Genomic DNA, 72089 nt, shown 5'->3' on the forward strand with positions numbered 1-72089 from the left:
TCCGCACTCGGCAGGTTATGTTGGGTCCCACTAAATGATGTCATGCAGGTAAAACCTCACACACGTACACACACCCCTCCATTCCCAAAGGGTGGCCAAACTCAGCAAGGACAATCACTGCAGAGCCCCAGGCCAGCCAGAAAGATGCTTTTGTCTTGCAGACTGCTGCTGCACGGTGGAACACACCTTGAACTCCAGTAGTCTGGGAGTGAGGTAGGAGGATCCTAAGTTTGAGTCCAGCCTGGGCAATTTAATGATCTAATGAGACTTATCTCAAAATAAAAAAATAAAACAGAGCACTGGTTACATCTCAGTGCAAAAGCCTTGGGCTCAACGCCCTGTGTGGGGGGAGGGGAGCTGCTAGACCTGATGAGCGCAATTCAATCAAATTGTTATTAATAATAATCCTACAATTCTATATTTTCCATCTAGAAGTATGAAAGTGCAGAGAGAAGTAAAAACTGGAGAAGAGTTTTTCTTCCCATAGATGTTTCCTTTTTAAAGAAAACACACAAATCTTGAAGAAACATTTTTTGTATTTCTCCCGGATTTATGTTCCTTCCTCATCTCCAGACAAACTGGCTGTTTTTTCTGGGTATGAGGAATCATGACCTCACACTTACCAGGCAGGTGCTTGTTCCACAGAGCTGAATTCCTAGCCCCCTACATTGCCTGGTTTTTAAGATCTTTTCTAATCTAGTTTTATCAGCTTTGCAAATAAATAAATAAATGCAACATTCTTTGCTGTTGTTGAGTGGTCCCAACAATAAGAACACTGATCACAGTTCTGGGTCTCCATCCATGTCCTTTTTGTGTCCCCCGCCCTTGCTGAAGGCCCCCTGAAGTTCCTTCGCCTTTGCTAGACACTCACCGAAGGCAGCCAGCCACCTGCTCTGGGACCAGCACCCTGGAACCACTAATCATCCTATAAACAACTCCGCTCACCAGTGATCCTGCCTTTCTGTGGCTTGGCTGTCCCATGAGTGCTGCGGTGCCTGCTCTCACGTCTTAGTATTGACACTGTAAGGCAAGACTCAGTAATGGCAAGAGCAGCTCTAGATTAATTTTCACTCTCTCCATTCTCCACCCCCAGTTTTTTCACTGTAAACTGCATTTCAGTCCTACACATGAAAGCTAAAGTTGGAAATGTCAGAGGCCTTCTCTTTACCAATTCCAGCGGTAGCTCTCTCTTCCCCTCCTCTTATGGTTACCACTGTCTCCTTGGTAGAATAGGTGTCCATTGAAAGGGGAGCTTTCTCCTACTAATATACATGCTGTTTCCTTTCACATTCAGACAGGAAACAGAGGTCAACACAAGTGAAAAAGGAGGGAAAAGTCAGTCACTTGCGCAACCTCTGCCAGAAGCCCAAAAGCCACTCTTCTGGGCTCACAGGAGGGTATAGTCCCGTAATGTAGACTCATGGCCTTTTAGTGAAAGCTTGCTGAGATGTTCCAGCCATGTTTGCACTGGCCAGCAACAGCACAGGGCATCCAGCAAAGGACTTGAAGTCCTAGCTGAGTGAGATCTTCATTAGGGAGGTCTTCCTCTCCTCTACCCCATTTAATCCAGGGAAATTCTAATGCTCTCTGGTCTCAGGACTCCTGCATGCACTCAAAAAGGAACTGAAGACCTTGGGTTTTTGTGTGTGTGCCCAATAACTATCAATAATTTCTGAATTGGAAGTTAAGACAGAAATATGTAAAACATTTATTTGTATCTTTATTTAAAAATAATAATCTATTACAAGAGAATATCTAATACTTTTATGAAAAATAAATTATTTTTCTAAAGCTATAATGTATAGGGAAGTTGACCGGTATTATTTATTATTTTTATAACTTCCTTTTTATGTCTGATCTAGTAGACAACTGTGTTCTCCTCTAACAGTGTTGGTGACATGTGTCTCAGGGCCTCGGGGGGTTGTTTTATCATTGAAAGCTCTAAAAGGCTTGTCATTACTGTCCTACATGTTTCTGTTTTGCTGTTACATATCACCCTGGATGAAGTAGATGGCCTCATAAGGACATGCACGATAGTTGGAAAAAGTACAGTTTTTTTTTTAAAGTGTTTTACTTAGAGACAATTATAGATTTACATGCATTTGTAAGAAACAATACAATGTTCTGTAAATCTTCTACCCAGTTTTCCCTCATAGTGATAGCTTGCATAATTATGAAAAATCACAACCAGGAAATCACCACTGATAAAGTCCAGAGACTTAATGTGGAGCTCACTGTTTCTATGTGCAATTATTTGTGTGTGGGTTGGTTCTGTATGACTTTGTCAGCATGCAGATTCATGTAGTCACCACAGGAAGATACAGCAGGTCCATCTCACTGACCTCCCATGCTGCCCACCTCGACCCAGGTCCACTGCCCTTCCTTCTGCCTCCACATTCCAGCTCCCAGTAACCATGACCTCTTCTAAGCAGAAGTATCTGAGATACCTTCAGCTGAGAGTGGATATTCATCGATATCATAGCAAAACTCAAACCAGTGGTGGTCTCTTAAAGATTAGCCACAATATGGAATCTGAAGCCATTATCAGTGAATCCTTCACAATGCACTTTGAAAGAACCCTTTGCCTGTGTGTGGTTTTGTGGTAGTAAAATGACATTGGCCTTTTGGTTTATTGAGATAAAGGAATTTTCCACATGTTGCCAAATTTCATCATCCAATATCAAGAAAGTATAGTTATTAATATCACTATCATATGTTGCCAAGTTTCCTCATCCTATATCAAGAAAGTAATATCACTATCAATCTTATGAAGAAAGTCTTCAAGAACTTTCTATACTTGCACAGTTGTTGAGCTCATGACAGCCGGTACAACTATCCAAAGTTCTGATTTCTGCTTGGAAGCTCACATCTTAACTTTAGCAATAAATACTTACCTCATCATAGCTATCTGTTGGAACAACAGACTCATTTTCAAGAATGTGTCTTCCAGTATCCTTCTGAATGACTATTTTCTTTAAGTGACAGTGATATTCCATAAAAAGGCAGTGAGGTCAGCACAGCTCAGAGAATACCGAGTGCTCTTCTGAAAACAGCTGAGGCACCTGAGTACATGGCAGGACTGCTTTCCACGCAGTTCCATTTTGTCATGTAGACTATTAAGGACTGGGGGTAATTTTTAGTGCTTTGTAAAGGTCCTTTTATAGTGAGCCTGGCACTGTTCATGGTAGTGCATGCGTGCAATCCTAGCACTCTGGGCAGCTGAGGCAAAGAGACTGAATATTAGAGCTCAGACTGGGTAATTTAACAAGTTAGCAAGAACATGTCTTGAAAAAATGTTTAAAAAGGGGTGGGGATGTAGCTCAGTTGGAAGGCCCTGGGTTCAATCCCCAGTACCATAAGAAAGAAGAAACAAAGAAAGAGAACCTGAGGAGAAATACAATTTGGTTCTGCTATAATAGATAAATTTGAGTCATTTGTAGGAAGAGGGATGCCCTTGAGGCCATAAAGTTAGATGAAGTCATTCGGACAAATAAGCTTGAATACTGCATGATGTCTCTTACACAAAAAACTATACAAATATGAAATAAAAGCCAGGTAATAGGAAAACAGAGAGACAAAAAATAAAAAGGTGTTGAATTCCAATGCAAAGTATCCAATAGTATACTCGAATTTTGTACCATTGTCTTACCTGTTTTATACGTTCTTTGGCCTATTAGTCTGCTTTTCAATCTGTATATATGATAATTAACTTTATAAAGTCTTATAAGATAAATGAATCTGATGCTGGAAAAAAATATGGGTAGAGGGAAGAGGGAAATAGAATGGAAATGTGTTATTTACATGTACTAACTCCCTACAATAAATGTAGTCATTATATACCGCATACAGGAAAAAATAAGGATTTTTTAAAAATTGGCCCTGCTATAATCTGTACCACTCACTGTTGATTTTTTCATCCTCAGGGCAAATGCCAAAAGGTGTGGAGAATAAACAATAGTCTAACTAGGAAAATCCTAATGACCTTCTTGGCCCCTGTAAGATTCTCAGAGATTTCTGTGTCCATACTTTTGCTGCTGAGCTAAAATAACAGATGCAGGGTGTAACTACAGGAAGACTTCCCGAGAAACCAATTCTCAGAAGTCTCTTCTCCCTAGAAGGCAATCCTATTCTAGCCATGCTAGCCATTCTCTCTCTGGCTGAACACCAACATCGTGCCCTCGATCTAATTCCTTTGAACATTCTCCTGGTTCTTACTTTTACTGTCTTCTACTTACAACACAAGCATGCTACAATGCTCTGTGTCACCACTCTGCTCTTGTGTTGGGATCATCCAGGTAGACTGTGTTGGGCTGGACAGAGAAGACATGGTTATAGAGCACACCTCTCAAGAGTGCACAATATCCCTCCTTCTTCCCCAACTATCAGATTCAGGGGCTTAAAAAAGGGGATGGGAGGGCCCAAAGAAACAAATGATAGACTTCAGGATAATTAAGCCCAGGTAGACTGTAGCTCCTGGGTAGCAAGTTGAGGTCACTGCTCCTGCTTTTGAGAGTCTGAACCATGAGTGCACAGTTCAGAAACTCTTGGCACTCCTCTGGATGCTAGGTGGCGACTCCATTGAGGAGTCTCGTTTACCTGAGCTGGAGAACTGCAACTGCGTTTGCAGGCAGCAGAGGAGCAGGGTACAAGGGGTCTGCAGAGGTTGTGAAGCCCTGATACAGCTCCATAAGGCCTTTTCAGGCCAAAGCATTTGCAAGGCTCCTGCTCCCTTCGGGGCCAACAGGGTATCCTGCTTACAGAACTGCTTGCAAAACACAGTGTCCTCCATCCCGGCTCATCTGTCTCTGTTCCCAGTCCTCTCCCACTGTGGCAATATAACTTGCTGCCCCTGGAGCAAACAACTTTCTCCTTAAACTGTTCCTGAGGTTGTTCCACATCGTCCACAAGCTTGCTTAAGCCAAACACCTGGAGGAGTTATCTCGACTCTAGGGAAATCCGACTGTTATGGGATAACTTAAATTTTTGCAATTTTAATAAATTGACTCTTTTTTAGCTTCATATCCTGCCCCAGGAGCCTCACAACCTCTGCACGTAAGCGTGCGCGTGCACAGGTGACAGAAGGACCCTCCTCCCCAGAGCAGCCGGCCGACACATGCGCCCAGCCAGCCTGAGCTCCCGGGCTCTGCCGCTGCGCCTGCTCGGCGGTGCTTTCAGCCATCTGCAGACTTCAAACACCGGCACTTGGTGCCTTGAGGCGCGGCTGGCCCAGGTCCCGCGCCACACTCCAGTAGTCAGGCACCAGGCCCGGATCTCTTCCCTGCCAGCCTCTACACACCGCCCCACGGCTGTAGAGAGAAGAGGCTACCTCACCATTACCACCCTGGGTCTAAACTTTCCCGAAGTCTTCACTCTGCCCACTCCTGGCTCCGCCCGCAGGCGCGTGGGCGCGGCGCACCTTGGCGCCAGGTGCGCGCGGAGAGGGTGGGGGCCGGAAGGTGGCAGGTTCAGAAGAAGGCGGGGCCGGGGGCGCGGACCGCTGTGGGAGCTGGCTGGACCTGGGGAGGAGGGGCGGGCCCAGGGGTGCTGATGGACCTGGAAAGGGCGGGGCGCTCCTCCACTAAGGAGTGTGCGGCTGGCGGGCTGCAGGCCCAGCAATATACCGTGGGCGACAGCGCCTCTGGCAGTGGGGATCGCAGTTGTACCCTCGGTGGCCGAGCAGGCGCAGGGATCTAGGCTGGACCCGCGGGCAGTGGGCGTGACCTCGCCGTCCCCGAACCCGCGGCGCACTCGCGCGCCACAGCACACCGAACGATGCGCGCCCCGGGCCGTCCCGGAGGCTGATACCGAGCTTGTTGTGCCCATGGCCGATCCGCCGCGATCCCTGGCGCCCGCCTCCTCCCGCCAGGGCGGCGCGTCCTGGGCGGCCACCGGGCTATGGGCCGCGCTGTACGACTACGAGGCGCGCGGCGAAGATGAGCTGAGCCTGCGGCGCGGTCAACTCGTGGAGGTGCTGTCGCAGGACGCTGCGGTGTCGGGCGACGAGGGCTGGTGGGCCGGCCAGGTGCGGCGCCGCCTAGGCATCTTCCCCGCCAGCTACGTGGCGCCGTGCAGCCCCACGTCTCCAGCTGCGCCTCAGGTCCCTCCGCCGCGGCCTGGCTCGCCAGTACACGTCGACTTCGAGCGGCTGGAACTCAAGGAGCTGATCGGCGCGGGCGGCTTCGGGCAGGTGTTCCGCGCCACCTGGCAGGGCCAGGAGGTGGCAGTGAAAGCAGCGCGCCGCGATCCAGAGCAGGACGCGGCGGCGGCGGCCGAGAGCGTGAGGCGCGAGGCGCGGCTCTTCGCCATGCTGCGGCACCCCAACATCATCGAGCTGCGCGGCGTGTGCCTGCGGCAGCCGCACCTCTGCCTGGTGCTCGAATTTGCGCGCGGCGGGGCGCTCAACCGCGCGCTGGCTGCGACAGATCCGCGTGCGCCCGGCCCGCGCCGCGCACGCCGCATCCCTCCACACGTGCTGGTCAATTGGGCGGTGCAGATCGCGCGTGGTATGCTTTACCTGCACGAGGAGGCACTGGTGCCTATCCTACACCGGGACCTCAAGTCCAGCAACAGTAAGTGAGCTTTGGGGCCAGCTGGGGGCGGGGTCCTAGCGTGGGGACTCAGGTGCAAAGGGGCGACAGTTAACTATAGAGCGCCACCCTCATGTTTCGCTCAGGTTTTCCTGAGCATAGTGGGGCCTGCAAGAGTTAGGTACAGGCTTTGGAGCACGTGACTCACCTTGACTTGTCATTGGCTGCCTTTTAAAAAGACACTTGCCAGGTTTGCTTGTAGATCAAACATTTGTAAATATCTAGACCTTCTGGAAACTTCGGGGGTGAGCTTGAGCTTGACCTTTAGGTACCTTAACAGAATTGACAACAAGAAATGATACATTCGTTGCACCAATCATGCATGAGTTTTCTCGCGTTTACTTGGTACCAACCGAGGCCTTCCTAGGATTATGAGGAATCTCCAGCTTTTCCTTTGACCGCTGGCCTTTGCCAAACTGCTCCTTTATTTCCACCTTACAAGTTATGTAATGAGGTTGCTCTTCTCCGGATTTGTGTGTGTGTGTGTGTGTGTGTGTGTGTGTGTTTGTGCGCGTATGCGCGCGCGCGCGCGCTGTCTTTTGGACTCAGGACCTACACTTGGTAAGGAGGTGCTCTACCATATTCTCTCATTTTAATTATGGCTTCATATCCTTTGACTTCCTGTGTCTCCATATATGACACGAGTTTATTATTGATTCTTTTTTCCAGGCAGGAAGCACTCTTTTGTTCCATTATAAACTTTGGGGTTAAGAAAAGCCATTGTCCTTGCACACGTCCTTAAAATCCCAAAGACCTGGCACATGTCATTTACTTTGTTCATAAGTCAGGATGGATTTTCCAGATGTCAGTAAAGAACTCCCAAATGACCCAAATATAAATCCTATCAAATTTTGCTTTATTAATGAGTTAGAATTGCTACTGGAAGTTTTTTCTTTAGTATTGAGGATCAATTCCTGGAAGGAAATGAAATCTCTTGAAGGATTAAAGGATGCAGTCAGAACTGGCATTGGCCTACCACAGCTACACATCTTCAAGGCTTGTAAAACCTGCCGAGACAGGACCTAGCTGAAAGGGAATACTGTCCTCTAAGTGCAGAAAGAAGAGTAACAAGAAGAAATGATAGGCTTGTCCTATGTTTGTGTAGATTATCTTTGTCCATCAGAAGCCCTCAGTACTGAAATTTACTTGAAGACAACTACTGTAGCAGTTTTCATTGTCATAAGTAATAATCTGAATGTTGTGGTTCTTTATGAGGTTGAATACTTCCAGGTTTCATTTCCTGACTCTCTGTGCTCCTGCATCTGGCAGGATTTAGCGCCCAGCTGCTTCAGTGACAGAGCAAAGTGTAACCCAGTGTAGCAGGAATACTGGTGGTGGTATCTTAGCACCTCGATGTGGGATGTTCCATGAAGGACTGTGGAATTCATTGCTTTCAGACTGTTAAAGACACAGTGCGATTTTCAGTGCACTTATTTTTGTAAATAACTTCAAATTTGGTAATCTGCACTACCAATGTGTGCTTATTTCCTAAACTATGCTTTTGTTGAAGAAAATAAGTGCCATGCTTATGGCATGCTGCCATGGAACAAGTGACTTGTCTGTGTGTCCTGCTAAGCCTTGTTCTCGGTGACGGCTGCTGGGAGTCTTCTGCAGAGCCAAGGATTCCAAGGACAGCTACAGCATCATTTTCTGCTACTTGGCATGGCAGCAGCTCTGTGATAACATGGAAACTGGCATTTGCGAATGTATTCTGCTGCAGGCAGGACAGCAGATGACCAGTACAAGCAATGAGCTTGAGGTGCATTGGTCTTCAGACCTGAAAGCTAAATGACAGCAGGTGGGACTTTTACAGTACCTAGTCAGCTTGTTGCAATAATTCTTGAGGTCCATACATATTCTTAAGGTACAGTATGGTTGGTAGTGTTTAGAAATCATAAGAGGGATGTTAAGCCATGTTACAGTTTTTCAAAATGTAAACTTCTTTTAAATAAAATATAAAGTTTTAAAAAGCTAATACTCTTTAATAGTAAAATAAATAATACAATCCTGGAACAATAACTATAGTTAAATGGTTTTCATTGACACCTGAAAAACTTATATAGGCTACAATTATAAGGTAAATGTTTTGTATTTTGAAAGAGATTACAGTTTGCTATGTTTTTTTTTTTTTTTTGTTGGATACATAGCTTTTTTTGGGTTGTTTTTGTACCAGAAATTGAACTCAGCATCTTGTGCTTGTCAGGCAGGCACTGTGCCACTGAGCTATAACCCCAGCCTTTTGAAATTTATTGGTACAATTTAAACATACACAATGATCACATTCATTATAGAGTATTTGTACCTAAACATGATATATCCTGTTTTGCTATGTAGTTTTGAAAGGCTCTACCCTGAGAATACATTGCCAAACTTACTAAAGGATTTTAATTTCTGTAATTGCCAGGCAAGTTTCCCTTTCCTTTAAATTTTTGCGCTCTTTAAAAGACTTAATTGGTTAATCACTAGCCTAGAGAAATATTTGTTGCAGAATGACCGTTATGATAGTTTCTTAATTAATATAAAATTATCACTGTAATGTATAAGTGATAGAGCCTCACAAATGGCTTTATCCTGGCTGTCTGGTTATCTCTGTCCAATAAATGTAGATGCTTTTGAATTTTCTATGATACTTGAAGCTGTAACTTCTTGTTCAGATTTTAAATGTAGATGCTTTTGAATTTGCTATGATACTTGAAGCTGTAACTTCTTGTTCAGATTTTTAAGTGTAGCAGGTACTGTGTTATAACATGTTTTATTTGACTTTATTCATTATTTGCTTATGGTGGTAGTAAGTTAATGACAGTGCCAACAAAACTTTAAAAATCAATATTGAGTTTTATTTTCACTCAAACTCCACACACAAAACAAAGCCTATAGAAAACTACTAAATTCAAGTCAGTGGATATTACTGTTTATTTCAATTTCTGTTCGGTTTGTTCATTTGTTTTTTGTTTTGCATTCCCTTATCCTCCCTTCAATACCTCTTCCCCTCCTTATTTACAAAAGCCTTTTTTCCATTTTTACATCTTTTCTCATTTTTTTCTTTTTCCTTCCTTCCCCTCTCTACTCCCTAGTTCCCCTTCCCAACTGAGCATTTTCTTCCTATTTCATAATATCTAGTGTATATTCTGGTTCTTATCTACACTTTCGGTTTCTCACACAAGAGAAACAGTACAATATTTACATATATGTGTTCTGTATATGGAAATTGTTAATTATAACAAATGTTTAAATTTGTCACAAGAATTTATTACTTTTGAAAGATTTTCTGTGATCTTTTCTAAATGGGTTAAGTTTTATCGCATTGTAGAATTGTCTGTAATAAAATAATACTTGATGTATTTTAAATAACTTTGTCTATTTTCAAATTGAAGGCAACAGGTTGAAAGTTGAGCCACATTTGCAAGTTTTGAACATCATTTATGTTGTAAAAAAAAAAAAAAAAAAGCTCTCTACCTCTATACCTCAGCAGTGTACCTCCCAGGATGCCTGATGGGTGGAAACACTAGACTGAAGTTTATATGCTCCAGCTGGAGAATGCCATGAGGCAACTTTAGGCTACAATGAAATTGTCAGTTTTGTATACACATTCTGATTATTGTGAAAATTTCAATTTTATATACATGCATTTAGAGAGTGGAGGAAAAATCAAATTGCATGTCTAAACTCAACCCTTTCCCAGAGTCTTCTAGGCCACAGGGACAGTGTCAAACCATGGGACAATAAAAATATCCCTGCCATCAGGGAGCTTAGCCTAATGGAAAAAGAAGGGCAGTTGTGTACTTGAAATTATTAGCATGGTCTACCAAGAGAACAAGCAGAGGGGAAATAAAATGAATTAAGATGTGTATGTGCATGGACCAGCGTGGCTTCTACGGAGAGTGAGACTTAGCTGTGGTATCTGGATGCATGGAATTTTTTCTACGATTCTGGTCATAAACCAAATTAAATTCAGTGGTTAGGGTCAGTGTTTACCTTATGGGGGATGTTTGATTCAGTTCTCATCCAGTTTGGTTTGCAACCAGAATCATGGAAAGAGTTAAGTTCACGAACCGAAGTACCTCTATGAGTGCCATTGCTTGCTGGCTGTGTGACCTCCAGCAAGTTATCTGTCTTGATTATACTCTGTGCCGTATTCTTCTCGCCTAAAGACTGACAGAAATCTGTAGGAAAAACCTGCTTATTGTTTCTTAATCCTTCAAAGGCAGTTAGGTAAATACTGCCATAGAATTACATGGCTTTTTCAGGGGCTGGTGGGCACGTAGGAGCGAACAACAGGAGAGCGGAGACAGGGTTTTGTGAGGGCCAGGCCCCTGTTTTCAGTGCCTGAGATACTGGGCTAGGATGTGTGCACTGAGTGGTGGGCACCAGGGTGCCACAAGGGTCCTTGAGTCAGAAAGAAAGTATTGCGTGATCTGTTGCTAAAGAAAAACACTTTGAAGGAAAAGAACAATGCTGGGGTCATTTGCTTTATGACCTTGCTGTTAGAGAGTCAGAATAGCAGCAATAAAAAAATAAAACGACTTACTTAGACATTTGTTTGACGTAAATTGTTGATGATTTATGACCAAGCCTTGTTTTAAAAACTATAATTTTTTAGTCAGTTCATTCAGACCACTTTCTTGCTCTGATTTGTCCCTCCTTCTAGAGTGGGAAAATAATGACTCCATTTGCTGTCCGACTGATAACTGTAACACTGAATGCTAGCAACTGTCCCCAGGACCTCCAAGGGCAACCAGACACCTGTAAGGGTGGGTGCATGTAGTAGGTCGTAGGTGCAAAAGGGCTCCTAGCAAGGCTGGGATCTGTGATGACTTTGCTTTGGATTCTGAAACTCCAGTTTTATCTTCTCCAAATATGCTTCCTCTTCGGTGCCCAGGCTACCTAGTGGTGGGAATAGAAGCAGCAACCGGCCCGGATCTGGGTGCCCTTCAGTCTATGTGCATAACTGCTCTCAGTGCCTCTGAGCAGTGTGACCCTCAGCCCCGCTCACAAGGGAAGAAGCTGCAGTAGGGCTTAACTGGCTGATTGAAGCCACTGAGCTGGCAGAAGGTCCGTGCTGAGAGGTAACCGAGGGTCTCTGCTCACAGAACTTGACCTCTTTGCCTTTCCTTGTATTGCCTGGATTAATATTTCTTAAACATTTGCTTACAGGACTCCCCAAGAACTTCTGTTTCCATGGGTGAGAGCCGTTGATATTTATTTACCCTAGTAGATATTTTAAATGATATATTTACAATTTTAATATATAAAAGTAGCAGTAGACCTGTTATGTGTTAATATGTTATTTTTCATAGGAAAACTCCCCGCATCTTGCAAGACAGATTTAGCAAGGAAGGTAGCATTTTCTGCACTTTTGGGGCTCACTTGAATTCAGACTATAATGGGAAGACAGGTTGGATGCTCTTGTCTGTCTCTGTAATCTGACTGTTGTCGCATGAGGGACCCATTACAGTCCCTCTTTTGCTCTATGTGGGTGGAAATCAAAAGTCAGTAAAATGTGGCTCCCTTAGCTTGGCAGATCCTGCCCTTGGCAGCTCCCTGCCACCCATCAGCTCCTCAGAGGCCCAGGATCAGGGTCCCCTTTGGTACCTTTCTGGAGCTCTCCCATCAGCCTCTGTTGCCTCCCTCAGGCCCTCTCCTGATCTTTGCCTCAGGTTTCTAGACCACTTTAGGGCTGGGTCCTTGATTATATACACTGACCATTGACTGAGGACTACAAGGAGCTGCTTATACAGAGCATCAGTGGGCCACATGTGTACAGTTTGTGCATTTCGCGGACCTGTTTGAAAACTTTCCCAGGATTCCAGGCAGGGGGAGGGAGGGACATGTGACAGGCCTCAAGTTTAAGCCTGCTATGGCCTAGGAGGATTCTCCTGCAACACAGGAGCCGGGAAGACAACGCTGGCCCACAAGCTTGGCTCCTGTCACTGTGACCTGAGGCCTTGAAGTTATCCTGGGACCAGTGGCCTGGGGCGCCCTGAGGAGGACAGGGAGGGGGCATAATGGCCCCTTTGGCTGTCATAGGGAGGAAGAAGGAGTGTCCTCTGTTCTGTCTTACATGGACCATATTTGGAGAATACGTACTTGAAGAATGTCAAGGTCAACTGATGAGTTCCATTGATACAGAAAGTTGCTGTCTCAGGCAGCAACCTCCCCAGGTAAAGTAGAATCAGAATCTCTGTATGAGCTTCTGTTTGTTTGTTTGTTTTGTAGTAATGGAGATTAAACCCAAGGCCTTTGCACTGAACTACATCCCCAGGCCCCTTTTTCTAATTTGAGACAAGATCTCAAGTTGCCAAGTTGTCTGGGCTTGGCTCAGACTTGTGATCCTCTTTTCTCATCCTGCCAGAGTGCCTCCATACTCACCTTCTCCATGAGCTTTTAAAAATGAGATCCCCAATATCTTTTTTAAGTATTGTGATTCAGTGGGCCTCATGTGGGAACAAGTTGAGAATCTTGAAATAATCAGAATTGAAATGATTTTTTAAGTGGGTGCCGACATATTACCACTGAGATTCCACCACTATGATTTTACTAACTTGCTTTACCCAGGTCCATCCCTGACATATCCACAAATCCATCTTGTTTTAGGATTCCCCAACGTATTTTTTAAAAACACTTCCCAGCCAGGTGTGGTAGTGTGCATCTATAATCCCAGCATTTGAAACACTGAGGCAAGAGTATCTTCACAAGTTCAAGGCCAGCTTCAGCTGCATAGTGAGTTCAGGTTCAGCCGGAAATACACAGCAAGACCTGTCCTCAAAAAAAAAACTAAAGAACAAAAACCTCTACCTCCTAGATGATTGAGCCAAGTTTGAAAACTACAATTCATAGACCAGTTGTAAGAATTCCTTCTTATGGGTGATTGGGTTGAGTATGTAATTTCTTTAGTGGCTGCAGACTATATCCCACTCATAGTAACTGGTGACCATGGATGCTTAGTCATAGGAGATAAACGTAAGACTGTTGTTCTGGCATGAAACTCTAGGGAAAGGAACATGTCTTAGTGCTTGTCCATCTGATGTTGAGGGACAAATAACAAGATTGTGGTGTCTGAGACTTGAACTCTGGCTCCATCACTCATGGGCAAGAATTTCCCAGTAGGATCATGTGTGGATTGAGGGAGACATGGTAAGTCTGGGTACAACCAACTTCCTGTAAAAGGCCACTTAGCAAATATGGTCTCTGGGCAACTATTCAGCCCTACTGTTGAGTTAAAAGCATAGGAGATAATATGTAACCTATTGAGTATGGCTGTGCGCCAATAAAACTTTATTTACAAAGGAGATATTGTGCTGGATTTGGCCCATGGACACAAGTTTGCAAACTCCTGATATTTGTCAAAGTATTCAATAAACCATAAGACAAAGTCTAAATGTAAGCTGGTGATCATATTCATTTTTGTTTTGTTTAGAAACACTCGGTGCCTTAAATATTTCTCATTGTTTTGGTGCATGTGCTCATTGATATCTGAATGTTTTCTGCACTCTTTGTAACCTAAGAACATTGCTATTATTATTTTTTGCAACTGTCGTGCCACTTAATTATAAACTTACTTTGTTTTGGTAGAGGTCGAGGGTCTAATATGGCTTACTGTGGTTGAGTCGCCCACTCCTGGAGGAGCCAGATTTGAGCCATATTCTCTGTAGGAGTGCTGAGGTCTGCCTGCTTTGGTACCTAAGTTACTGTTAAAACTTCTTTGTTTCCGTGGTTCATTATTAGTTTGTGAAGTTTTTTAAAGCCCTTGACAAGGGAGGAAGTCACCTACCATTTAAGGAAGCAGCTCGATTGCATATAGGATTTGCATTATTATTTCTGAAGATTTGGCGTATTTTTTGAGTGTTCTGCTTCACGTTTTCTATAAATACTGAATCAAGACCAGTGAATTGTGTCCCTATCTGCTAACAGTGTAGAATATTGTGGAAGGTCCTGCCTCAGTCTGCTTCATTCTGTGCATTGACTATTACACTAAAAAGTGATGGAAAATACAGCTAAATTTCACATGCAGTGAAATGTAAAAACTTTTCTCATTAAAACTAAATAGTGTATGTGTCCACAAGACATTCCTGTGTAAGGTGGCTTTTATTTTGATGTATGAACAATATGAAGCTCTACTTTGTTGACCACGTCTCTATGTTCTTTACAGAAGAAGATATTTATATTTAACAAGTTAACTCATTCATGTAGCAATTACTTCTTGATTATATACTGTGGGCCAGGAGCTCTTCTAGGCCATTGGCATTCAGTAGTAAACAAAATAGAAACAAAGTCCTCCCTTATGAAGCTTACATTCTAGTGGGCAAAACAGATGTTAAGCAAAATAATAAAGTATGCAGTGCGCTGGTTAGTGGTAAGTGCTTCACACAAAAATTAAGGTCACTAAAGAAGGTGAAGATGCTGGGGTGCAGGGAACGTCAGTGTGTCTAAGGAAGGCCCCAGGAGAAGCTGGGCAGAATCTGTAGCAATGCGGAAGTGGCCGTGTAGGGAGAAATATTCTTGGTAGAAGAAACAGAATGGGAAGAGGGCAGAGTTGTAGGATTTGAGAGCCTGGGCCTGGGTGTCTGCCTTTGCTTCTACCCTGACATAATTCTACCGTGATACAGAAAGGCTGTGAGCAGAGGCAACTGCCCTGTCATTCACGTTTTTACAGGCTCACACTAGCTGCAGGTGGAGGCCAGGTGAGGCCAGGTGAAGAAGAGCCAGGCTGGAAACGTACATTGGCCAGAGGAGGTATTTAAAACTGAGACTATCTAGGGTGGGAGTGTCAACAGAATAAAGTGGAAGTCTAAGGACTGAGCCCTGCAGGTGTCCCAGGATGGGGTGGGGGTAGGGGGTGAGGATGAAAAGAGCTAACCTGGGAGAGCAGGGGCTCAGACTAGGGCTGTAAAGAGAGGCTTAAGGGACAAGCCTCAGCTGCAGATCAATATTTAAATAACTGTCTTGTTACAGTTACTTTTAAAGCAGCCTCCATTCCTGAATTGTTCAGCATCCTGATACTTTTTCAGGAGGGCAGAGTTAGGTTGGTTTTCTATAACTAGCAGTCAAAGAAGCTTGTAGTAATGGAGATTGAATAATATCTCCATTACATAATAATCGAATCACTATGTATCCTTCCGCTTTTAGGATTTCTCATTCATTTATTTACACATTTATTCAACACACACTTGAGCATATAAAAATGCTAGCCTTCATAATAATGAAAAAAGATTAATTAGGTACTAAACCCAACCTCTAGCTGCTGTGAGTTAACAAGAGTGGCACCAAGGAGGCACAGCAGGGCTTAGGTTCAGTGAGGGAGGGTTCCAGCCTGGGTACTAGAAAGGAGACAGTTCCCGTGGGATGGAGGAAAGGGAGTGGAAAGAGCTGTGGACCGTCTCACTGAGTAGCTGGGCAGGGGAGTGGGCTTGTGAGTGGCTCACAGTCGCTGCCACGGAGTGCAGAGGTTACTCCTGAGGCCGGAGCAGGAAGTGTGGTTTTACAGAAGTGGCAGGGGAAGGCCATCCACAGGCAGGGGCAGTGTAGACTGGCCTTGTCAGAGGCAGAGAGAAGCCCTGCGGTGTTTTCTGGCAGTGACTTTTAGAACACAAGATGGTTCAATTTGAGTTCATTTTGGAGATTAGAAAAGCTGGAAAGATAATTGACAGTTCACAAGGAGGTTGAGAAGAGGAAAATCTGGCCTTCACTCTGGGCTGGTGAGTAAAATGGACAAGATGCCACGGGGTGGGGGAGTATGGAGCAAAATGTGAGAGATTCATTCAGGGCTGTTGATGAATTTAGAAAGTTACCCTCTATGGGTGTATAGCACTGTTTATTTTCAGAGTAGCAGTTCATGAAGTAACCTTAGGATCCTAGGGGAGAGAAGTGAAGGTTGTTATTATAATCTTCTATTTTGTTGCTTTTTCAGCTTGTTTTCTTAATGGCCTTTTTTTTGGATAGTGCATTTCTAGTTAAAGATTAATTGATTCATTGAATGGAATTTGGACATAGCAATCCCATAAATGTTAGAGAAAATGAATGGGTACATTGTAATAGCTTTGTAAAAAAAAATATATTATGTACTATAATTCTGGAAAGACCAATGGAAAACTTCAAAGGGGCTGAAAAAAAAGATCAAGTGCCTCAGGGTTGAACAGGTGAGCTGAGTGCTAGGCATTGAGACCAGCTGTTCAAAGATGGGGCTAATAAGGGCTAAAATAAAGTCCTGCGGCTCCAGGAGAGGAGCCTCAAGTGCACATTGCTAGGTTACCGAGGAGAGCAGAAATTACCTTTGCTGTGGCCTATTGATAAATTGACTCACCCGTCCAGCTTTCTCCACCGATTGGAAGGCTGCTGGTGTTCCCTGGCCCTTCCTGCCTCCCTGAGTGGAGGCGGACGGTGGCCACACCTTTGTCCTTAGTGGAAACCTGGCCTGGCACCAACTGTATAACCTGTTGTGAGAAGGTTATTTGTGGTTTCAGTCACATTGCCCAAAAGATAAGGAATTTCAGGAATTCTGCCCAGCACCTCTGAAACAGAATCCCAGACAATGGGCCTTTCTTGGAGCCCTAAATGTTTAACATTCAGGTGTTATTTTAACTTGTTTTCTGTTAGCTCTGAAGTGTGGAGTCTCAGGTCCTAAGGAAACTGGTCCAGAGCAGGGGGACTGCATTCTACAGCTTCTGGAGACCAGCACCTTTCAGCCCAAGCGGCAGGGGAATTGCTTAGGGAGAAAGAACGATTTTTCAGTTCTCACTCTTTAGTTCTCTCTCTACTTATTTTTGAGCTGCTTTTCTAGTCTTTGCATCTTGAGGACTAACAACCCTGGTGGTGTGTGTCCAGCAGCTTGGGGCAAGAGATTGAAACTGTTTTGATGCTAGTTTTGTTGTTGTTGTTGTTTGTTTGTTTGTCTTTTTGAGACAGGGTCTTACCATGCAGTTCAGGCTGGCCTTGAGCTCGCTTTGTAGCCCAGGCTGGTCTCGAACTTGTAACAATCCTCCTGCCTCACTCAGCCTCTTGAGTGCTAGGATTACAGGCGTGTGGCACTGTGCCTAGTTTTTGATGCCATTTTTAACCTGGCCTCCTTATCTGGGTGTATATGAGAATTGAAGTGTTTCAGAAAAGTTTTATAGATCTATAAGCCATGTTATCACTAATCTTTTTTGGTGACGGGAACAATTACTGTTGAAAAGTAAGATTAGTGATACTATAAGGGGGAAATGTAAGCTAAGTAAATCACCTTTGTTTCAGGATCCTTTCTGGGGGTTAACTGGATAGTGTTTAAAAGATTGGGGAGCTAAAGCTCTTTTTCAAAAAAGTTTATTTTTTTGATACTCATGAGGAGTAAGGTGTGAGAAGTAAATATGCTTTAGCTGACACGGAAGAAACATTCAAATGTTAATTTCTTCAGGAGCACACAGAATGAGATTTGTCATTGCCTTGACCCTTGACACAGCCAGTGACTACATAATAGCCCAGAAGACAGCTTGAGACACTGTCTCAAAGGGTCTTTGAAGCCCTCAGATCCTGGGTAACTGTGGAGGCTGTGAACTGAAGATTATACTCCTCTGCTCACAGATTAGTAGGATGTGCTGTTAGATGTGTGGAAACCTCAGACAGCAGAGGTTCAGTAAATAATAGGTGGTGTTCTCATTAGATCTGGTGATTGATAGGATTGGATTCCCAGTCAGGGAACCATATGATAGAATTCTGGTGCGGCTGAAAAGATAAGAAGTATGAAATATAAATGACCTTTATTTTAAGAATGTGGGGAGAGACCCCCTGACCCTCCAGGGTCTAGCATTGTCTCCAGGGGGCTGGCATTCTCTCCGTTGGACACGTGGAGTAGGGGCATACATGTAGTTTAGGTTTGGGGTGGTACCTGAGGGGCATTAGTGATGGGCAGGTAGCCCATTGGTATTTATTTCGCACCACAGGTAAATTCCTAGGGGTGGGGAAGATGACCTCAAGATAGAGCCCCCTGGTTCTGCCTCCAGGCTTTATCGGCTACAGTATCCCAACTGGGCCAAAATCCTTTCAGTGATAATTAACATCAATTAAAGATATTTTATCAGACATTGTGATGTATACGAGGTACTGTGTTAGGTGATTGTGCGTGTGTTAGGTGATTTTGAGGAAGCTGTAAAATAGTTTCTGGGATTAAGTAGCTTGTTCGTAATTAGAGAAATCTTTGGTTTAAAGAAAGAGTCACGGGGCTGGGGATTTAGCTCAGCGGCATAAACACCTTCCTTGCAAGCAGGTAGTCGTGAGTTCGATCCCCGGTACTGATAAAAAAAAAAAGTAACACAATAATAGATGAGTAATGAATTTCATGAAATATGAAAATAAAATAGTTTATGAATTTGTGGAATGTTCAGGAGGAAGCTAGACTTCAAACAGAGGCCCGCAGAGACAGACAAAAAGAGTAAGTGGCTGCTCCTGGTGGAAGTCTGTTTCCCTCCTACCTTTTTGTCCCTGCTTTCCTGCCTCTTTCTCTGTGTAATACAGCCATGAGATTAAGACAGGTGGTAGATTCACCTTGCTGCTTCCGTGTACCCATGAGCTGTGAACAACCTAAATCTGATTCTTCATCTCTGCCATGGATATGAGAATGTTCGGGAGCTTCGGGGCTCTCTAAATATTTCAATACAAGATCAAATGGAGCGGAAATCCTTTCAACACAGCAGTATCCACAATCAGTGTTGATTACTTATCAAGGCAGTCCCTACTCAAATACCCCTCCATGTTTAAACCTAGTGTTGGTTACTTCTAATTGCTTGAACTATTATGACTAATATTGTGAATATTTGAGAATGCAGTGCAAATAAAAGTCTTAAAGGACTGCAGGCAGGATTTCCTGCAGTTCCTGACAGTGGTTTTGAAGACTTACTAAAAACAACTTTACATCCATTGGTGAAATGTGTGCCTCTGTGAGCATGAACTTGGTACGGCATGCTGCCTCTCAGGCACAGTCTGAGCACTCTCCCTGTGTTCATTTCTGTTCCATGTTGCAATCTAAACTTATAGCTTCCACCCTATGTCCCAGGCCAAGCAAGGAAACAAGCACAGTGTCCAACCTTGAACTCCATGTAGCCTGTCACTTGGTCCCTTCTGCCTCTTGCTGGATCCCTGGTGACTCACCAGCAGCAAGAATGAAATGGAGGCAATTGTGTACCTCAGAAGACAGACATTCCCAAAGGAGAAAGAAAGCTCTTGGGAGAAGTTGATCAAAAGTTGTCAGCAAGGTGGTGCAGATAGTTTTGAGGTCTGTAGCCTCCCGGTCAGCCTGCTTGAGCTTTTCTGCTTGGTATAGGAAATGATATAGGACCTCTAAATGATGTAGGGGAAATAACATAAGTCCCATGCTGTTAGATATCTGATAACACTAGTTTTGTGTTCTACAAAATTGAAGAAGGAATTCTAAAGAACAAAGGAGGTTTAAAGTAGAAAATATTTATTGAGGGAGAGATAGCTTCCACCTAAGAGAGACAGAAGGGAGCCTGGAAAGTGGGTATCAGCCTTTCAGGGGAAGTTTTATAGAGTACAACCACATGGGTAAAACATGGGTTAAGGCTGTGATCAACCAATAAGATTATAAGTATAGCCACTTAGGTAATACTTATCCAATGGCCAAGCAAGTCATGTAAGAAGTATAGATGGAAAGAATAAAGAACTTTTCAGGAAGGGATGTGTCCAAGGTCATGATCATCCACTGAGGTGACGTCTATCTAGTCTTCACTGGACCAGCTGTTATTAGACAATTTATCTTAGGCCTGGTCATTTTGTCTTTATCTTGAGACTTGGTAGGAGTGAGGTCTAGTGGGAAATGCAGGTCACTATGCAGGTGCCCAGGCAGGAATGTGGACATTGTCCCTGAGTCATCAGGAGCCCTGAAGGTATTTTGGTTTTTTGTTTTGTTATGAAGTACAAGGTTATCGGGGTCTGGTTTATACACTGGGAACTTGCCTTCTGAGAATATACAGTTTGACAAGTTTTGACAGCTGTTTATAGTCCTGTAGCCATTACTGTCATCAAGGTACAGAATTTCTTACCACTTGGGAAGTCCCCTATGTCCCATTTCAGTCAGACTAGTCAGACCTTTTCCTCAGCCTCTGGTGACTGCTGATCTATATCTGTCCCTGTACTTCTTTCGCTAGACTGCTTCAGAGATCAGATATTGGTCCTTTGAGACTGGCCATGTCACTTATCAGTGGTTTTGAGCTTTATCCATGGTGGTGTGAGAGCTGGCAGTTAGTTCCCAGAAGTTAGAAAGACAAAGGGTGCCAGGACACTCAGGAAGAAAACTCATCTAGCTGTGGTCCTTGAGATGGATGCAAGGGGGAAGGAGGGGCAACCTCCTGCTGCATCAAAGCTTTGAGGAACACTTCCCATGGTCCCAGGCAGAGGAAACCAGCCACAAGGAAAGAGAGACTGGAGGGCAAGGTTCAGGTGCAGCCTGAAAGCACACTGATTGTAGCACTGGTCAGGAAAGTTGGGGACAAACCTGGAGGTACCCCTCATGAAAATTGGGACATTGCTAGGATTGGGGAATCCAGCGACTGGATGGTGTTTCTCTGAAGTTTTTACCTTTTGTTGTACTTTGAACTTGAGTGACTGCAATTATAATTTGTAAATGATCTTCATGAGTTAAAATATGTATGAACATTTTGAATATTCATAGAAGATAATGCTTGATGATAATGAATTATGGTATCAGATCGTCCACTGGGGATATTCTCTAATATATTCAGTAGGATAGATGCCCAATTAGGTTAGGACAGAATTTCCTGGAACAAAACTATATGTTTTTTTCACAGTGGGTAAACTTTCACAGATTTCTGCTCCAACCTAAGATATTTCAGTAAGTTTCTTATCCCTAGAAATTGTTTATTTCTCATAAAGAGAAATACACAGTGTGAACTGTATCATGCTTGTAGATTTTCTTAAATCCTTGTAACTCAGGCACAAATCACCCCCCTAAATCCCCCCACAACATATATGCTAAAGGCAAGATAAAATATGAAAAGTCAGAGTCCCATGAGAGCTACTTAGGGTGACCTGTTTCAAAGTTACAGTAAATAATAAATAAGTAAAGGACTAAGGATTTAGCTTAGTTGTAGAGCATGCCTTGGGTTTTTATTCCTAATACTGGAAAACAGAAAAAAACAAGGTAGATATAAGGTCATTCCTACTTACCCCAGAAACTAGAGTGTAATTGTGTTTTAGATGCCATCAAAAAATTGAGGCTGGAAAATCAGAATATAAAAACATCCCACCTTTGCTCTTCCTTTAGTCTTGTTGCTGGAGAAGATAGAACATGATGATGTCTGCAATAAGACCCTGAAGATTACAGACTTTGGGCTGGCGAGGGAGTGGCACAGGACCACCAAGATGAGCGCGGCAGGCACCTATGCCTGGATGGCCCCTGAGGTCATCAGGTCATCCCTGTTCTCCAAAGGCAGTGACATCTGGAGGTGAGCACACATCTTTGTATAGCAGGGTCTGCAGTCACAAGCTTGCTTTCTTCTAGGACTCTGAGATTCTGAACTCGAATAAAAAGGTCCTCTGGAAGGTGGCTCTACAGTTTGAATTAAGGTGCCCCTAATAGCCAGACAATATGGCTATTAGTAATTGTAGTACTCTGGGAGACTGAGGTGGGAAGTTTGAGCCCAGCCTGGGCACCTTAGTGATTTAGTGAGATCCTGTCTCCAAAATAAAATACACAATGAGCTGGGGACGTAGCTCAGTGTGAAGGCCCTGAGTTCAATCCCTCCCATTGCAAGAAACAAAAAGAGGGCCCTAAGGACAACAGGATAGGTAACTTGAGGTTTCTGTAATGTAATTCCATTTAGTAGAAGAACCTTCCATTTAGGAGGAGGCTTGATCAAAACTGTTTCTAAGTTGAATGAACCACGATGTATAAGGCCTACCAATACTATACATAAAAGTGAGTTTTTACTTTCAGCAAACTTCTGAATTGTTGGAACTCACAAGCAACGATAGCATACCGGGAATTTGAGGAAAACGTTTAGAGTGATCCCTTTATTTTACAAATTGTCCCACCTACAGATGGAAGGCTCCTGTGGCAAGTGGAGCGCTGCGGCCAGTGGAACGCCAGGCCGTCTCCCGTACTGCTTTGGCTCATCAGGAGACAGGGACACCAACAGTGACAGAACAGCAAAGAGAAATCACAAGCTTCATAGTTAACGTGCACCAAGGGCTTAATTGCTTTTATTTAATAGTCCTATGTGGCACATATTAAAAGTCCATGTTTTTTAAATAGCTCTCTGGAGATACCATTCACATGCCATACAGTTCACTCTTTTAAACTGTATAATTTCTGTGACATTTAGTATATAATAAGTTGCTGTGTATATCCATCACCTCAGTGGATTTTAGAGCATTTTCATTGTCCCACAAGGAAGCTCTATTTCCATTTCTTGTCTCTGCCAATTCCTGTCTTTGTTTGCCCTAAGCAGCCACCAGGCCATACTCTGTGTTTTTAGCTTTGTTTACTCGGCCCATTTCATATAAATGGAGTCTTCTAGTACCTCTGCTTTTGTACTGACTTCTTTCACTGAGCATGATTTTTAGAGATCATCTGGGCTACAGCTTGTATAAAAATCTTATTTCTTTTCTAGCTAATATTCCACTTACAGCTAGACCACATTTGGTTACCCATTCTTCTGTTGATGAACGTTTGAATTGCTTCCACTTTTCCCTGCCTATGAATGATGCTGCCACAAACATTCATCAGCAAGTTTTTTGGTGTCATTTTCATTTCTCTTTGGTGTCTTCCTGAGAGTGATGAAATCATTGGGCTATTTGTTAATTCTGTGTTTAACTATTTGATGACAGGCTAAACTGTTTTCCACAGAGGCAGCACCATTTTTCTTTCTCTCCAGAAGTGCATGAAGGCTCTGATTTGCCACATCCTCCCCAACCCTTGTTGTTATCTGACTTTTCAATTCTGGAGAGCCCTGTAGATGTGAAGTGGTATTTCATTATGGTTAATATTTCAGTTGCCCCTTGGAGCCCTGTGCAGCGGAGTACCCTATGGCATGGAGCCCAGCCTTGTCATAAGAACAGGACACACCCAGCCCATTTCACATGTGGGAACTTTGCTTTCCAGCTATGGCGTTCTGCTGTGGGAGCTGCTCACAGGAGAGGTACCCTACCGCGGCATCGACGGTCTGGCTGTGGCCTATGGGGTAGCAGTCAACAAGCTCACTCTGCCCATCCCATCTACCTGCCCTGAGCCATTCGCCAAGCTCATGAAAGGTATCTGTGCAGCCCTTGCTGGCCTGTGTGCAAGGCAAGGAAAGTCACTCCAGAGAGCATTTGCATATTTTTTAACCTAAAAGCAATGCCTGTGATTACCATTTTCAATCATTTTTAAGTTATTACACTGTTTTAAAAAATTAGAGACCTATCTTTTGATATGATTTTGGTGAACCGAGTAACTGAAAGCCATACTTTTTTTTTTTTTTTTTTTTAGTGGTTCGTGTCTGTGCAAGACTCAAGGGAGTAGCAATAAAGTTTTCATGCTGCTCTGAGTAGAACAGAGGAGGCCAGCACAGTCCTCAGCTGGGGGCAGATCAGCTGTGTTACTACATTCCACCTGATGAGCAAAAGTAGAGTACAGACATAACTCACATGGCTTTGCTATGATCTTACAAATTTACTCCTTAATTTTTAAAAAATTGCTAATTCTTTGCAAGCACCAAGTTAATCTCATTATCAGGCTATTTCCTAGAACTCCTCTTGTGATTGTTATAACATTTTAGAGAGCTTGGTTTTCTTGGGTTGAACTTTGCATATATGTAATTCTGCATCAGTAAATGTCTTGTCCGAGACAGCTTAGGTCTCTGAAGCGCATGGCAAAGGTCATGGCAAAACCTGGAAAGCAGATGTCCAGGCTTCCAGTGTGATATAATACAGGAAACAGCAGCCTTGATAATGAGTGATTACCATGCATGCTGCTGTCTTAGACACTGAATAATATAAAGCATGCAAAATCATCATTCATAGTTCCTTAGAGTGTTCAGGAGTAGCCACTGAAGCTGTGAATTTCTGGCTTACAGTGACAGATGTTAAACTGATGTTAAACAGTTCAGAGTAAAACATGCCTTAGAAACCCTGCTGTCTTAGAGGTCGTTGGGACCGTTCTGACAGGGGAAGAACTAGTGATTTTTTGTTTCTCCAGAGTGCTGGGAACAAGACCCTCATATTCGCCCATCATTTGCCTCAATTCTGCAACAGCTGTCTGATATTGAGGTGGCTGTGATGACTGAAATGCCCCAGGAATCTTTCCATTCCATGCAAGATGACTGGAAGCTGGAAATCCAACAGATGTTTGATGAGCTGAGAACAAAGGAAAAGGTGAGAGAAATACTTAATGGTACTCTATACTTACACCTTTAAAGTTATATACAAATGAAGTGCTGCTAGTTAGCATTGTTCTGCAGTATTTTCAGACAGTATTTGTTGACTTTCTATTTAAAAATAAAAGCACACAAAAGTGCACTGAATATGTATAATTGGAGAAAACTTTTGAGAAATTTTTCAATGTAAAATTAAGAGAAAATAACATAGTAAACTCTATACATTAACCAGTTTCACTTTTCAAAAAATCATTTTGTGACTCATTATTATCATTTGTTATCATTTTTATTATCATTTTTAACACTGGAATATTTAAAACCAAGTCCTACATTCAAGTTATTTTACCTGTAAATACTTCAGTATGTGTTTTTAACTGACAAGAGTTTTAAAATTAATTTCCTTACCTTTGTTGTCTAAAAGGTTACCAGCAATTCTTTAATATCATAATTGTTCTACAGCAGATGAGACAATATGTCTTTCCGTTGTTTGTGGGAATCAGAATCATACAAGGCCTATGTGTTGTTTTTGGTTATGCTTCACAGCTTCCTTGGTGTCTGTCCCTAATTCATAACTCTCATTTCCAGGACCATTGCTTTGTTGGAAAAACCGGAAAAGTATAAAAAATTTAAACTCTTTAATGTGTTAAGTTGTGCTTGTCTTTTAAGAAGGGAAAAATAAGCCCAAAAGTTAAATGTACAGACTGCAGTTATATCATTATCGGTAAAATTAAGGTAATCCTGGAAGACAGACTGGTGTGCAGTGAATTGGGTTAGCATGGTGCCTTGACTGGGGACAGATGCTATGAGAGGGCACTGAGGAACCCAAATTGCATGCTTTCAAGATTCAGCAGTCGTATTTGTTTTAAAGACATTTTTTGTGGTACTTTAGCATTTCGATGAGTCAGGGTTTATGTCCACTAGTTTCAATCTTTCTATGAAATGTGTAAACAAATGTTTATGTGTAGACATTCATAATGTGTTATGTAAAAGTACAACACTGTAAGTCACTGATTATGTGTATAAAGTTATGTCCAGAAAGGAATTTCATAGTTACAGGCTGATCAAAATATATAGTGAAGGTTTAAATAAAAAAACATTAAAGAGACATGTTGCCTTCTCAGAATTCTCCATCAGTTCATACCCATTATTCTTGCACTTTGTGTCTTGCAAGTCTTTTTTCTAGAGTGTCATTTAATGGCTGCCTTGATGTCCTGAATCCATTTAAAATGTTTATGTTTCTATCAAATAAAAACATTACAGTGTGTCCTCACCTACCGTATTCGTCAGATCTGGTACTGTGTGACTTCTGGCTCTTTTCCAGTCGCAATGACCATGAAGGGTTAGCAGTCTGTACTGAAGGAGCATTTGGAGATGCTACAACAGCACAATCAAAGACACTCATAGAACACTCCAGAATTGCTTCAGAAAGTGGCAGGAGTAAGAGGATAAGTGCATTCAGAACAAGAAGGGAGAGTAGTGACAACTGGCATTTACTGTATTTTTTAAAATATGAATATTCACTATAGCTTCCGTCGCACTTCACATGTTGCCTGTTGTCCCAGTGTTTAGAGGCGACACTGGGAAGAATGCCTGGGGACTGAAGTCTGCCTTTGGGGCAGGTGGCTCCATGACTGTCAGTTTTCCCCTTGGGAATGAAGACAAAGGCTGAACAGGGCACCTACGTGGAGCCCACACTGGCATCTGTAGCCCTCTGCAGTCGTGGCAAACACTCAGACCTCTGAGCCAGACATCCTGGCCACGCGGGGGCTCATCTGTGAGTCATCCTGTGACTGTGGGCTAGATGTCTCTCTCTGTATTCTGTGTCAGTCATTCGATTGTCATAGGAAGCCTTCCTCCCTAAGGTGGGGAAGGCTCAGGTCAGCTGTGCATGCAGAGCGTGCCCAGCGTGTTCTCCTGCACAGTAAGTGCTAAGGAAGTGTTGGCTTCAGGAGGAAGAAAGTGGCCTCAGCTGACCCAGGTGGTGCAGACTTCCTGCCCCACCCTGCCCTGGCCCAGGCTCTGGGCACCAGAGGAGGGGGAGAAACAGTAGAGAGGGGAAGAAGGGCCAGAGGTGGGCCTCACCCTGCAGTTCCCTGGGGGAACATTGATACATTTTGGTGAATTTAATAATAGAGAAAGTGATATTTTTCACACTTCTCCAAACTGTTTTTAAGAATTTTAAAATTCGATATTTAGTCACAAAAATAATGGTTTTAGAAAAGTGGGAGAAAAAGATTTTGAGGGGAAAAAATGCTTTAAGTCACAGCATTTAAGTTTGGAAGTGCGATTACTGATAATAACATTTCAATCTATTACTGAGAATTTTTGCAACTGCAAGATATAGTTGTGTTGAATAATTCTCACTGTATGCAGTATAAGAATGAAAATGTGCTTTCAAAATCCACAGCAGCTCCTTTGATGTTTGAAGTAGATTTTTGTTACTCTTTTGGCTGATGTTTCAGTGGTGTCTGTTTTTTTTCTCTTTCTTTGATTCTTACACGTCGCTCCTTGAGACATAGCACTTACACTATCTCGTGAGCTTTTTAATTTAGTACTGAAGAATGTATAATTTTTTTTTTCTGAAAAGTTTCCACCTGCATCCTTCTGATGAAGTCAAAGCCCAGCGTGCGTGCCCTATCTGCTTTTCTTGTTCACTGGTTGCCTAACGTAGGAGGTGGCATACTTGGAATTCATGGTCAGTAACTTGGCGGAGACCTGTGTTATTGTCCAGGGCAGCCTCCCTAGAGACCGAGTCCTCCCTAAATTCCTGCTTCTTATCTCAGTGTGTCTGTCCTGGTGCCTCCTGCACTGCACCTGTCTTGGCTGCTCTCTGAAGGAAGGCATGTGGTCATTAATGATTAACCTCCACAGCCAGGAATCTGGGTTGGCATTACCAGAACAGTGTATGCCGAGCAGTTAAACAAATATGCGTGCTCGTAATCTCAGCCACGGAAGGCACTTTTTGTGTGTGCTTCATGATTTCAAGGTATTCAGAAGGGTTCTACTACCCCGACTTTTCTTCTTTCCTTTTCCTTTTGGATTTTAAAATTCATTCGTTAGGAAGATTACTTTGGCTGCTTTCTCTCTGTTCATATTTTCTTTGTCCTATAAATTCTTAGGAAAGTAGTTTTTGTTTTATTCATGAAGTTGTTGGAAAAGGATACAGATTTTGGATGGGGACCTAGAATTAAAACTGGTTCCTGTAGTTGTAATAAAACTCCTTACTGAATGTGTTACCCACATCTCACCTTCATACCGTCTTATTTAACAATAGTGAGTTGGATGGATATCAATGCCACTGAAAAATATCTGTTTTAAAAAGTGCACATAACAAGTTAGAAATGATAAGTTTACCACTGTAAAATCTCCATTTTGACTACTGTATTTGGATAAGATTAGTTAAAAGATGGATTACAAACCAGGGTCAGTGATACAGACCTATAATCCTAGCTATTGAGAAGCTGAAGCAGAAGGATGGCAAGTTTGAGCACCACATGAGCAATTTAGTGAGACTCTGCCTAAAATAAAATTAAAAGGGCTGAGAAAGAAGTTCGAGGGATAGAATGCCCAGATTCAATTCCTAATACTAAAAAAAATCAGAAAAATATAAAAATACGTAATTTTTTGCAAGTAGTAATTTATATCTGACCTTACAGAATGAAATAACTGATCTGCTGTATAAATAAGAATTAGCTGATCTATATAAGCAGAAGCAATTGGTAACCTGGTAACCTCAAAGTTAATATTTTCCTGCAATTTTGTTTGCGCAATATATTTAGAGAAAATAAACCAAAGAGTATTTGAAAGCAGAACTTCAGTTTGCTTTGGTAGAAGCACTGCAAATTCAGGATTAGTTCCATCCCAATGAATATATTTCTTTGTTATTAGAACTCCTTGTCTTTTTTTTTCTTTCTTTCTTTAATCATGATGCTGGGGATCAAACTCAGGGCCTCACACATGCTCGGCAAATGCTCTAAGACTGAGCTGAGCCACTTCGCCCAGTCTCTTTTTGAGTTTCCTATATATGGGAGGGTGATTGTCTGTGTTTACTGTATGATAATTGTACTGACAGATAGACTTGAATTATTCTTTGGATCTATCTGTAAAAAACCTAAGGGGTAACGGAGAGTACTGATGCTTTTATCCCTGGCTGGTTCTGGCTTCTCAAAGTGTGTTGTGTCTCAGTGGGCTGGAACCCTTGGGGAACCTATTTAAAATGTTTCCTGGTCATACAAAGTAGGATGTGGTTCCCACAGCACACAGCCAGAGCTGTCTCTGAAACACACTTCTAATTACCAACTAAACGTGGTCTGAGTGTACAGGAAGGCTACATTTATCTGAGCAATAAACAATAGCTTGCAGATGCCTTGATAATTGTATCAGTGCTAGATTTAGTAGAGGGAAATCTAGAATAAAAGTTCAGTGTGCTAAGGGATAGTTACTTCTCTGATAAAGAAGAGAACACTTTATAGAAATGAAATGGGAAGGAGGATCTGGTTTTAAAACCTGCTAGAACTCTGTTTTGCTGTTGATTATTTTTTTTCTAAAAAGAACAGAATCATTTTTTGTCAACTCAGGGATGTCCCATTTCTTAAAGTTCATAATCTCTTAAATGTTACAACAGAAGGGCTTTTGTTAGCTGATTTATGAGATGTTATAAAGTCAAACTTTACACGTCAGTGGGATGTCTAGAAGTAATTTTGATACTGACCCTATTTTCCTTTGGGTTATCTCTGTCTCATTGTCGATTTGTCTGTTTCTGACACATTAGCTGTATTTTCCCCTTATTCTCCACCAGGGTGTTTTATTCCCTAAGCAGACTCCTAAATGTCCAATAGAAGTCCCTAAGTGGAGAAGTCTGAACTTCAGGCTTTTAAAACAGCAGGAATTAAAATGGCAGGGCTTTAACTTTGGGTTGTATTTTAAAGTATTTTATGTCTGTGTTGTATATTAATGTATATTTTACAACTTATGATTATAAAGGATAAAGATACTGAAAGAGAAATGTTACAGTCAGGTTAAAAAAAAAAAAAGAAGAAGAATGCGAAGCCTCTTTCCGAATGGTAAAACCTGCACAGAGGGGAGCTGTTCGGGAGCATTGGTTCACCTGGATGAGTGGGGTGCTGGGAAGTTCTTGGCTGTCCTGCCCTGTGCAGAGAGCTGTCCCTGAAGACTTGGGTGAGCCGATCAGCAGGGGAACCGGGGCGCCATCTGCTGGCCGTGCTGCGGAACGCAGTGGCCGCGGGTGCCGGTGGAGGGCAGTAGACCCAAAAAGCCATTCTCTCTCCTGCTGAACACCTTGCTGTGTGACTCTGTCGCAGGAGCTGCGGTCCCGGGAAGAGGAGCTGAGCCGCGCTGCCCTGCAGCAGAAGTCTCAGGAGGAGCTGCTCCGACGCAGGGAGCAGCAGCTGGCCGAACGCGAGATCGACGTGCTGGAGCGCGAGCTCAACATCCTCATCTTCCAGCTCAACCAGGAGGGCCCGCACGTGAGGAAGAGGAAGGGCAAGTTCCGGAGAAGCCGGCTGAAGCTCAAAGACGGACATCGGATCAGTTTGCCTTCAGGTGGGAGCTGCTTTTGTGTGTTGTAAAGATTTGGGGCGTGTCAAACACTACTGATGTCAGAATCACAGAGAGTGAGCACAGTAGGATTTTAACACAGAGTATGAAGTAACTGTGTCCAGCTGCTGGCTCACCCAGGTGCTAACAGGTCGACCTGAGGAGTTTCCGTGGGCGCAGCGATGTGAGCCTTCAGTAGCGGGACTCTGTGTTCCAGTGCTCAGTCCTGTCCGCCTGTGCATCACGTTGTGCTATTCTTTCCAAACTTAAAGCAGAGCTTTTTAACTGGTTGCACGGAGCCAAAACTATGTGGCACTGTTCCCATCACAGTTACCACTTTCACAAGAATCTGTGGTAATGACCAGGCAGTGGCTGAGTTTGTTTGGGCCATGATGTTGTTGTCAGCACCTCCAACAAGTGTGTTAAGTTCTCTGGTGACATTCCTGCCCGTGAGCTGGTCAATGAAGGGAAACTTTCAAAGGTGCCTATAAAAATTATGACAATAGCATAAAGGATTTACTACATCCCTTTAGTAAATACATTAAATCCCTTTAGTAATACATTAGGAGAAGCCAAATGAAGTAGAATATAGCAAACATAAATCTACTAAATTAGCTCCTTAATAGTATGCATTATTCTTGGTTTCAAGGAAAGCTAAGTGCCCTTGCTATATTTTATGACTCTTTGTAATGCCAGGGAAGGATGGAAGGAAGTATAGAATGTGTGCAAAATACATGTATCTCTCTCTTTTTTCATCACATGTGTATATCATGCATACGTCTACCTGTGAGAGTGCTCTCTACCGATTCTGCTTTCTTTCAAAAATGATTATTAATGGCGTGGACATTTAATGTGGTAACAGTAATGACAGTTGTGTTTTACGTGTGGCGTGTATGAATCTCATATAAGACACCTGATAGAAACCCTGGAGGGCTGTCAGCATCCTGTGACTCTTTAGGTGACTGCAGATATACTCAGTTGATCAGAAGTGGCTGGTGTGTGGTAGTGATAGGTATACCCCACATACTTCATTATTTGATTTGAATAGGCTGGGGGACATCTTACCGCCTCCCCTTCTGGGGAGAAGACATAAAACAGGTGTGTTTCTGGGTTCTCTTCCCATGTTTACCTTTAGCCAAAATGTGCTTGGAAGACTGCCAACAGGACAACCTTATGTGTCAGCCATCCTTAAAAGGAAGACTGTTTTACCTGCAGTGAGATGAACTTCTACACTCAAGGACAAGTCATGGAAAAATTTAGGAAGGATTAGATGTAGGTTTTCTCCAGTTTCCATCCTTTCCAACTTTCTTCTCTCTGTGTTATGACTATGACCTCCTAATTAATATTCCTGGCTTCCCTTGGAAACTCTTTGGGAGTGAGTGATAAGCATCTGATGGGAAAGGAAATAAATTTGGAAGAAAGAATTACATCATCCCAGTGGTCCTTTACTCTTCAGTGATGGGGAGGTTAAATTAAAATTCCTTTTTCAGTACTAGGAATTGAATCCAGTGCTTCTGTACAAAGCTATATTCCAAACCTTTGATTGGCTGTTTGATTGAGATAGTCTTTCTAAACTGCTCAGGGTGAGCTTAAACTTGAGCTTCTCCTGCCTTGGAGTGCTGACATTACAGGTGTGCATCACCACATCAGACTAAATACAGTTTCATAGGATTCATGAGTCCTGTATTCACTCTTGCCTTTCTTCCCAAATGTTCTTTGACTGATAGCTTGAGTTGAGTACACTTAACTGGTTTTGCCAGATGTTTTTTAATCCTTGGTTAAGCTATTTGACATTTCTTTCCCTGAAAAGAAAGGTAGTGTTTTAGTTGTATATTTATTTACTTTGAGACACTTAATAAAAGATTTCAATTAAAACATAAATGTATTACTCTTAATACTGTCCATCATGAAAGAGTGAAGTTTCCTTCTGGAATTTAAGGAGGTATTACCACTTCATCCCACAAGATGGCGCTGCACTGCTGTAATGCTGGTACCTGGGAGTTCACCTTGAGATCCTCCAGCTCAGAGCACAGGCATGAACACACCATGAGCTAAGTTATCCACACACGTACACACACACCTCCACACACTCTTTTGTAGTACCCAGGACAGGACCAACTATGTATAGTATAGAAATAAAAACGATTTTTTATGTTTACGTATTATTCGAGGAGTTAGTTGTAACTCACATTACCATGTGGTAGAAAATACCCGTGTCATCAAATTCTGTCTGTTTAATGGCACATTATCCAGAAGACACATGTAAGAGGCTGGCTTTCACCCAGGAATTCCCATACCAAATCTTCTGCAGGATGCAGCTTTGTGTGGAATTAGCTTAAAGACCTTCCCGGAAACCTCTATAAACTAACCCTTAATGTTTGTGCCTGTGATATTTCACATACTGTTTATTTGATGTGGCTAATTAGATTCACTTGTAACTGTGTCTCTGCAGGTCACCAATGATTTTTAAATGTATGGCTGTAACAATTTATTGCTAGAAAACGCAAATGTCATTTTATTCCTGCTAGAGTTCCTTGGTGTCTGGCTACCAAATGTAAATTTCTCAGATATATAACCGGAACAGACTCTGCTTCACCTCGTATAGAAAACCTTCTTGGACCTTGTGTGAAGCTTGTATTTGTAGTCCCGAGGGAAAGTTACTGGAATTCTATCAAGTTAATTCCAATTCCAATGCAAAACCACAGTGCAAATAAAGACACAAATATATCTAAGATGATGGGTAGCCAAGGCTGGGGTCCTGAGTTTTATTTTAATTTGTGAAGAGGGGAATGGCTCAGGATTTAGTGACCGTGGGTGTGGCGGGAAGTTCATGAGTGCTATGGGCTAGGCGAGGGAAGAGGCTTGAAATCACCTCCACAATATGCAGAGAGAGAGAGAGATGCAGGAAGATTAATCTGTGTATCACTAGTGTTCTGGGATTGGTGCTTCAGTTTTGATGTGTAATCCATGATCTGAGAAATCACAGCTGCTTTTCTCGAGGCCCATCCTCAGCGGACAGCATGGAGTCTCTCGGCCTAGCTCACACATATTACTTGGGAGCTGTAGGCAGAGCTTCACTGACCTGTCACAGTGCTTTAAAGACTGCACACCAGCACCTCTGTAAGACCTGTTTGCATTAAAGCCAATCAAGGGGCTAAAGACATAACTTAGCCAGCTCTGCACATGTCAGTACACGGAAATAGGGCCAGGTTTAGCCGAAATGGAGACAGTTGCTCTTCTCTCAGGGAGAATTGGCCAGATGGTCCTCCACAATCCTGCTCCAAGGACAAGGATGTTTACAATAAAGTCTGTATATCTGAAACCGTAGAGAGCACTTGTGTTGTAAGCACTCACGTCAGTGTTTGCAGAAGCCCGCGCGTGTGTGGTGTTGGTGGCTCCAGCTTTGCCCCTGCTGCTCAGGGGCCCTTTCCTCGACCTCCTGGCTCTTGTTCCACCAGGTGTCCCATGTCATGTGTCCTTCAGCACTGTGCTCCAGGCCCACCTCTAGGTTCATGGAGAATTGCTTCCTTAGGAGGTGACAGTTCAAGGACCACCTGAACCTTTGTAAAATCCCTTCAATCCCAAATCGATTTCTCTTCGCGTGTGACTGTTTTGTTTTCCCTTTTACCTGTGTTCCCCTAAATCCAGTCTGTCGCTCAGCCTCCTGAACTGTTTTTCTGTGTCCCTTCTGTCCTTTGCTTAGATGCCTCTGCCCTGCTCAAGTCTTTCCTAATTTCTAACTCCTCGCGTGGAGGGAGGCAGGCTTCTATCTAGTCTTTTATTTGCATCTACTTTGATAATTTTTTTTTGTCTTTTTCATTTTTATCGATAGCAGGGATCGAACTCACAACCACCTGCTTGCAAGGCAGGTGCTTATGCGCTGAGCTAAATCCCCAGCCCAGTTTGCATCTACTTTGTCCTCCAGACTTTCCTCTACCAGCTATGTATGTCCTATAGTTAATTTTAAGTACCAATTTGCTCCTGTTGATAAACTTTACACAACTTTTTCACTCAGTAAATACTTAAAGGATTATAATAAAATAAATATGATTTCTGGGCTTACCTTATTTATAGTTATAGTGAGAGAATATTCAGAGTTTTTGGATCACCTATTATGTGCAAGGCCTCGACCCCGTCTGGAGGGCAACATAACTGAGCCAGTCCCTGGAGGGATCTCAGCCTCACAGAGCTTATTCAGTATTTGGAGAGAGGTAGACCTCTGCCAGTAATTAAACAGACGCTTATTTACTTGCTGTAGTGATCATCTGCTGCCTGGGACAAGTCATATGACAGTGGTTATTGGAGATAATGGTAGGTTTCTTAAAGAAGTGACATTTAAATTATGACTTAATGTAAGAATTTGCCAAACACAAGGGGAAAAAAGAAAACAGGCAGCACACTTGCAGAGTAACTCAGCCTCTTGCAAGAATCAAAAGAGACCAGCATGGATTGACAAGTCTTAAGAGTGCAGCCCACAGGTCAAACCCAGCCCTTGCCTGCTTTTCACAGCCAGGGGCTCATCATGGAATGTATATCTTTAAAGGCTTGAAAAAAATTATAAGCAGTACAACTATGGTACCTGGTAGTACATGAACTTTAAGTCTGAATATCCATAAAGCTGTCCTAGCACGCTGGCACTGGTGCGTGATCTGGCTGCCTTCTTGCTGCTCCGCAGGGCTGGGGAGTTTCAGCAAAGACTAAGCAGCTGACAAAGCCGGAGATGTAGTACAAGGGGGTGAGGTGTGGTCAGGGAGGGGGGGCTTTCCCAGCACACGTGGGGACCTGGGTTCCCCTTAGCTCAGAAGCCTACGGACGCCTGGTGCAGTGTGGCGCGAGAGTGGAACCTGTGCAGGGGCTCGGAGCAGCAAGAAGGACCCAGACTTGAGAGCCTGGGCTTGTTCCCATTAATACGTAGCTTAGGACTCATGAGAGATACTCGGCTTTCTTTTTCTTTTTTTTTAATTACTGCGATTGAACCCAAGAGCACTGTACTGAGCTAATCCCCAGCCATTTTTATTTTTTATACTGGGGTAGTATCTTCCTAAATTGTTACGCTGCCCAAACTGAACTCAAGCTTAGCGATCCCCCTGCCTCAGCTTCCCAGACTGCTGGGATTCCAGGTGTCAGGAGGTGTTTTTGAAGGGTTTCAGGCAGGTGACTGCCATAGTTGTTATGCATCTTAGAAAGTATATATAGTAACCAAAGAAGCAGACTTGAGGGCTGATTGGTGAATATGGGAAGGAATGTGAGTAATGTGATGGCCAATGAGAGAGAGGCTCAGGAGCACTAAAAGAATACTAGCATTTATCATTGCTCATTATATCCTAAGTCCTGTGTTGAGTTGAGTGCATTTTATCCTTGTTTTAATTTTCATAGCAGTTTTATAAAATAGAATAGTTGGATTTTTCCATTTTTGTAGGTGCTTGTACTGAGATCATTTTCCCAAACTCACATGGCTGGTAACTGAAATTCAAATCCAAGTTTGCTAACTACTATCTAGACTTCAGACTTTGCTTCTAAAAGAAGAATATGTGACACTGAGTTTGCAGGATAATTTGTTTAATGGAACACATGAGACTAAGGAGAAGATACTACCAAAAAACATTTTGTTCAAGTTTCTAGCATGAACTATTACACAGATGTTTTGCCTATCAAATTCTATCTCTTCTTCATCTCAAATACTAGATGGTTCAATAAATGTCCTTCAAGTATAATCTCCAAAAAAGGTAAATTATAACTTGGAAACATGAAGTAAACGTGTTTCAAAGATGCTACTCAGCTCACTATCTAGTGATAGATAACCAGTAGAACTGGTTCAAATGAGGATTTAAGAAGTTAAGTCTTTATGGGCAGTTTAATAAAGGAATATCAGGATTAGATTATAAGGTTAAAAACAAACTCAAGTATTGTACAATATAGCACTAAATCATAATCTATGGGATTGTCTTTTTTATCAGGCAGAAATAATTTACATTACCAGACACAATTGTCAAATTAACCCGCTCCCCCTACAGAGATAGACATAGTCCAGTTAATAGGAAATCAGTTAGTTGAAGCCCAGCAGTACTGAAGGAAACCTAGTGATTTCTTTTACCTATGTCCACATTTCCATTAATTTTTACGGCCTCTTAAAGACACCTCCCTCCCATCTGGCAATGTTCTCTTTCATATCTTCCCGTGGTCATAGCTTAATCTCTGCCATGTTCCAGTTAGGTCACAATATGAGATATGATTAAATTAGTAGTAAATGTTTAAATTTCAAAAATGTGTTACATTAAAACACATTACTATTAACCCCCCTCAAAATTCTCCCCGTCTTTTCAAACACATTTCTCCCATCATTCTGGCCACTTTCTGAAGCAGTTCTGGAAATCCTGTCTCATGAGTACCGTTAGTTGCATTTTATGATGCTCTGATGTTCTGAATAACTCAAAACATTTATGTTGCATGGTCATTTTGACTGTGGGAAAGAACTAGAAGTCACCCAGCGCAAGATCCTGTGAATAAAGTCGATGAGGACATACCGTAATATTTTTGTAAGCTTGCCTTTCTGTTGAATGGCACTCAGCAGCAACATTCCCTATATATTTTTAATCACAGACACCTGGGAAAGACACTCGAGAAAGATTTCCAGAATTGCTTCAGAAAGCGACAAGAATGATGCGATTAGTGTTTGTGAAGCCAGGAGGAGTATTTCAGGTGATTTAGGGCAGTGTATCTTTTACTATAATAACTTCTTTCATTTAAACTTTCACTGTATTGTTTGATCACACCTCAGTAGCTTTCATTTATTGAGTGCATTGGCCACAAGACATCTTGATTGTACCTTTTCTGTCTTACTACCACGGTCCCACGGACTGTTACTGCTCCCTGTAGCAGGAGTGTGGCCGGCTCAGAACCCTTCCTTACAAGTATGTGGGCCGTAGTTCTTTACTGATGGACTCCTGGCCTCCTATTTTAATTTTGTCTTTGAGTGCCTCTGACTGAATAGAGGCGATTGATCCCAGAACACTGTGAGTTCTACATGAAATGGGGAAGATTTCGTATTTCTTTATAAGTGTTTCATTGTACCTTTCATTGACCTCTGAATTATCTCTTGCCTTGAATCCTGAATTGCAGGTAAGTAAGAAACCAAAGTCAGAAACTGACTCGGAAGTGTATATCCTTGTTCCTTCTGGCAGTATGTACTTCTATTGCTCTGTGCCCGGCCCATGGTGATGGAATAACCTGAGGTGATGTAGTTCTGTAGCTGTTCTTCTGTTCGCTGTGTCCCACAGACTTCCAGCACAAGATCACGGTGCAGGCCTCCCCCAGCTTGGACAGGCGCAGGAGTTGGGACAGCAGGAGCTCCAGCCCGCCCAGCAGCCCCACCATGCTTCCCCGCCTGCGGGCCATTCAGTGTGAGTCCTCTTGGGACTTTGCTCATTTTCTTGTCTTGGATTCAAACTAAGGTGCATGTTTTTACAGCAAATTTTATGTGAGGAAGCAACATTTAACAAGTGCAGCAACTATTTGGAAAAGAAAATTTAGGATCCTTGGGCCAGTTTTTACGCTCATATCCACACGTGACCCTTAGCTTCTGTGTAGCAGGTGCCATAAGCAGACCCCTGGAGTGGCAGGTGGAGGACGCTTTCTGAGATGTTCTGTTAACTCCTTGCCTACAGAATTAACCTAAGTGGATTATTGCACCTTACAGAGTCCCTTACATAGGGGTATTTCAAAAAGTAGAATGAGGAATTCGGGATTATTTCCATTTGGCTACCTAGTTTTGTGAGGAAGAAAGTATTTTACCTGTTGAGATTAAACTGTAATATACTTTGGGGTGACCAAACTAATGCTTCAAAACACCCCATGGTATTTTGGTTTTAGAGAGAGCATTTGCTAGAGGAGACGGGATACATAGTTCCTGTGTAAGCAACTTTGCATGGCTCAGGTACAGTTAGATCCCACATCAGAGCGTAGTAGGATGAAAGAAAATTACTCATCTTTTTCAAAGGTTAAGTCTACCGAAAGCACTAAAGAAGGCTAAGCAAGATAAGAATGTGACTAATACATGTAAATTACCATATTAAACTATTCAAATCTTCTCCTTTCTCTGTCAAACTGCTTATCATCCTATTCTGGAGAATAAAAATTTTTGTGCACTGAAGGGGGCGATGCTGAGGATTGAACCCACGGCCTTTGTGCTGACCTACATCCCCAGACCGCAGACCCTTTTTGTTGGTAGGATTTCACTAGGCTACTACCTTGCCCAGGTTGGGGTCAAACTTGGCAGTCCTGCTGCCTCAGCTGCCCAGAGTGCTGGGATGTTGGGTGTGCACCACCACACTTGGCTTTTCTTATTTCTTTTTTTTCCTTTGTTTATTGTTCTTTTTTGTTTTGGTTTGCATTTTTTGAGTATTTACTTTTCAAGATTTCCTTTTTCAAGCTTTCAGACAGTCTCCCCACAGTTCATTTGTCACTTTGCATAAAGCTGTCTTTGTACCTTTCCTTTGCCTCAGCAGACTGAGGGCCTAAGTGTAGGAAGCAGGGGAAGCCTCTAGTCCAGGGAGGAACAGATCACGGCCCATTCCCTCCACCTCAACCTGGCATCTCTCTCCTCGTACACTCTGTCCGAAGGTTCTGCCCTCAGGAAATAACAACCCTATGGAAGTGGGCAGATGGTACTAGGTGCGGCCCAAGATTTGCACAGGGTGAAGCACATACTTTGGGGATCAAATAAATCACTTCCCATGCTGAGGTGAAGCTCAGAGAGGAGCATCCTGATTGATCAGTATCCAAAGTAACTGCAAACACTTTCTCCCAGTGTTCTAGAAGGACCAGCCCTGCATGTAGGGCTATGGGTTGAGGTCCTCCTACCAAAGCATCTTCATCCTGCCCTGAGTGTACCAAAACTGCATGTGGTTTGGACTTTGTGTCCCCCAGCTATGGCTTCACATGGGTCCTGTTGTCCTGGTGGTCAGGATAGAGGGTAGGTAAGCATGGACTCTGGAATGTGCTGTCAGAAGTTGGATGCCCCTCTGGCTGCCCCAGTGACTTGGAACAAGTTCTTAACTGTATCACACCTCTGACTCCATTTCTGTGAATTGGCTCAGAATTACACGGAATGTTCTAGAGCATTCAGAGTGGTCCCTGGCGTGCAGGAGGTGCTCTGAGTATGTGGACAGTTACGATCACTCTCATTTGTCCTGTTACTTCTGCTGGAGGGACTGCATGTGTGTTCCCAAACTATGGACACTAGATATGTAAATAATTCATGAGGCGGGGATGAAAGGCAGGTGATGGGAACCTTAGATATTTTCAGATTTTAAAAGGGAAACAGTAGTAGATAAGCTATATGATGACAGGACAAATAATAGAAGATAGCTTACCATACAATCTTAAAAGAGCAGTTTTGCCTTCAGCCCCAAACTTTAACTGGTTTGGCTAAATGGTTAAGAGAGTAAGTTCATTATTCAGTTTGGCTCCTTCTTTCCCCAGTTATCATGAAAATATTTTTCTGTTGAACAGTGGGAAATAGATAAGTAATCAGTCCTTTGCTTCAAGTTTTCCTTAAATTTATATCTTTTCTTTTAATTCCTTCTATTCTTGTTTTTATCATTAGAAGAAGAAATTTTCCAAGGATAGAGGAAGTGAATCAGTTCTTCACTGTTTTCACATTTCCAGACAGGTGGCTGCTTGACAACCCCACTGATGTCACTTTAGTCTTTGGTGGAATGGGGGATTGCGATGATACACATCTGTACCCCACCCTTTTCTTATTGTTTACATTTGAGACAGGGTCTTGCTAACTCACTAAGTTGTCCAGACTGGGCTTGAACTTAAAAGTCCTCCTACCTCAGCCTCCCAGGGTGCTAGAATTACAGGTGTGCATAGCCGTCTCCCTCTCGTGTCCCTTTTTTAGCAGTGCTGGTGTTGACTGACAGTAGTGTTTTCTGCCTAGTGACATCTGACGAAAACAATAAAACCTGGGGAAGGAATATGGTCTTTCGGCAAGAAGAATTTGAAGATGCAAAAAGGAATTTCAAGAAGAAAGGTTGTACTTGGGGACCAAGCTCGATTCAAATGAAAGAAAGAACCGATGGCAGAGAGAGGTACGCATGAGGACCAGTGGTGTCCGGTGTCCACTGTAACCACGTGGTACCTGGGCTCCTGTCATATTGGTCGGACTTCTAGATTGGCACAGCAGCACCTGAATGTAACTTCAATTTCCTAGGATGAATTTATCATAGTTAAATGATTATTTATTAAGTAAACAGTTTCTCTAGCATTTTATTGCCTTGTTTTAAGGTTTCATTAGTACTTCATTAGCTTTTCAAAATTCACAAATACAAATGTCTTCCTTTAGTACCTTTAAAAATACTTTGACTTGTGTCCACCAAAACCTAATTTGTATGTCATGTGGTTCTGTTTTCTCTTGTAGGGTGAGGCCTCTCTCTGATGGCAACAGTCCTTGGTCATCTGTCCTAATAAAAAGTCAGAAAACCACACCCTTGGCTTCACTCTTTGTGGACCAGCCAGGTAAATGTGCATCAGGAAGCGGAATGTGCTGGTGATAGACTTCGCATCTGATGCGCTGAGACTTTCATGTCATGAACTCAAGTGACCCTTAAAGGAACAGATAGGAGGGAGGCTGCTTAGAGGTTCCTAATAGCTCTGCATGAGCACAAAAGTTGTTTCCCATTCAGTCTTTAATGGCAGAAAGTGATTAGGCTCCATGTGGTCTTTTGGAAATTTGTAATTTCTGATTTCTAACAGAAAAGATAGTGTTATACTTAATTATGGAGGTAAATAAAGGACAGGAGACCGAAAATGTGAAAATACACTCTCCCCAAGCACTCTGCTGAGAAAGGCGGTGCTCTTGTAGTATTGCTATTTGGTGGCCGGAGTTCAAAGAGATGGGAATTATCAGGAAACCTCAAGGAGGGTTATTAACAAAGAAAAACAACTGGGCTTACCACTGGACAGTTTAAGATGGTCATTTGTTGCTGTGATAAGGTTATTAACAAAGAAAAACAACTGGGCTTACCACTGGACAGTTTAAGATGGTCATTTGTTGCTGTGATAAAATTAAATTTAGAGTGTTTTAGCAAAACATGTTCCTTGGGTTCTGTGAGACATTTAGTGTGCACACGCACATGTGGGTGTGTGTGCACTGTCATACATCCTTGTTTCCACAATCATTTCTGTTACTGATCCTGATGAGGAACAGTTTCTTGAAGGATAGGAAACATCTGCTTTCCTTGCAGATTTGTCTGTGGGCAACTGAGTTGCAGGATCTTGGAGACCTGTCCATCAGAGTCTTGCTGGATAAATCATTTGCCAAGCTGAGAAGACTCCAGCACTTTGAATTAGAATATTCATGAGACTATAGCTATTTTACAATATAATTTAATACAATAATTTATTACAATATACAATACAATAATTTATTACAATATAATTTTTTACCATCAAATGAGACCACAGTGTTTGCATTTATACCTTTTTTTAGGATCTAGTGAAGAGCCAAAACACCCTGCTAATGGAGAACACAGAAAAGCAAAGCAAATGAAGCTGCCTGGTCAGGCCTCCACTGATCTACCTCTCTGCAAAGATGGTCAGAGACAGAACCTGGGGGAGGCTGAGGGCTGGGAAGAGGGACCCACAGCCAGCTCTGCTGTAGTGCCCCCTCGGATGCCTGCGATCAGCCCCAGTGGACCCCACAGGAAGAAAACGGAGTCAGCTCTGTATGGGTGTGCAGTGCTGCTGGCATCAGTGGCGTTGGGACTCGACGTCCGAGGGATTAGCAGAGCAGAGGCTGTGGAAGAGCTGCCACCCAAGGGGGACATGAAGAGTCAGGAAGGGGTCCTCCAGCAGGCTTCCAGCCCGTCTCCTGTGCTGCTGTCTGCAGACAGGGACCCCAGAAGCACCACAAGCCTTCTCTCCATGAGGTGCTTGCCACAAACAAATGGGGACAAGCCACCCATATGCAGCACCCAGATTCCTCGAAAGCCTGAGCTGCCTACCCAGGATTCCTGTCCAGCATGTCCAGAAAGCACCCGAGGGCTGGCCCCGGGGCCAAGAATTGAGACTGATCACAGAGCATTGAAAAGTCTGTCTCTCTGTTCCTTGGGGCAGACACATGATGGGAATGTGCCTCACTATGCTTCCCCAAAAGACACAGCCTCACATCACAGGCAGACCTCATCAGGCGGAAAACCTTTGCTGACTCCACGTAGGTTACTTTAGTAGTTAGTGGGGGGAAACATGCAAACCACCAGCTACTGTTAGAGATCAGGGCTGCATGGTCTCCTTTTCCTAATGATTATATTTAATAACTTATTGCAGTTCACAGTTTTATATTTTTCTTGAGTTTTATATTTCTTCGAGTTTTATATTTTTCTCTTCTTTGATTTTAAATTACCTATATCTCAGATTCCAGGAAATGTATAATTAAATGTCAGTAACTTTGGTGCCCGATAGCACAATAAGGAGAAAGAGCATGTGGAGAATAACTGACCCTGACCCTTGGTTGCAGAGAACACAAGTCGCATGTCCAAATTTAAACTGGTAGTTGGTGGGAGGGTTGGACCTCAAGTTGGGCTGCCCTTCCTCTCGACAGCCCATCTCCTGATGTCTGGATGGAGGTTAGCAAGCACCTTAGTGTGCCAAGGCTGTGGAACAGAGCAGTTTAAGCAGCAACACTTTATACCTTATATTCTCACGGTCCTAGAAGCTGGAAGTGCAAACAGGGTTACTTCCCTGTGAGGCCTCTCCTCGTGGTCCCTCCATGTATGTCTGTCCTTATCCCCTCTTCTCATAAGGACTCCAGTCACCCCAGATTGGGATCACCCAATAACTCTTAATTTTACAACATCTGTCAAGATCTGTATCTTCTGATAGTCGCATTCTGCAGTGCCAGGAGTCAGGGATCCAGTTTGTGGATTTTGGGAGCACAGTTCAGTCCAGGACAGCACAATTCTCTCTTCTGATGCATAGCACACTATACAGTCCCTGTGTTTTATGTGCAGGTATGGAAGCTCAGAAAGAAAAACAAGTCCGAAGTTCCAATCGGGATTTTTCTAGTTCATTGAACAAGCTTGAAGGCTTTGTCTGCTTGCTGTGTAGCATTTTGTAGATAAAATCACTCCCATGTAAATGGTCTCTCTTTATAGAGATTCCATTATACACATACTATATATAAAAGCAAGATTAGAACTCACGAAAAATGAGCAACTTATCCAGGATCTCACAGTCAGCAAGCAGTGGTGTCAAGATTTGTACCTAGAAGTTCCTCCTTCGTTACGGGGAACTGTCTTCTTTCCATTTCTAAAAATCACTGAGTATTCCCATGATTGGATTATGTGGTTACATGCAGAGTGGTGGTCACCATGACATTTCTGAACTTAATGTGGTCATTTAACCTGACCTTGGAAGAGACGCTGACGCTTGATTTGGAGTGACAGGACTCAGATTCGGGTTTCAGTAGTTCATCTGAGGAACAGGTAATCTGGGGAATTACGTAATCGGCCTTCTCATTTGAATGTTCCTAGGTCGTCCGAAGGTCACAGATAATAGCAGGGTAGCTGTCTGGGTTCAAGTTTACTGTGTGATTGTGGGCAATTGCTTATAGTTCTGTCTCAGTATATGCTCTAAAACTGGGGTGATAGTCATTAATATGCATATCTAGTAATGTGCTTAGCTAATCTCTGCTATTTGTAGAATTGTGGCAGAAATCAAGTGGCACTCTGCCCCATGTAAGATTTATTTCTTTTATATATGAAGATAATTACAATAGTTTTATGTGCTTATCATGAGTATCAAATGAGGTAGGATATATGAAAATGCCTTTTATTCATAAATTGAAAATGCTTTGATAAGGTCAGTTATAAAGCTTTTTTAAAACTGAAACTTATTGTTTAGTCTACTTCATCTCTAAATGCTAGCTTATTATTTATTGTATTTAGATAAATTGGTTTGCTACCCTTTTGTCATTTGTAATTGCATAAGGAGAAATTGTATAGCACAGTAATACCATAAACAGCGTTCTTTTCATCTGTTACTAGGTAATTACCTGCTAAAATGTGATAAGCCAACCCTTTTGTATAAACAAGAGAAGAGGGGACATGTAAAAACCTGACCTGCATTACTCTTACCAGTTTTTTCAGATCCTGATCTCAAATGAAGTTTAACAATGTTAACCATCATGTCTAAAACTCCTGCATTTATTCCATTTTGAAATGTGCCCTGCTTACAAAATACATGCTTTAATGCTTATGGGCCTGTGTGCTGCGAAGGTTATCTGGCTCCATTTACACGTGTAACTGGGTTGAGGCACTCTGACCTGGCCTTTCTTTCCCACTGAGGAAGACTCCCCACCACCCCCACTCCTAGCTGCTGTGAGAGACCTGCGTCAGCACTTTCTTACTGAGGCTCACTTTAAAGCGGTCACCCACTTGAGGTGTCATCCCAGTTGTTTCTCTTGAGGTTCATTGTTTCTGAAGTCATTCTGATTGCATTGTCCTGTTGTGGCTTTCTCCTGGCAGGTGCCCCTGGAGCCTCTGCACTGCCACCTCCTGCCTTACCTGGCCCTCATGGTGACCTACCGAGCCAGGTCTCTGCTGAACTGAATGGGGCTGTCACGGTTTTGCTGCAGCCTGGCCCTGTCTCCCTGAGAAGTCCATCAGATGTGCCAAGGGCCGTCCCACGCAGGGCACAGTCCCAGCCTGCACGGGCAGCCTGTGGCAGGGACCACACGGGGCCAGGCCCTGCCTGTGTCCTGGGTTCCCAGGTGTCTTCCTCACCGGGCACCAATGTGGATGGACAGAGGCAGGACTGCAAGGGGCCTCTGTGCCGGATGAAGAGCCCAGCTCACCAGCTGTCCATCTATGCCCTGGAGAAAGAGTTTCTGACTTAAGTGCCTTTGCTGGGAAAGCATTACTGTTTCAGGTGAACAAATGCGGACACCGTTTGTGCCTTTGAGGTGTGTCCTCTTGCTGTGTGTTGGAAAGCTGCCACCCAGTGACTCCATTAGGAATAGAAACCAACTCCAGAGGGGCACATGACTGCTTTTAATTGTCTGTATCCTGTCCCCAGGATCCTACCTAGTAATTTGAAATACACAGAAGTATAAACCAAAAATATGCCCCAGGTAAAATTGTGCTGGGTGGAATTCCCTTAAGCACTTTTGTTTTTTTAACTTTTATTACCACATGTTCTCAGTGCATAGTGATTGCATTCACTGTAGGGGATTGGTTCATGCACGTAATGCATTTCAGTTCCCTTTTAAGCATTATCTTAAGGCCTTGTTTTCGTATCCGCACCCATGAGCACGCAGTGAAATTTTGAAGACACTTGTCTTTGCTTGCTTGGTTTCTTCTTTTTCTTCAACTTGTCTCTTCTTGTTTTTAATTTGTGCAGCACAAAGTCAAAAAATAGTTACTGGTTTCTTGGCAGTGATAGTGTGATATAAGAAAAGATACCTTATATTTACAAAAAATCTGTTGATTATAACAGATACAGAGTCCTGTTTAGAACACCTCCACCATAGATTTCTGATGCATAAGTATGTCCAATTTTGCCTCAATTATACAGTATTTTGCTTTGATAAACTATTGAAGGTAACATGAAAGTTTTGCTGGTTGTAGCTGCTAACCGTTTTGCCCACTATAATTCTAAATGGATGCTAAGGATCAGCGATTCATGGTGGCCAAGACTGCTGCAACCCCAGAGTGAGCCTCGGGATGATGTATTCCTGCAGACAAGCCTCTGTTGACTTGGCGTGAATAGCAAAACTTCTTCATTCTCTGTGTCATATACATTTTATGTATGATGAGTTACAAATGCCTGTGTTCATAGATATTTTGTATTATAAACATTGATGTCATGTAATTTTCCTTTTCTCTATTTGTGTACACAGTTATTCTAATACAAAGACTAACACTGCCCAACTCAAGGAATTAAAATTGTAAGAATTTAAATTCTTTTTGTTATTACTTTACATTTCATTTAATTGTGGATGTTGGACATCTATTGTAATAAGCATTTATGGTGGAAATAACTATTATAGATTATTTCTAGAATTGTTAAATGTGTCTTGGATTATCAGATGAAGATTTTAAATGAGTGAAAGATATTTATGGGTCACTTTTATAATCATACAAATGGCCTGCAGTATTACTGGGACAGGAAACATTCTGCAAGAGCTTGGGGATTTTGCTTGGGTTTCTGACCTGCTGTGTTTCCCTTCTGTCACTAGGTTACGGTTATTCCAATGCAGACAATAAATGCTTAAAATTTTACATGCAGTGAAGAGCTAAACTACAATTCTTGCTATTTCATTTAAAATTTTAACTTGGTTAAGGTTTACTCAACTGCAATTGCAGCAATTTAAGGTAAATTAAATCAAGTGTGAAGAAATTTTAGTCACTGCATAGAAGTGTCCCTGCACCAGTAGGGACAGCACTCATATAGCACTGTGTCATAACAAAACAACCCTGCATTTCAGATTCTTACAGCAAAGACTTGTGTGCTTATCATGTTTTGTGGTATTATTGTTTGTTCTACAATTTGGCTTCATTTTTGAATTGTTTGTTACTAGATTATATAATAATGATTTGCTTTCCTCAAAACTTCATCATATTTAACATCTGGTTGGCTGCTTTATACAAAAGTCATTTGGAGGATGTAGCTTCTAGCTAAAAATGAAATGGATTCAATGCCCCAAATAATTGTGTATAAGAGAACAGGTGTGGACTCTCTCCTCAGTTCTGCTCCTGCCAGGACACCCCTCACGTGTGTGTATGGCAGGTGTGAGTAATGTCAGATATGTGTGTGTGTGTGTGATAACAGGGTGTGATAGGTGTGCATGTGAAGTCTGGATGGATGAGACGCTTGAGTGTGAGTGGGCGTGGTGTCCATCTGTCTTGTCCCTCTCTGCTCTGTCCCAGCTCCAGGTCAGCTCTTCCATTATGATAAGGTTAGAAATGAAGCTTTGTTATTTAGATAATTGCGATATGAAGATTCACCCCACGTGTTACTGCAAATAGTCACTTATTGCTATGACACATGGACACTTGTGACTTTTTTATGTGTGGTCTACTTAGAAGAATCTGTTTATTATTTTCACATAGGCTTAATAGCTCGCCAAAAGATCAATGAAGCTGACTGCTGTTTCTGAACAATTAAGGTGCTTCCCTGCAGAGACTGGAGGAATGGGCCTGATATGCTGTATTATAAACTCTGTGAGATAGATTGTTTACATTCATTGTCTATTTTTCTAATAAACATTTTTATAGCTGTTCTGTTTGTTCCATGGCTTTGATCTACTCCTGATGATTGGGACAGTGATTTGTAATGGTTCTTTTATATACCATAAGGAAAAATGTGTTAGTAAAGATGATTAGTACTTAATAAGCCAGGTAATTACCCTGCTAAATTCATTAAATTGAAGAACACAGGATTGAATGCTGTAAAGAAAATTATGAGGGAATATTTTCTGTAAAATGTTTGCTTTATACACACACTGAGAAGTTGTGTTTTGTGGTGAGAATTTGATCACTGGGCTTTTGGAAGACATACTTCTGTAGAGTGGAATTAGTTTAAGAACAACATCTCTGGTGATGCTGTAGGAAGGTGAGTTATGAATTATCTTAATTGGTTTTTTAATCTTAATTGTTAACCTGTTGAAATTGAAAGAATTTCAAACATCACCCAAAATGTGGTAATTCTCCCCAGGAGCTAGGGAATTGGTGAGCTGGGATACAAGACAGGAGAACATGAAAGCCCCCTGCGTCACCCTGCTGTATAAGAAAGAGGAAATGAAGTTTAATATCTGTGTTACATCTGCCAAGCATCAGTGACCTTCTTAGAGGGTCTGAGACACGTCCTGAAATTCTCTGTAAAAAGACTTGTAAGCTACACAGTAGTACATCTAGTTCATTAGAAATGTGACAGAAAAGTTTGGTAAATTTCTCAGGACCCAGCCTATGTGTGTCATCACCATGTACTGTCATACCTTTTGTGACTGTAAGCATATAGAGGTCAAGCAGGTTACATGTGCACTTTCTAAATGGTATCTAAAGTTAATGTAGTTTCTTAGAAAAAAGTTAAAAGGTCTTGAAATCAGTGTATGCTTATTTAAAACTAATGTATTATGTTAACTAGCAGCGGTTAATACAGTGGGGTAGTCCCTAAGTGTAAAATGAGATGATACTAAAATAAGCATGCATAACCCATGCTTTTAAAACTCAAGAGTATAGTCCGTGCTTGTATGCTTTTTTTTTTTTTTTTTTTTTTTTTTTTTGAGGCAGGGTTTCATTATGTGGTTCAGGCTGGCCTTGAACTCACTTTGTAGCCCAAGCTGGCCTTGAACTCACAGTGGTCCTCCTGCCTTAGCCTCCCAAGTGCTGGGACTACAGGTGTGCACTACCATGCCTGGCTTAGTCTGTACTTTTAAACACGGGAAAAAAATGTTAAACATTAATTGTTTTTCAATAAATGTAATAGAAGTTGTAACATGCTAACATGTTCACCCTAGGTAGCTGAGGAGAGTGGTATAGGCTATATTTGGATTGTGGAGGACTTTGAATGCTGGCCTAAGGATCTGACCCTGTATTTGGTATTTAAAACAAGCAACTGCAGGTTATAATTTGGAGTACATAATAGGATTTTCCAGAGAGACTGAACTGAGAAGATACATGTCTTTGAAGAGATTTCTAAGAAAGTGGCTCACATATTTGTGGAAGCTGCCAAGTGCAAATGTTGGAAGGTTTATGTTGCAGTTTGTGTCCAGAGGCTGTCTGGAGGCTGCAAATCCTTGATCAAGTTGTCAGCAGGGTTCTTCTAAAGTCTCCCTCTTGGCCTGCAGATGGCCATCACCTCCCTGTGGCTATGTGGTTGTCCTAATTTCCTCATCTAAAAGAGAGCCCAGGCCTACTGAATCAGAGCTCCCACCAATGACCTAGTAACCTCGCATTAACTTGGTTACCTCAAAGATCCATATCATATTACAGTCACATTCTGAAGTGCTGGGGGGCAGGGTCTTCCATATAAAAACGGGGCACAAGCTCAGTCCACTAGAGGGTCACATGTTCATCATGACAGTGATGTGTACAGTAGGTCAACCAGGAAGTATTTAAGTCCTGAAAATAAAATGTCATCAGCTCTTACAGCAAAAATGAAAGGAGCCAGTCAATGAGAGAAGCTTACAACCCCCATATTGAGCACGTGTGGCTGCAGGAGAGAAGGGTCAGAGTTTGGCTAAAGTGGAACACTTGGCCACCTGTGGGACCATGAGCCACATCAGGGAAGGAAGCAGTACAGTGCTTTGGTAGTGTGAGGATCTGGCTCTGGACAGGCTGTTTGCAGTTCTGCATGATGGTACTTAGCAAAAACCACCAAAATTTAGAGGACTCAATTCTCCCACTCTGACCTGTCTCAAACCAGTCACACCTACCAGGTGGGAAGAATGGAGTCCTCTAAATTTTGGTGATTCTTGCTAAGTAGTTCAGAGCAGGAATGGAAATAGGAAAGCTCTCTGGGAAAAAAGTAAGAACAGCCAGAGCCTGATACAAAGAGGAAGAATGAAAAATACCCAGAGAAAGGAAGGCAGGAGCTCCGCAGATGCTTCCTGCATCCATGAAAACTTCATGAGCAAATCCTGAGAATTAGATCAATCCCTGGAGCCACTGCTCCAAGCAGGTCATCTATGTGATGTTTGGGTCACAAGGCAATAGGAACAAAAATTATTGCCAAATTAATGGACTTCAATCATGTTTGCATCCTCCTGCTGAAAGTGGAAAGAGAATTTGAGTGCTCATCTGTTTTATTATTAAATATAGCAGCCCTGTCAGATCCATGTGGCCATAAAATTCCAGGAAGCAGGTGTCAACACATGAATGCACAAACATGGCCCAGCTCTGGTTGCCTTGCATCTTCTGTTCTCTCCTAAAGAAGACAGCACAGTGGTGCACACCTTATTTAAAAGTTCCTGTGATCATGGCTGATGGTAGAAGTTAATGCTGAATCTGTCCATCATTTGACCTCACACATGCAGATAAAATTTCCAGGTCCCCGTGGCCATCTGGCCTCGGCTGCTCCTATTTATGGTTGGAGAGCTACTGTCAACAGTGTTGCATACCCCACTGTGGGTCCAAGCTGGCACTATTTGCCTACTGAGAAGTCAGGCTAGTGATGCAGCCTCTAGACACATAACTGCACTGCTCTGGATGTCCAGAGCCTAAGTATTCTCATTAATGTCTCCTCTAAAATGTTTTAACTTCATTCACTGAGGAATGCTTTCCATAAGAAACCCGAATCAAATTCTACTGCAGGAAGTCTGTAGGAAAACACTTATTTGAAAACCAAAAAGCATTTTACTTAGGTTGGGTATGAGCACGTGTGAGCTCCAGAGACCCACTGCTTGCCTGAGCATGGAAAGGATGTTTTTGTTCCCTTGCTTAATAGGCACTGAACTGCCAGCAAGACACATTTTTTTCTTTGAAACTTGTAGTTCTATAGATGCAAATATGATTGAAGTCCATGAATTAAGTAACAACTTTTCTTCCTATTGCCTTGTGACCCAAACATCACATAGATGACCTGCTTCAAAAGTGGAAAAACTTGAGTCTTACACTGGGCCTTCTGCCTCTTGTGCATGAGGTGGCGCTGTACACATGCGATTTTGTGGACCAGGGAGACTGGCTCAGCTCACGTGTGAATTTGCCAAAGTTGCACCCTCAAGAGAAAAAAGCAAAATAATGGATGTGATTTGGGAAAGTGCTGGAAAGTGGAGGGGAGCAGAGGAAAATGATTTTTAAAGTACTGTTCACACAGAAATGAGGAGACCTTTATATAATTCTGTTCCAAATAGGAAGACAAGGAGGAGCTTCACAGGGGCAAAAAAAACAAACAAACAAACAAAAAAAGGCTACTTCTCAACTATCCAGCCCAGGTGGGAGGGAGCTAGAATATCACAAACAGGACTGTCCTGTTGTCCTCAGACTGCCTTGCTGCCCTCACCAACACTCAAAAATATCTGCATAGAAAGTTTCCTGTGAGGTCACTCACTATAAATGACCACACTGCAGTCTGCTCTGAGTACTGACACAACACAGCACATAACACACACATATGCACACTTATGCCTTACAAACGTGGCAAGCACAATCACAGTGCATACTTACATATATCACATACAATACACACTCACAATGTACTTAAATACACAATCCATAAATTCATACATAATAAACACAGTACACATTCAAACACAACACACACTTATAACACACTGATACAGTACACATAAAATGCATTCTCAGACCAACACTATGCAGCTTATGAAAATGACTCACCTGGAAAGATAGGGACTAGATAGGGGATTCCCCTCCAAAAAAACACGCTCAGACCTCTTGGTCATCTTCTCATTCTCAAAGGATACAGGAACAGCAATTTTTAAAACCTCCAAGGCATTTTCCTTATTAACAGAAGGGTAATAAAATTAAAGAATTATTAAAAGTTTACATGCCTTAAAGATTTCAGTCTCTTGTCCATCATAAAAATACATCTGAGATAATGGTAGAAATCACTTGATTTGCTTTTGTCACATCACTGTGCTTGCATTCTCTTTGGTTCATATAATTATGACAAGTTATCCTGAAATGGTCTGGGTGGGTGCAGATCCTTTTTAATGCATGTCTAATGCTATCACAAGGCTATAAATGCAGGATTTTGTGGGTACTTTGGTTGGTGGCAAATGCCCTACATCTTTGATCCGGCTTCAATAGTGTCTCAACTCTTGATTCCATTCTGTGTGGTACAAAATTTCACAAAAACAAAACAACACATTTCTTCTTCTCAACAGGTATTAAATTTACACTTGTTAATTATGCTTGGGTTTCTTGCTTCCCTGTGATAGACAGGAAATTAAAGACCAGGGGTATTAGAGGGCAAGCAAGAAACAACCTCCTGGGAGACAGCGATTGCTGGGGAGTTGTGAGCACACACAGGGCCTGGGTTGCTGACACTCGCACAGCCAGAGTAGATGGATCTCACTGAAAATGGGAGACATCAACTGGCAGCCCACAAGGGCCACCACTTAAGACAAGACTGGTTTTCACATTTTACCCTAAAATGTGCAATAGGAAAGTTTCTGAAGTACCAAACTCACCTGCGAATAACTTAATGACTTATCATGACAAAGCCCAATATCCTTTAAAGAATAATACAAAATTTAGCATCTGGTAATGCAAAATTCACAATGTCCACCATCAATAATAAGAATTAATCGATGGGCTAAGGAACAAAAAAATAAAACCCATCACCAAGAGGAAATAAGCAACAGAAAGAGATTTATAGATGGAAGATGTGATAGAATGTGCAAGTAAGTCTGCTGTTAGCTGAATATGCTCAGTTACCTAAAGGAAAATATGAACCTTATGAGAACAGACATGGAAGATATAAAAAAGAAGTTCTACCACAGAATATAAAAGTGACGCATGGATTGGGATCTGCAAATCATGTATCTGATAAGGGATTAATGTCTAGGATTTATAAAGAACTTCTACAACTCAACAACAAAAATAATTTTTCAAAATGGCCAAAAGAAAAAAAATAAATATTTTTCCAGATGAGATATACAAATGACCAAAAGATACCCGGTATCATTAATCAGTAGAGAAAAATAAATCAAAAATATAATGTATCACTTTATTCCTATTAGGATGGATATAACATTAAAAAATAAAAATTGTTAGTGAGGATGTGGAGAAATTAGAAACTTTGTATGCTGATGTTAGGAATTTAAAATAGTATGATCTCTGTGAAAAACATTATGGCACCTATTCAAAAAATTAAATATAAAAACCAGGAATAGTGGCAAATTCCTGTGACCCTAACATTCTAGGAGACAGAGGCAGGAGGATCTTAAATTCAAGCCTAGTCTGGTCAACTCAGTGACTAAGCAAGAAAAATTTTAAAAGTTTGGGATTGTAACTCAGTTCAAAGGTTCTGGGTTCAATCCCCAGTTCCACAGCGAGGAAAAATGCTTACATTAGAAAATAGGAAAAGTCAAAGTTAGTGACTGACCTCAGCTTCTGCACAGGAGGCTAAATAGAGGAATGGAAAAAAATGAAGATGAGTGGAAATCCAAGACATGGGAAAAGACAGGATAAGGAAATTGGAAAAACCAAAAGTAATGCTTGGAAAAAAGGAACATGGATAAACCTCTCTAAAAATGAGATATGATAATTACCCTTCTCATAAATCAACTGTAGGACATTACTACAGGGCTGAAAGATACAAAAATAATAATTATAGGGCTGAAAGATACAAAAAATACAACTTAAGGAAATGAATTTGGCAGGCTCAAAGAAACTAAAATTCTTCCATAGTCACCACTATGAATAGTGACTCATAAAGAAACAGAAAACCTGCCTTGGGGCATTGAGACAAATCAAGTTTACAGTTAAGTTTCCCAGAGATAACCACCACATCCACATGGCTTTATTGGTGAGCTTTGTCAAATAGATAAGCAATAATACTATCACTCTTATACAAATTATTTCAAACGCTCACGCGCAGAGCACACACACACAGCTGGCCTCAGTGCATAGTGAGGGAGAGCCAGGAAGCATTGAATGAGTAATGAGCAAAGGTGGGTACTTTCACCCCTCCACTCACTCGCTTTAGGAAAAGACATTCCTAAGGAACCAAAGGAAAACCTGTCTTGGGGACTCGAGGTTATAGCTCAGGGGAAGAGCATGGGAATCAAATCTGAGTTGGATTTGCAGTGCCAACACAGCACGACACACACAATACAACACAACACAACACAACACAAGACAATGGTTTTCATCAGTACTAACATGAGCTAAGAGAAACAAGCCAAGCAGAGAAAAGCACATGCTGTCTGTATTTCTGTTGCCTGTGTCTGGGGGAGGGATAGGATTCAACTAGGAAGTGGAACAAAGGACAGGAATGTTCTATAGCTGCATTTTAGTGCCCTTTCGGACACGAACATTTCTCCCAGTTCATTGGACTTTATGTTTAAAAGGAGACACGTTATTCAATGTCATGGCACCTTTTTCAATGCCCTGAAGCAAGAGTGCATGCAGCTGTAGTTGGGCAGGCTGGGTCTATCACGCATTGCAGGGAGGGAAACCCCACACTGTGGGGCTGTAGGGAATCTGTAAAAGAGTGTGAGAAAGGATGCAGTGCCCAGCATTGGATGATTTGGGAAAGGGAGCAGGAGCTGCCAGGCAAATCCCGCTGTTGTAGCTGGAAAAATATGCATGTTTTGTTTGTGTTCAGATGTGATGGTGGGGAGGTCTTGTTAATATCTTGATTTATTATGGTCACAGAGGACCTATCTGATGTTTGAATCATGTTTAACCAGACCGACCTATGTATAGAGATTAGCAAATGTATTGATGCAAGATTCTGAATCCCTGCCCAAATTTACCTTCTACTGCCTCAAAACTGCCTTGTCATAATGAATATTTTTCTTTCCAAGTTACACATTGTGGAAAATTAATCCTTTTGTTTAGCTTTATATTGTATTCCTTAGTGGCTGTAAAAGACCAAAATATATTTAATTTAATTCTTCAGCCCTTTGAGAGGAAATATTGTTTCCTGATATGCAATTTATATTCTCATTACAGGACTCTGACAATTAATGTAGCCAGTAAATTTCCTGTTGAGTAACTAGATGCATACACAAGAGACTGCAAATATCGGAAGTATTTTGCTTTTGAAGTTTCATGATATTATGTTCTGACTACTTTTATTTTGGTTGATTGCAAGAATTCTCATTCTTTATGTATTTAAATTCTGCCTGGATTTATTCTGAGACATTTTTGTGATGAGAAAATTGAGAACTTGTGCATTTTGTTCACTTTCTATTTGAAACAAGATTCAGAAATTTCCTTCCACTTAAAAAACTTCAATCATCTATATCAACTTGTATTTTAAAGTTGATACATAAAAAATTAGTAGAATACCCAATCTATAAGTTCAGAGCATTTGGTGAATAAGCCATCAATTTTAGTTTCAAAAGATTTTTTCATTTAATTGTTTGAAAGCAAAAGATAAATTTCTTTGAAGGAACCAGAATTTAATAATACATAACATAGTGGAAATATACCTATGTATGTGAATTATTTTCAGACTGTATAGCACTTTTAGATGATTTCCAAAACTTCTATTGTGTGTCTTTATTCCTAGCATATGTGCCTCTGTAAATACAAATAATGATAATTGTTTTTTAGTAATCAGTTTACTGGCAATCCTGGACTCACTGGAGTTTGTAACAAGAAATTCATTCATTCATGCAGCTTACCACTTATACTTGCTCTGTAGATGCATTTTTCCTACCCTTGAAGGGGATCTCATGCAGACTTGATGCTTTGCAAAGGTTAAAGCACACTGTCTGGGCCACCTGACACTTCCCTCACTTTACTGTCTCCCGGATCCAGGTCAGCACCGTGGACAGTGCAAACACACAGTGGGCACATCTGGCAAAGATGGAGAAAGCGCCAGAAGTCTGGGCAGGATGGTCCCACCTAAAAATGAAGCATTTTCATTCACTAGACAAATGTGCAATTATGTTATTTGCATGTTCAACCAGTTTTCAAAAACTGAATTAGATTAAATATTTAGTGCTAAGGAACTTAAAATTACTCTCTTCATTTACAAATATGCTCAAAATACTTATCTCTTGGCTTTATCAGGGATTCAAAAGTGAGTGTAGTGATTTAAAGAATATTTTGTAGCAAGAATTATTGCTGAAGAGACTCTGAAGAAGTTGGAACAGTGGCCCATGCTGGTAATCTCAAGTACATGGGAGGCTGAGGCAGGAGAATCATAAATTCAAGACCAGTCTGTTCAGTTTAGTGAGACTCTGTTACCAAATAAAATAAAAATGTAAGAAGGTGTATTTCAGAGATAGAGTGCTTCCTAGCATCACAAAGTCCTTGGTTCAATCCCCAGTACCATAAAGAGCAGGGGAAACTGACTTTAGATTTGGAGTAAAATATTCTACTATTTTCCATGTAGATATTTTGATAGGCTTAAAAATAAAATAGTATTGGTTATAAACTTTATTTTTCATATAAGAATGATTCCAAGTCTCTCTACCAAAATAATAAACCTTCAAATGTTTGCAATTTTTGTTAAGTTTCTCTGTGGTAGCAATAGCTGGGCACTGAAATTGTGGCATGTAAATTCTGGGTCTGTATTTGGGATGAATGTCAATAGAATCTTCAAGTTTTAGTTTTAAATCTTTTTAAAATAAACCAAACAAATAAGTACATTTAATTTGTTAAATAAAGTTTAGTTAAATTAAAATGGCAATATAATATAAGACTCAAGGAGACTGAAACTTTGTTCATTCTTCCTTAGGATTTTCAGACACTGAATAAAATGTAAGAAATACAATAGTTAATTTGTGATCCCTTATTTTTAAATTATTTTTCCTGTGAGATAGGGTCTCACTCTACAATTCAGGCTGGCTTTGAAATTTGTTTATGTATCCTAGGCTGGCCTTGAACTCAAAATGATTTTCCTGCCTCAGCCTCCCAAATGCTGGGATTACAGGTGTGCACTACCACACCCAGCTCTAATTTGTGATTTTAACAGTTATTTGCCAGTGGGTCAGGAGAAGCAAGAGCCAGCCCTGGGAGAAGCAGGAGCCACTCCTGCTCCCACATGTACACCAGACACCAGTGCTAATGCTTCCCACTAGTAACCAGCACAGAACAGAAGAAGCAGCAGCCAACCCTGTCCTCACACACACACACTCACCACCACCGGGGAGCTTCCTGCAGCTAGCAAGCTTAGACTGGGAAAAGCAGCAGCCAGCCCCACACCAGTGCACCCACTGGCCATCATGGGTATCTGTAGCCAGCATTGGCTGGAAAAACCAGCCAGTCATACGTCGAAGAAACCATAGCCAATGTGGGAAGTGTCTGGGGCCCCACAACCTGCTTGTCAGGAAGAACTCATAAAAATGTCAAGACAAGGAATAGGCAGTCTCTGGCCTCCAACACATGCAGAGCAAGTCCAGGAGATGTAAATATGGAAAAGACTGGAAGCTTCATACTTGAGGTTTCTAAAATGGTGGCAACTGCAGTAAAGAAACAACTTTATGAGGTTATAAAAGAAATTAGATCAGAAATACTAACTCAAGTAAAAGAAGGAATGAAAACATAATAAAAGAAATGATGAGCATATCTAAATAAGATGTAGTTGAAAAATAGAGGAGCATAGGAAAATAAGGGAAACCTTGAGTGAACAATATAAGAAAGATTTATAACGCATGAAACAGATTCAAAGAGACATCTAGGAAATTAAGAACTCCACTAAGAACTAGCAAAACGGCTTGAAAGAAACTGAAGATAGGCTATCAAAACTTGATGACATGTTTACAGCTAGCAATCATGAAAGGAAAAATCTCTTAAAATTAACAAGGAACAGGGAATAACAATTGAACTGCTACAAGATGACACAAAGAAAAATAATTTGAGTAATAGTTGTCAGCAAAAAAAGCAGGGGATCAACACAAATTAAATAAAGAGACTATTAACAGAAGCAATAGCAGAAAACTTCCCAAGCATGGGAAAAGGACCTGACATACAGATAACTGAGGCATATAGAACTCCAGCTAGCCATAACCAAAATAAATCTACACCCAGACATATAATCAAGATCCTAGAAATTCAGCACAAGAACAGAATATTAAAAGCTGTTAGAGAAAAGAAGCAGATCACCTATAAAGGAAAACCCATCAGAATAATAACAGACTTCTAAACACAAACCATCAAGTCAAGAAGAGGCTGAAGTAAAATATCTCAAGTCCTGAAAAAAAAAAAACAACATCCAACCTATATTGATGAACCATGCAAAATTATCTTTAAAAATTAACAGAGAAACAAGATATTTCTATGACAAACAACAGCTGAAATAATTCATGACCACCAAACCAACCCTACAAAGAATATTGAAGGTCATGCTAGAGACTGATATTAAAAAATGACTGCAGTTCCAGGAACAGTGGAAGAGGGGATCACAGAGTGGGGCAAGTAATTGAATGGAGGGAAAAAGTACGCAGCCAATGGCAGGAAAATAATAAGGCAGAGATGAACCAGTGCATGTTGACCTTAACCATTAATGTAGATGGCCTCAGTTCACCAATAGAAAGAAACACAGGAAGAGTAGATCAGGAAACAGGATCTATTAATATGACTTATAAAAAAACACCACATCAAGAAAAGATGGCAGATAACAGCAGCCACAGAGGCTCTCTGAGATAGCCAGCTTAGATTACAGGAATGGTATGGCATGGGGAGTCCTAAGCAGAGGGAGATATACCCTGCCAACCCAGGAACAAACTAAGCTGAGAGAAACCAATTGGAAGTGCAGTTCAGCTGCTACGATTGGAACAGCTAAAGTCTTGGTACCACCACTGGAATTCACAGCTTGAACTTGCTGCCACTGCTGCACCTGAATTGGCACAGCCGGGATAGAGATGCAAACTCTCTGAGAGCAGGAATCAGCAAACCAAATTGAAAGCGGAGTTGGTGGGGAACCCTGCATTGACCTGTGGTGAGTGAGAGGGATAAAGACCCTTACATAGACAAAGAGACTCTAACAGAAGACATTCTGGGGCCAGGCAGACTGGCCAGAACAAGGCGCTACAGTGACTTCAGTCACATATTCCCTTCTCAAGCAGGATTGGTGGGGTGCACTTCACCTGGGTGATGCCATGGACTGAGGCCCAATAGGCCAGTCCAAACCAAGTCCCTGTGCCTGGCAGTGCACCCTAACACAGTGAAGCCTTCATCAGGTTGATGTGAAGGGGCAGGCCCAACGTAGGCTGCCCGGGTATGTACCTCCTAGTATACTGCAGTGGGTGGGAGCACCTAGTCAGCAACTGAAACTGACATGGAAAAACTGGGCCTCCTATATATGCCTGTATGGAAGGAACAAAAAATATGAGAAGAGGAAGCAACAAGAAAGGGTCCTAAGTCCCCAATCCTGAGAACACTGATCCAGGAAAGGTAAATGCAAAGGAGAATGAGTACAGCAAACATGCAATATCAGACACAGCACAAATAGACATAAAGTGATATCTTTAGGATCTCATAGACAAATTCAGAAGTGAAGTATTTAACCAAGTAAAGCGAGATATAAGTAGAATAGTTAAAGAAATGCTAGATGGTAGAATGGAAGAACAAAAAAAAAGGGGGAGAATTGTTTGATGGAGAAAATAGAGAAAACATAGAATACATGAAGCAGGTTCAAAGAGAAACTAAAAACTCTTTTGAAAGCTGGCATAACAGCTTGAAAGAAACTAAGGATAGATTATCTGAACTGGAGGGCAGGTTTGTAATGTGGGATCATGAAAGGAACAATTTCTTAAAAATAACAAGGAAATAAGCAGTAACAATACAAAAGCTAGAAGATGGCAAGAGGATCTATAACTTAAGAATAAAGAATGTAAATGAAAAATCAGGGGTACAAACAAAGGAACTGCAAAGGCTATTCACAGAAATAATCTCAAACATAGGAAAAGGTAAAGATGCTCAGATGTATGAGGCATACAGAACTCCATCCACCTACAATCAAAACAGAACTACACCCAGGCATATAATAATCAAGATTCCAGAAATCCAATATAAGAACAGAATATTAAAAGCTGTCAGAGACAAGAAACAGATCACTTACAAGGGAACACCCATCAGAATTATAGCAGACTTCTTGGCACAAACCATCAAATCTCGAAGAGCATGGGGCAAAATAATCCAAGCCTTGAAAAACAATAACCTCCAGGGCACAGAGAGGTCTGGAAGAGAACAGCTGGGATTTGGGCAGAACCCTGTGCCATGGTGACATTAGTCAGCTGCTTCTGGCACAGAGAGAACTGGCAGGATCTTCTGGGGCTGAACCAAGCCTCTGCTTGGGGCCCAATAAGCAGATACAAAATAGTCGCAACTCTGTGACATCCAGAAAGTACAGCCTAATTTATGGATTGACTGGCACAGGGGCTGGAGGATAGCCTGTACCGCCCCTGCATCCCTGTCTACCCCAGATAACAGCAAATTGGGAAAGACAGCAAAAACTCAAGACAGCACTCTTCTGCAAGGCCCTAAGCAATATGGAGAGGGCCAGAGACCCCCAGGACACTCCAGTCTGAAAGAAACCAGAAACATGACAAGAGATAAAAATAAAAAAAAAATCTCCAGCTGCTCAACATGAGAAAATAAGCCCAGAAGAAGTAAACACTGAAGAGAACAAGCACAGTAACCATCCAATACTGGACACAGCATCAGCTGAAATTAAAAAATACCTCCATGACCTCATACATGAATTTAAAGCTATACTCCTGATCCAAGTGAGGCAAGATATAAAGAGATTAATTAAAGAAATGACAAGCCCCGCCCAAGAGAGCACAGATGGGAAGAACTAAGGAAATCAGAAAAGAAAGAGAGACTTATGAAGAAGAATTTAAACATAACTTAGAATACATGAAACAGATTCAAAGAGATTACCAGGAAACTAAAAACTCTATTGAACACTGGCAAAATACCCTGACAGAAACTAACGACAGCCTTCTGAAACTTGAAGAGAGATTTATGACATATGATCATGAAAGAAAAAAACCTCTTAAAAATAACAAGGAACCAGAAAGAAACAATTCAAAGGCTAGAAGATGACAAAAGGATACATAACTTAAGAATAAAGAATGTGAGTGAGGAAGCAGGAGCAACCAAAAATGAAATACAAACAATATTCACAGATATATTAAAGCAAAATTTCCCATGTATAGCAAAAAAGAAATGATATCCAGATAAAAGAGACATACAGAACACCAGATACCTACAACCAAAACAGATCTATGCCTAGACATATAATAATCAAGATTCCAGAAATCCACCAAAAGAACAAAATATTAAAAGCAGCCAGAGAAAAGAAGCAGATTACCTACAATGGGAAAATTATCAAAATAACAACAGACTTATCAACACAAACTCTTAAGTCAAGAGGGAATGGGGAGAAATATTCCAAGTCCTGAAAGAAAATAATATGCAACCAAGACTCATATACCCGTCAAAACTCTCTCTCAAAATTAATGGAGAAATAAGATGCTTCCAAGACAAGGAGGAACTGTGGGAGTTCGTGGCCACCAATCCAACCCTACAGAGAGTGCTGAAGGACATTCCAGAGAAAGAGAGGAAGGGATACCAGGATTCCAGTAACAGTGGCAGAGAGGCCTCAATGAACGGGGCAGACAGTGGAATGAGGGAATAAGGTGGACAAATTATAGCAGAAAAGTGGAGTAGCAGACATGAGGCAGAGATGGTAAGCTATAGTCTTTAGTATAGACAGCTCTGAAACACTATAAAAAAGGCAGAGGTCATTGTTGATAGTGTATCAGGATTTAAAAGACACAGTAGTCTTATCGCCATATTTAGTTTGAATTTAATTTGTTCTGGTCTGTCCACTCATGTCAGATTTGAGGACACAGACATCTGACCCAAAAATAGCAGGTTATATCATGGTAACTATCCTTACTTTCCTATTAACTTAAACTAAAATCCTGTATTACTTACATTGTCTTACTATGACGGATCTTAGTTGAATCAGATTCATAAGACCATGGGTTTGCCTTGGCTGATTTTATTTGAATTTGCTTGTTAGTATCAACCCTAAAAGTAGAGGCAACCATTCTGAAGATGACAAGATGTAAAGGATATCCTTATTGGTATTAATTATTAACAGCTCTCAAATCCTACAATGCTTTCAAAGTTGTGTTTTTATAAAAATAGGTAATACTATGTTTAACTATATTAAGCCAATGATGTGGACAAATCTATTGAAAATAACAAGAGAAAACATAGTAACTACGGAAGATCACCTATATTGTGGTCAATATGTCTTATCCATTGCATGTTTTTCTAGGAATTTGTTTTGCTGTCTTGTTATGATTTGTTTTTCCCTATAATACAGAGAGGAGAGATATATATGTAGAAATTCACACATGAGTTTTTAAAAAAAAATATTTATAGAAACAGATTATATAATGCAAGATGTAATGAGCAGATACTCTGAAGAAGAGACACTAAGAAACCCAATGCTAATTTTGTAGCATTATGATATAAATTCTAGCAATACTATTGTTCACTGATCAGAATGATATTAGTCTAGTCTCTTAAGTTCAATTTCAGCATATGTGAATATGGGGACGGCTACCACGAAGAGAATGAGAGATGCGATGGTAGTTATTATTGTCTTCCCCAATGTTAGATCTTGAAGACCTAAAAAGCCTTTATCATCCTGTAATGATTTGATTAGTTCTATAATATGCAATATGTATACAATGTGGGTGAAGTATTTGTAAGAAACTAGAGATAGTTAGATAGACAGTGAAGATCTCCAATGGACTTACTTTGAAATCTGTATTTCTTTAAATTGTTTTTTTAGCTGTTTTGTTCTATTTTGATATGTTTAATCTTACCCTCATTGAAATGTAAAACAAGTGTGTAGGACTGATAACCATATTACTGAGTTTTTGTTTGATCATTGAGCAGAACTGTTTGCAGTGTCACTTTTTGAATGTCATTTTAAATACTTTAATTTTGTAACCTGAACAGCTATTTCTAAGATGACAATATGTAACTTATCAACCAGCGATTTCTTACCATTTATTTTTCTGTAATTTTGTATTATTTCTACCCTTTTTTATCTCCATGTATTTTTTTGTTTCCTTTTCTTTGAATAAAGAAAAATTTAAAAAAAAAGACAATAACCTCCAGCCAAGATTGGTATATCCTGCACAGCTGCCCCTAGAAATTAATGGAGAAACAAGGTGCTTCCAAGATAAAGAGGAACTGGGGGAATTCACAACCACCAACTCAACTCTACAGAGAATACTGCAGGACATTCTAAAAACAAGAGAATAGTACCAGGATTCCAGAAACATTGGCAGAGAGGCCACAATGAATGGAGCAGAAAACAAAATGAAGAAGACAAACAGACAACTAATGACAGAAAAAGAGCACAACAGAAATGAGGCAAAGAAGGTTGGATATAATTTCTAATATAGATGGCCTAGATACACTAACTTAAGGGAAAAAGAGAGACTCGCAGGCAGAGTGGATCAAGAGGTAGGGTCCACTGAGAAGCTCTTTATAGGAAATATAATTAGCCTGAAGAAGGTTATATGGACCAAAATCAAACATGAGAAAATGGAACTCAATGTGATAGGGAACCAGAGAGTAATAGGGGTAACTGGACCAGTATTTATGGATAGGTTTGAACAGACAGGCTTTAATAAAGAAAGAAATATAACTAGAAATCCAGCCCAGGAGTGACAAAGTTCAGAAACACTTAGGTAAATAGCAGGTTGCCCCCCCAATACAAAACCATGAGTGTTGGGGAGACCCAAAAATACACAGTTCATTCTAGGAGAGGAAAGGGGAGGAATAGTCTTTAAAAAAAAACAGCAGAAGATATAGCTAATAGTGTATCAGGAATTAAAACCTGTATTATTCGCACCACTCTGCTTGGTTGGAACTTGTTCTGTCCTAATTTGTATACAAGCACTGGATCTGAGGGTGCAGACAGCTCTCCCCAAGATATCAGGACATAGCACAGTGGTCATCTTTTATTTCCTATTAACTCAATCAGGATCCCTGTATGACTTATACTGTTGTATCATGACTGATCTTAGTTAAATCTGACTTGTTTGATTGCTGCTTATTATTGACAGATTTTATTCAAAACTGTTAGGTTGCTGGTATCAAGTTGAGGAGTATAGACAACTGTACTGAAAATGACAACGACTCACCATGATATCCATTCTGATTTGATTACTACCTGTTTTTGTAGCTCTACGCTATCTACAAAGTTGTATTTCTGTTAATCCTGTTATGTACCGATATGTTCAATTATAATTTACCTGATGATATAGCCAATTCTGTTGATGATAATAAGAAACAGCACAGTGACCATGGTAGAACTCCTTATACAGCAGTTTTATATGTCTTTTTAGTTTTATGTGTCTGTAGGTAAATGTTTAGTTCTGTCCTGCTTTGTTCTGTTTCTCCCTCTAATATAGAAAGGATAGAAATACATGTTAAGACTCGTGCTTGCATAAAACCTATAAACAGTTTATGAGAACTGATCTTATGACACATGAAATGAACAAATACTTTGAAAGAAAGAAAGGGGCACTGCAGTACCCAGAGCTGATTCCGGAGTGTTATGATGTGAAATCCAGCAATATTATTAATCTTTGTTCAGAAGGATTTTAATCTAATAAGTTTTGTTAGGTGTCAACATAAATGAAGATATGGAGAAATGTGTACATGCCTAAGTGTATAGGATTGATAGCCATATTACTTAGTTTTTGTTGTATAGTTGAACAGAAGTGTTTGCAGTCTCCCTGATTGAATTCCCATTTATATGTTCCACTTGTGTCTTGAACAGCTATTTGTGGGGGACAATATGTATACATCAACTACTGATTTATTACTGTTTATTTCTTTTCTTTGAAAGTATGTACTATTTCTGCCTGTTTTCTATTTTGTTTTGTGTTTCTTTAAATTAAAAAAATAAAAATCATTTACTTTTAAATTTAAAAAAACACCACATTTAACCAAAAGGAAATTCATAGACTGAAAGTCGAAAGAGACATAACAATGCTCTGTGTGACAGGGAACCAAAAAAAGCAGGGGTAGCTTGTCCATCAACTGCACAATGGATAAGAAAGATATGGCATTTCTATACAGTGGACAGCTACCCAGCTATAAAGAAAGATAACCTAAAGGTCTTTGTAGGTAAATGGATGCAAATTGAGATCATGCTCATGGGTAAAATAGTTCAGAGTCACATGAGTGAACATCATATTGTCTCCCTATTATAAAAAACCGAAGGAGTTAGTGGGATACAAAATGCACAATAGATATAGATTGTGAAAGTGAAAGAAGAAGAAACATCTAAAAAAGGAAGTGGTAGCCATTGTTAATTTCCTATTATCTTCTTTTGAAACCCTGCAATGTTTTCATTATTCTGTTTTGTATAGCTTTATTCTATTTTGCTTTGTTTAGATAACAAGAGGCATTATAGTAGCCATTGCTGATTTCCTATTATCTTGCTTTGAAGTCCTACATCAAAATCACTGTTTGTTTTGGTTGACTCTATTCTATTTTATTTTATTTGATTTTATTCTCTTCAAAAAATAGCTATTTGCCAGTGAGTGGTAAAAATGTATTTCTTTATTGCATAAAAGAATTGCATTTGGTGAGTTTATATCACTATGTATACTAACACTTTTAAATACTAAAATACAGAAGATCTTTGTTCTCATGAAGGGTGCTATAGCTTCCCACCTCTTGCTCTCAATATCTCTGTATCCTCTTTCCTGTCTTGATCCCCTCTGACTTGACTCTCCCTCCTGGACTCTGTGCCTTCAGTCACATCTTTCTTTCCATGTCTTGAGTTATCCTATCTACCGAGACTGTATTGGTTAACTCTGTGGGTCTACTTGACTTGACTAGGGAGGGTCCAGACCTGTGCTGGGCAATGTTCTGAATGTGTTCAGGGTATTTCTGGATGACGTTAACTTCTGGGTCAGTAGGTCATTCACTGAATGTAAGCACCTTTTCCACACCAGCAATATTTCTGTTTCTGTTATCACTGGTGTGTTCACTGTGAAGTGTTCTTCAAGAACTCTTCCTGTGTATCCACAGCTTAGCTAACTAGTTAGCCCAAGAGACCTTGCTTCTCTCAGTCTTTGCTGTGCACAATAGGCTCAGTCACTTCCAGTTACTGGTTTAAGGTGAGAGACCTGAGACTGCCTCTGACTTAAATGCTTGGTGTTGGTGTGTCTCAAGGAACAGAGGCCAAGAAGAAGGAGAGATGGGGAAATTGCCATTCAGGAGCTGCAAGAATACACGCCACATTTATCATTTAACTTTTCTATCTTCTCTAAGCACATTTCATGGAACCCGCAAACAATTACAATGGTAACATCAAAAATCATTGGTCACAGATCACCATTACAGAGACACATGTACTAGACACATACTCCATAGCTGACTGTGGTGCTGGGAGGTGGGGCCTGCGGGGGCGCGGGGGGGGGGGATCTGGAAAGGTACAGCTCTCTCTAGCTCCTTCCTTCTCTCTGCTTCCCAGGCAATGGGAAGGGAGCGGCTTTCCTCAGCCAGGCCCTACCAACATGCTGTTTCTGCCTTGGAGCCAGCTGACCACGGACTGGAACTGTGAGCCAAAATAAACTTTCTTCCTTTAAACGGTGGCCGTAGGGTATTTTGTCTCACTGATGAGAAAGTGACTAAGACAGGCACCCACTGAATCTGTTTCTGCAAAGAATCCTAACTCGGGACTTTTCTGTCTTTAAAAATATAAGAAAGAAAGGAAGAAAGAAAGGAAAGAAAGAAAGAAAGAAAGAAAGAAAGAAAGAAAGAAAAAATATATATATATCACACCTGAAATCCCAGCACTGTGAGAGGGTGAGGCAGCAGGATTTCAAATTCAAGCCCAGTTTTAACAAAACATTGTATAACAATAAAATAATGAAGCTTGCACGTGCAAAAAAAAAAAAAGTGGATAGAAAGGAGAGCTAGTTTACCAGATTCTTGAGCTTCTGCCAATTGATGCAAACCACAAAAATGTTTTTAATGTTGCCTCTCTCCCTCCTGGTCCCTAAATGACACAGATACACTATTTAAAGCTAAAACAGCCAGAGGAAACCTTGAGACAGGTGCCCTGATGTGCTAACTGCCACCTGGATGGGGCTGCTCTGCATTTCATGATGATCACATAAGCCTAATTTTCTGTTGCCCATTCCTGGAAGGAGCTAGCTTTCTTCAGAATAGGTCTTCCAGCCAGGAGTATTCTGGATTAAAAGCAAAAATATTACTCAGTTGTTGGCAGCCTTTGCATTTTTGGCAAAGGAGATTGTTATTACCAACAATTATATGAGTCTGATATCTATGGAGTGATTAAAAGTGTATTAGTAATTCCATTTTTATTACATTACTTGATCCTTTAAAATGACATGCATTTTGTCATATTAAGGATGTAGAATTTGAGACAGAGATTTCACTTTTGTTTTTGAGTCAGGGTCTTGCTATGTAATTCAGTCAGACTGGCCTGGAACTCACCGGGTAGTCTAGGCTGATCTCTCAGGCTTCCAAGTGCTGGTGTTACAGATGTGTGCCACCACACCTGGTAGATTTCACATATTTTGCCCCAAATCTCATGAACAGTAAGTGGCAAATCAAGACTTGACACGTTGCATTTGAATCTAGTGCTCCCCAGAGGCCTCTGGCTGAGCAGCAGCCTCCAGAAGCTTCCATGAGCTGACAAAGAACAAATACCTTATTCACAGCAGGTGCCTCCAATTCTCCTTAGGTCACTCTTACTCCCAAAGTACACCTCCTTCCTAACAGCATTCACAGTGCAACTGAAATTACTTCTACTCATAAGGATCACACTGATTATTCTGTGTTTAAGACTCTGGTACCCTGAGTGCCTAAAAGAAGGCAGAGAAACCCATAATGGTTTTGTTCACAGGGAGTAATATTTTCTTTAGATTTTGATCACCTATTATTATTAGCATTCCAAAATGTTAGCAAAAGATTGAAAATATCTGAGTATTTTGTCTAAAAATGGAAAAATATAATTTCCAAATTTTACCTCATTTTTATTTAACAATGAAAAAAAGCATCAAACTTCAAAACTGCCACATATCTTAGAGTTGACAGCCCAATATTCAGAAGCATTCCAGCAACCCTTCTTCTAGTCCCAGCTTGAGGATGTTTGGCCACTGGGGTACCTGGTGAAGGCATTCAGAAGACAGATCAACTGCTTCTCCTTAAGCTTGAACCCTAAATTTCAAGTATTCTCCAGAGATCGGGCCTGACTGCAAGTGTGTCCCCATAAGGAAGTCCACTGACATCTAGAATCCCATCTGTGGAGACAGAAGCTGGAGGTACAGACCCAGCTGCGTAAAACCAGCCAAAGTGGGTGAAGCTGGAAATAAAACCTGCAGATGCTGGGCCCCAGTCTTAGAGCCCACCATGCAGGCCACGTACATAAATTAAGATGTAAATAATCCCAAAGCCTTTCATGTGTGTGTGCGTGGGGGGGGGTAGATAGTAGACTGGGCTTGAAATCAGCTAAAGGCTCTGGAGCAGACCAATGAGAGGTTTCTGAGAAGTCTGGCAGGCGGAACCATGGGTGAGGGTTCAAGAACTTACTTCAAGTGTCCAACTTCTACAAGCAGCAGCCAAGTCCTAGAGAGCCAGTTCTTCAACCAGGATGCCCAGCAATCAATGTGCTATTGGTGGAGCTAAGCACGATGGTTGCCACTTGCACCAGGTGCCAGACCACAAGACTACCAGTCCACCATTAGTCAAAACTCCTCCTCCATAGGTATTGGTAGATACTGTACCTGCTGAGGTTGCCTTCTGAACTGGGCCCCTAGATGGCACCTGAATCCCACAGCCATGTGGAATGGCCAAGTACAACCTCCAAGTTACAGTGTTTGTGTCACCTGGGTGTCCTACTCTGTGTGACACCAGCCAGCTGCAGTGCCGCTTCTGGACTTGTGGGCACTCACAACTGGGGTACTCAGACAGTAGCAACAGGCCTTGCTCCTGGACTGGGACTGAGATGCATGCAAGCCCAGGAGGTGGTGTCCGGCCATGATAGCTCCGTGCCAGCCAAGAACAGGCTTGGCACTCACCAGGCAGAATTTTCCTTCAGGAGAGGACATGATCTTCCATGGTGGGTAGGGTACTCCAGAGATGGGGTGTGTGACCTTGCCCCTTGGGGCACTGAGGCTTTTCCATAGCATTATAAACTTGAGCCTGGGAACTCCCTTACCATAGCCACTTAGCATCTCCACAGCTTGAATGGGTCCCTGTGGGTGCAGCCACAGGTCATAGGTCACAACTGCTGCAGAGGACTCTGCATTTCGTGTTGCACACCTTGCTGCACCCTGCAGGGAGCACAGCACAGACTCTGGTCACACTCTACTGGCCTTGGTTCCAGGTTCTAGGCAGGTGGATGCTCATGGCTACTTGGGACTGACATCTGCTAAAGCCTTGCTTATATGTTGGTTTCCCCTGCAACCGGGCTCCACTCATACCCACCCCTTGGGGCTAGATGGGCCCCCACAAAGAGTATTGAGGGTTGCCAGAGATTGGTTAGACCCCCAGATACCTGTGGGAGGATCATGGGGAATAAATAAAGACAAAAGACAATATTCAAGGTACAAGGGGACTGATCAGAAGAAGTCTGCTTCTAGTGACCAGGCTCACCCACCTCTGTGATTGGCCTACTTTTGGTTGAAATCAAGGAGCACAGAGGGATAGGGTTATGTGCCATTCATGAAATGGTAGAAGGAGGTTTGGAAAAATGAGGGGAAGAAGTTAAAAGGGCAACAAGCCCTTTTCCATAGCTGGATGACTGCACCGGTTAATAGGGAGCGAGCTTTCTTTCTGTTGTCCTCTGTGGGTGTTAGCTTGCCTTGGGAGCACTGTGATCATGAGCTTTCCCCCCGCACACCCAGAAAACATGCAGACTTCCGCATGCTTTTCTGTTCTCATAACAAGTTAACACAGGTCTCAGGACTGTGTCAGCGACTTGGGCCTCCATCAGCCCTTATAAAGCCCGATCCCCAAGAGAGGGCCTGTGCTGGGACTCCCCAACTGCATACCCTGAGCCTCAGCCTCTGGCGTACCTTTATGCCTTTTTATTCTGTCCAGTGGACTGAAGGCTCCATGCCCGTACAAGGTATTCACCTTACAGAGTTCCCACCAGTGCTCACTGAGGAGGGCACGGGACCCTACCAACCCCGGGGGAGAATTACAGGGCCTGCAGATTCCAGAAGCAGGCATGCCCACCCCAAGGAATCTATGAACTCCTGCCTCACAGGGAAGAGCCAAGTTTTTCCAAGCCAGTCACTGCCATCTCTTGAAGAATTCCCAGACAGTGTGTGAAAGCAATTACACTTTCCAGCACAAGCAAACCCCCAGACTCGGTGGTCCCTCACTTGCTAGTGAGACTGCCTGCTAATGCCACCTCCATTCCTAGGGAGGGAGGCAGGAAGAGTTACTGCAAGCTGGGGGCATGAAGTCCTGAGGCTTGGTTACCTTTGGTTTTGCAGTGAAGAGGTCAGAGGTGGTACTGACGTGGCTGCATGTAATCATGCCACAGTCAGTGCGAGACGGGACTGGTGTGAACTCCCAGGCTTTCCTGCAAAGCAGTCACATGTGTGTCACACACACATTCCCTTGTTGGGGTATTTAAACTGAGTTCTCACTGGATAGCTTCTGGGTTTTAGTGTATTTGTTTTGTTTCTTTCTTTCTTCTATTTTCTTTGACTTAGTTGGTGTCTATGTTCTCTCTCACTTCTTATTTCCTTATTTTGTGTCTTCACTTCAAACTCCAAATAGGAATACTATCTATTGCTTTTCCCCACTTATTAAATTCTTCTTCTCAAGTTTTTAATTTATCATACTCCATTCTCCCTCTCAGTCACTCCCATCTTTTCCTGTATCAACCCTTTATCCTCCTGATCCTATTTCTTTGCTCCGCCATATCTAACCTAACCTCCTGTCCTCTCCTGTCCACTCTCCACATTACAGGGGTACAAACTTATTGGCCCCCCTCCTGCATCTCATCCTCGCCTCCATGTATATCTTCTTAAAACCTTCAGTACTAACCTTTCATCGCAACTAAAAGTACTCCAACAGAATCTGACCATGTATCAATTTTTTTAATCTGCCACTATCCCCGATAACTCCCTTCTCCCTTACTGGTTAACATTCCTCTTTCACACATCCTTCAATCTCTTCCCTCCTGTTGTCTTTCTGCATCATAAAACAACTGCTAGTAATAATTGACCCTAAGCCGTATAGAACATTATTAAAGGGTCAAGGTGTAGATGACAGGTCTGTCTTATATCAGCAATGTATGATTGGAGCTATTGATGCTGTTATAACTCAAAACACAGGTACAGAGCCCAAATCACTTAAATTAAAAGCTGAAGAGTAAATTTATCCCTGGACATAGAAAGTTGAAAACAAATCACAGGAGGGCTGTACCTTAGTAAAAATTTTCATATAAATTACAAGCTTTTCCCATCCTTCTAGACCTCATCTGCAGTATATATATTTTTAAAAACCTGGATATACATACACAGGAAAACAAGGGTCATGGGAAAGCAAGGCAACAAAAGACCCCCAAGTCCTCCGAATTCTCCTAAGGCAGATCAAGGGGGCACAAGTAGAGAGGAAAGCAAATACCAGAGTCAATACAGATAATCAATGAATCGAAGAGCTAATTCTTTGAAAGCATATACAAAATAGATACAACTTACCAAGCCATATTTACTGAGAGAAGAAAGACCCATATCAATGCAGTTAGGAATAAAAAAGGAGAAATCACAATAAACATCAAAATCCAGAAGATAATATTTACTATGAAAAATTGTATTCTAAAAAGCTGGAAAATCTTGAAGAAATAAATTCCTAGACTCATAGAACACCAATGCTAACCCAAAACACAGAAA

At 41.7% G+C, this 72089-nt stretch overlaps 1 protein-coding gene across 1 annotated transcript; it reads left to right on the forward strand.

Moving 5' to 3' along the window:
* Positions 1 to 5583: 5583 nt before the first annotated feature.
* On the forward strand, positions 5584 to 47788 carry Map3k21 (mitogen-activated protein kinase kinase kinase 21). The gene is made up of 10 exons (XM_013156274.2): positions 5584 to 6569; positions 21859 to 22039; positions 23698 to 23846; positions 24772 to 24947; positions 30271 to 30511; positions 37783 to 37905; positions 40449 to 40599; positions 40929 to 41026; positions 42000 to 42722; positions 45034 to 47788. The coding sequence occupies exons 1-10, from the start codon at positions 5822 to 5824 to the stop codon at positions 45402 to 45404; spliced, it is 2961 nt and encodes a 986-aa protein (XP_013011728.2). The 5' UTR covers positions 5584 to 5821; the 3' UTR covers positions 45405 to 47788.
* The last annotated feature ends 24301 nt before the right edge of the window (positions 47789 to 72089 follow it).

This window comes from Cavia porcellus, unplaced genomic scaffold (genome assembly GCF_034190915.1).
Source record: "Cavia porcellus strain 051 isolate PalLab524CR breed Dunkin Hartley unplaced genomic scaffold, mCavPor4.1 scaffold_13, whole genome shotgun sequence".
Lineage (NCBI taxonomy): Eukaryota > Metazoa > Chordata > Mammalia > Rodentia > Caviidae > Cavia > Cavia porcellus.

Bases quoted from the DNA above. Each gene is read 5' to 3' on its own strand.
- Map3k21 (XM_013156274.2), top strand. From the start codon at position 5,822: ATGGCCGATCCGCCGCGATCCCTGGCGCCCGCCTCCTCCCGCCAGGGC. The intron at 30,512-37,782 runs GTGGGAGCTGCT...TGTGTCCCACAG, and splicing joins TCGGATCAGTTTGCCTTCAG to ACTTCCAGCACAAGATCACG. The intron at 42,723-45,033 runs GTAGGTTACTTT...TTCTCCTGGCAG, and splicing joins AAAACCTTTGCTGACTCCAC to GTGCCCCTGGAGCCTCTGCA.